This window comes from Phodopus roborovskii, unplaced genomic scaffold (genome assembly GCF_943737965.1).
Source record: "Phodopus roborovskii unplaced genomic scaffold, PHOROB, whole genome shotgun sequence".
NCBI classification, from domain to species: domain Eukaryota; kingdom Metazoa; phylum Chordata; class Mammalia; order Rodentia; family Cricetidae; genus Phodopus; species Phodopus roborovskii.
The window spans coordinates 1,127,342-1,199,430 of record NW_026125444.1 but is presented as its reverse complement, the minus strand read 5'-3'; the positions used below and the strand labels follow the sequence as shown (position 1 = coordinate 1,199,430).

The following is a 72,089-nucleotide window of genomic DNA, read 5'->3' as shown; positions in this document are numbered from 1 at the left end:
ATAAGGACTTTGGGATCACATTCCCCATGGAGGGATACTCCCTTAACCTATAGGCAGGAGGGAAGTCCTAGTTCTTACTCAAAATGACTTGACAGATTTAGATGACACTTCCAGGAAGGCATAACCCTACATGTGGAATAGGGGAGGGAATGGAATGGGAGGGTGGTCGGAGGGGGCATGGGAGGGTAGAAGAGAGGGAGGGAGGGATGGAGAGGGAACTGGGATCGATATGTAAAGTAAGTAAAATAAACAAACAGATAAATTAAAAATAATTAAAAAGAAAAGAAATTCCCAGTTCCCAAACTCTCCCAGTCTCTCCTATTCCTCCCCAACCCCCTTCTCATCCTCTTTTGTTCCCCAGGGAGAGTGGGCCTTTCATGGGGAGTCTTCAAATTCTGTCACATCATTTGGGGCAGGGCCTAGGCCATCTCCCTCATGTGTCTAGGCAGAGGGAGTATCCTTCTATGTGGAATCAGCTCCCAAAGTCCATTTGTACGCTCGGGATATATACTGATCTATTACAGGAGGCCCCATAGTCTGCCTAGTTCTCCTAATTAACACCCACATTCAGGGAGTCTGTGTGGGTTCTATGCTGGCCCCCCCATTTTCTTTTGGCTTTTGGTAAAGTGGGATTATCTATTGCCTATGTTTTTGTGGGTGTAGTTGACTCCCTTGGATTGGAGTTTTCCTACAAGAACTTTCAATGGGGCTGATTTAATTGATAAGTATTGTATAAATCTGGTTTTGTCATGGAATATCTTGGTTCCTCCATCTATAGTGATTGAAAGCTTTGCTGGGTATACTAGTCTGGGCTGGCATCATGGTGTCTTAGTGTTGGTAGTATATCTATCCAGGACCTTTTGGCCTTCAGAGTTTCCATGGAGAAGTCAGGCATAATTCTGATAGGTTTGCCTTTATATGTTCCTTGGCCTGTTTCCTTTGCTGCTCTTAATATTCTTTATTCTGTATGCTTGGTGTATTGATTATTATGTGGTGAGGGGCCTTTTTTTGTGTTTCACTCTATTTGTTGTTCTGTAAGCTTCTTGTACTTTTATTGACATGTCTTTCTTTAGGTTTGGAAAGTTTTCTTCTATGATTTTCTGCACCTTCGAGTTGGGTTTCATCACCATCATCTATACCTATTATTCTTAGGTTTGGCCTTTCCACAGTATCCCGTATTTCCTGGATATTTTGTGTTAGGGATTTGTTGGACTTAAGATTTTCTTTGGTTGATGAATCTGTATCTCCTAATGTATCTTCAACGTCTGAGATTCTCTCTTCCATCTCTTGTATTCTGCTGGTTATTCTTGCACCTGTAGTTTCTGATTGTTTACTCAGCTTTTCTATTTCCAACATTTCCTCAAACTGTGTCTTTTTTAATTGTCTCTATTTCAGCTTTCATACTTGCACTGTTTGAATTGTTACTGCAATATTTGGTTTGTCTTTTCTTCCATTTCTTAAGGGAATTTCTCATTTCCTCTTTTAGGGTCTCTATCATCTTCATGAAGTTGTTTTTAGGGTCGTTATCTTCTGCTTCATCTGTGTTGGGATGTTCAGGTCTTGCTGGTGTGGAGTCCCTAGACTCTGGGGGGGGGCATCATAGTGATCTTTCTGTTGTTGACTGTGTTCTTATATTATCATCTCCCTATCCCTTCTTCCAGTACATACCGGTGGGGTCTCTCCCTCTCCTGGTGGGTATTGGACTAAACTTCTATTCTGGTGGGTGCAAGCAAGTTCAAGACTCCGATGGCTCTTCTCTTCCAGTGGCTGGGGTGGGGCTAGGGCGCTGGTAGACTCTGGATGGGCTGGTCTGCTGGGATGGGTTACCCTGTGCATAGTCCCCAGTCCTTAGGAGGCTGTGAGCAGGGCACCGGAAGGTTGACGCCTTCCATGGGTGTAGGCACGACAAGGATGCTGGCTGACTCTGGATAGGCCTGTCAACCTGGGTGGGCTCCCCCAAGTATGCACAGCCCCAGGTCTCAGGAGTCTCCCAGCTGGGCCCTGGAAGGCAGCTGGACACAGACTCAAGTTTATCTCCTACTGTCGTTGGAGGTGGAACCAGGATCCAGGCAGACTCTGGATAGGCCAGTCCATGGGTTGGGCTCCCCTGCACATAGACTCAAGTCCTCAAGAGGCTCAAAGCAGGGCACCACAATGCAGGCCGGAAACAGGCCTATGCTCATCCCCTCTCACTTTATTCATTTTAAAAGTAAGGTAACAGTTACACATACTCCAGTGCAAAGAATTTTAAGTTAGTAATGTGTCATTCTATATAAAGTTTTTACACATTCCACTTAGTAATAGAATGTTTTTAAAAAGACCATTTGGACACACCAATTGCCATTTCTAAATAAAGTAAATAATACTTAGTTTAGAAATTTAAAGAGTTTGGTAATCAAAAATAAGAAAAATGTATAGGCAATAGTATGAAATAACTTATATTTATAAGTAAAATATCAGACACATTTTGAATATTTGATGATGGATAATTATTGAATCAATTTGGTAGGTAATTTTCATGTTATCTGTGTCACCATTAAAATGTTTATGAAGAGTTTAAGTATAACATGGAAATGTTTAAATATTAGTGAGAAAGTGTGGTGATATTTTGTTTATAATTTAATAAAGCATGCCTGAATATCAGAGTACAAAGATATCCACACTTGTCAGCCATAGGGGTCAGGCAGTGTTGACACACAAATTTAATCCCAGTAGCCACACTAGTTATCCATAGAGGCTGTGAGGGGCATGCCTTTAATTATAGCACTAGAAAGGAATATAAGGCGTGGTGAGACAGGAAGTCTCTTTTCAGTTTGAAGATTTCATAGAGGTGAGAGCTCTCTAATGCCTGGTTGCTTTGCTTCTCTGATCTTCAGCTTGAACCCCAATGTCTTTCTCTAGGTTTTTATTATTCATGCTACAAGAAAGTAAGATATAGAATATTAGATAAATCATTAAAATTTTGTAGGAAGTACTTTAAAACATCAATGTTATTGGTATCTATTTCCAGTCTCTAATGAAAGCCTGACCCACAATTTCCCCTTTCTCTCTTAATGTTACTCCTCATATCCCACTTTTTTTCTTATTTATAGCCATTGTCCCTTTTTATCTTCCTTTTTTTTTTTAGTGGTTACTCCATGTTATGTATTCATACCTAAAGATTTGAGATTTGGAGTTAGGAGCCACAGATGAGAGAACACGTGGCATTTGTCTTTCTAGGTCTGAGCTATATCACACAATGGATGAGCTCGCTAGTTGCTCTAATTGGTTATCCAATACCAAGGTGTCAGCCCTGAAATTATGTACATGCGAGTAACACTGAATGTTGCTTTTGTTGCTCATATATGTTAAAGATAACCAAGAAGAGAAGGTAAGAAATTTGAGAAGTGAGAGCTTTGGGGGGTGGGTGGGTGGGTATGGGAGGATCTGGGGAAATGAAAGAAAAAAGAGGGAAATGATGTATTTGTATTTTAATTAAAATCCATGCTAGCAAAACAAGTGATTCTATTGCTTTATTTTCATGTGTTTCATGAAATTTTAATTCACTTTTAAGATACAGTGAAGCTTCATTGAAGAAATTATGAACTGCTATTGAGAATGCTGATCTGCTGTTTATGCATGAGTGTGAATCCCACCATAAAATGACAGGGAAGTGAATAAATCACATTTTATTTCAATGGGAAAACTGAAGATGTAAATAAGCAAACTTCTTTTCAACAATTGTTGGCATAGAGTCCTTCCCCCTCCCCACAATTATAGCTAGGTGTAAAGGTGTTGCCACCCACACAGCATTTCATTTTCTGCAGAAGACTGCATGCAATATTTATATATTATATATCATTACTTCGAAATCAGTCTATGATGAAGGGAGCCTCTTCTACAGGGCCACTTCTTTCTGTTTTAAGAGGCATCCTTTCACTCGGATATAGTAATGGCCATAGTACTTTAGCAAATAGCTATAAAACATGAAAACGTCCTCCTTTCTTGTATTAATCCATCAGGAAGCTTCCAGGGATTCTTCTTGTCTAAAATATTCATAGGCAGCAAAATGTCCTGAATGCCCTACAGAATTTGTGCAGAGCCAGGCAGATGATTGATAGTGAAGTTCTGTTCTGAGTCACTCACAGTATGTAATTCTATTTGTCTTGCCAAATGCAGGCGAGCAGGCAACTCATAAAAGGTAAAGGTAGCAGACACCATATTTTCTTGCATTTAAAAAGAACTTGTCTCCACAGAACTCTACTGAATGTAACAAAATTTTGTTAAATAAAAATAAAAGGAGGGAGCAATTCTCTGTAAAGAGGTAAAATGTTTTATTAGGCAGGTGCCATTTACGATAATGTGCATCTCTCCTTGGCACATGTCTGAGTGAGCATCTACTATAGTACATGCACGTTTTCTGTCTAGAGAGAATCTAACCAGGGTGCTTACGATAGGAGAGACATAGAGTACACAATCAAAATACACCTTCATTAATAAGAGTCCATTTTTATCTTCCAGTACTTTGAAATTAGTATTTTAGAGACACTATTTGGTTTTCTGTTAAGGTGAGGTTAAAACTCTCTCTTCAGTTTTGTGTCAAAGTTAGGTAATGTGATAGATGGGCAGTTGTTGATATTGCAACAGCTAGCTGAATTTAGCACTTTGAACTCCTTTATTTCTCGAGGGCATGATTCTGTCATTTGCACTTGTGTACAAGTCTCTGAGTTCTGGCTGAGTCAGGACTGTGGAACTGAGTCTGGAGGATTTGCTTGTTGTTTATATGCTTCAGTATACAAAATGTAATTGTATATATGGCAAATATTATGCAACTGTATATCTAGAATGAATTGCAGTGGACAGGTGAAATAAAATTATAGCAGTTATAGTTAACTTTATATAGTGAAAGTATCCCAGAAATACATAAATATAGAACCATTATGAGTGAGTGGATGCAGTGTTTCTGGTAGAGCAGTGGGAACCTGTGACTAACGAGGAGATAGCTGCATGAATAGTTAATCATGTATTTTAATTTGGTAAGCTATAATCAGTTAAGGAGCAGGGACCATATTTCAATATCCCTGCTTCTTCTCCTAGAAGTATTGGGGGTTGAACTCAGGGCATCACTCTATTGTGCAGACAGATACTGTACCTTTTTTCTACTTTTATTCTGAGATATAGTTTTCCTAAGTCACCCAGGCTGGAATTGATCTAATAGCATAGATCAGACAAATGATGTTCCTGCCTCAGCCTTCTGAGTTACTGCAACTGCAGTTATGAATACAGAATTCAGCTATTATTCAATTTATAATCACTTATGTTGCTTTGCACATATGAATCCAATAAATGCCACCTTAGAGTAAACCCCAGACAAGTCTATGGTCACAGGCAAGAATATTTGGGCAAAGAATTCTCAACTGTGAAGGTTGAACATTGCTTTGGCTGGTTAGCTGTATGCTTTTTACCAGGTTCTGGTCTTACAATATTTTCATGATTTGTCATATTTCCCAAGTGTCTTTATTTCTATAATAAAAATATTGTCACCTCCCAATCTGTGAGACAGTCAATAAATTTCCCTAGAAATTTGTCCACTAGGCAAAAGAAAACTTGCTGACCCAGGTAACCAAAGTTGTATACACATGTCCCGCATATCAGCAAACATATTTTTGTTGGTTGTAATTTGTTGAGAAATCATATACCATTTTAGTTGAGGTGCTAGAAAGTTGTTTTTCAAGTGACACAGAAGCAAAATAGAATTTGCGGGCTTCTAGTTTCTCAGTTAAGAAAATAGAAGCAAGTAGCAGGACAAGGATGAATTGGGTTGCTATAAAAATTGTTTTATAACTTCCAATTATTTATTAACTTCCAATTATTTAGAAGCTATACTATTAGAGTAAACTTTTAGAGTGCATTATACAAGTTTATATATTTATTATTCTCAAACAAATGTATGGTTATATCTGATATATGTGTGAAATATATTGAGATTTTCTAGCTGTATTTGCATGTAGATTTCCCTTACATCTGATCTGATGTTCTCCAGTTTTGTGATTTTTCTGACTATTGAAGATGAATCTCCTTAGGTAGATTTTAAAAAGAGAAGATTCTAAATATAATTGACATCAGATAATATTTATCCTTTTGTATCCAATTTATTTCATTAGTATAATGCATTTGAAATGAGTTCAAATTTCCTCTTTCTCAGGTTTAACAAATATCTTATATTAAGTATACTGATTTCTTTATCAATTCATATGTCCATGGAAATGTAATATGTTCTACATTTTGGATATTTAGTGATGTAATGGGAAACAGAGCAGAAAGAGTGTTGACAAGGTCTAGAGGTTTTAGACACAGGGTCATGTTGGTTGAATGTACAGATTTTAGATGAATAATTATCTAAGAGTGGTGGTGACTACAGTTAATAGCATTGTATATTTAAAATTTGACAAGAGGATAGATTTTTAGCTGTTCCTTTCATGTTTATAACCCCAAACAGGAGGCTTTCGAGTCAATGCATGTGCTAATTAGCTTGCTTGTGGGAATCATCACAGAATGAAGGCTTGCATTAAAGCACATTATAAACCTTAACTATATACATTTTTATTTGTTAACCAAACTTTGGTAAAACCGAAACAAAACACAGAACAGGGAATTTGTGGAGATTCTTCATTAAGTTAAAAATGTTTCCTGAACCTTCATTCTGTGTCCGGCACTATTTTGGGCATGAGACCCAAGGAGAAGTAGGTGAGAGCTCCTCACTCCTCTTGGCTTTCTGTGTTATTTGAGATAGTAGATAACAGATGTGCATTCTGATGCTTATCTTAAAGGTGGTAATGATAGGTGTTACTAGAGAAGGTGGACACTCTTGTCCTGAGAGCAATTCTTTAGATAAAGAATCAAGGACGGTGTTTGGGGATAATGTCTTTGAGCTGAGGTCCAACAATGAGCTGGAACCAACTATGCATGCAGAGGGCTAGAGAGGTAGACTACTCTCAAGGAGAGAAATAGCAAAGGACTTTGAGGAGGGACAGAAATTCCTGAGGAAGAGCAGAAAGCAGTGGTGGCTAAGCCTAGTGAGCAAGCTGGATAGCAGTGTGAAGCAAGGCTGGATTAGAGGTAGCAGTCATGTTAAAATGTTCAAATTTCATTCCAAGAGCAGTGTGACATCACTAAATGTTTGGAGCATACAAGGGATATGTTCTGATTTAATTTTTAATAAATAATCATTCTCTAATATACAGAATGCATATTTAAAGACTTTCAGGGACATACACATGGGAGAGAGATAAATCAGGAGAAGAGAGCAGTCATCCTGAGAGGGGATGGCATTCACTATGAACAGAGAAGTGACTGAGGAGTTACAGCACAATTCAGGACATTTTTGGAGGAAGGATGGACATGCCTTTTATGGTGAACATTAGAGTGAGGGGAATCGTGAGATGAGGTGCTGTACAACAATACAGCATCGAAATATGTGCTGAGATATGCAGATTTAATTTGGCAGTATGGAGGAAGATTGTCCTTAAACATTTGACCTGATTGGATGAGCTCTACTTAGTCATAAAAAATAAGGGAAAAAAAGGGCAATAAATTTAGCAGTTAGAAGAGTAAGTTTAGGGCCACTGTCAGAGATTACTCTGTGACCTTGAAAGGCAACTTTTTAATTTCCTTAATTGAAAGCTGGTGTGACAACTGTAACTACAGGGAGTGCTGTGATGAACCCATCAGATCATTCACCTGAAGTACTGTAGCATCTGGAAAATCAATTTTGCTATTGTTTTTATTTTTTTAATAAAATGTGTGTTAAAAGGACTATTATAGTTATTTGAGAACCAAAAAAGATCATTTCATGACTGGACATTCAATTTTATCAGTAATTAATTGCTATACTTTTCTCCTTTTCTATTCTCATTAAAAACTTTTAGCTTATTCACACCTTTTGCAGAAATGACAATGCCTTCAAAACATTTTGCTTGCACGTAAAATCCAAATAAATAACATGTTTTAGCTTATAGCTGTTAATTTGCCATTCAGTATTTATCTTTAGTCTTCAATAAAATGTTTACATGTTGTCTGTTTTTTTTCCTAATAGCACACATTGGCTTTCCACCCAGAGAACTACCATAGAACAATTGCTTTCTCCTTGGTTATTCCATTGATTGTTATTATCTAAGTATGGCATCAGCTCACAACATAGACTTAAAGACAGGAGGTTCAGACAACTCTTTTTTATTGATGTTGCCACATGGAAATTCTGGCATCAGACTAGGTCATTTCTGTTTGCCTCCATGGCTATCCCTCTGAGGGGTTCTTTGGAGCAGGAGCCATAACCACAGGAGGCAACCTCATTAGTGCTACAGACATCATCAATTAAAACTCATCCTTGGCAAGGATGACCACTCTTCCCTCCTGTTTGTAGTGCAAGTATCTGTTTTTAAGAGATAACTTGATTTGACTCCCTGTTTCAATGATTGACAAAGTAACAAATAGAAGGATTTTTACAATGTTAAAAAACCCCACTTATATGAGTATTTACAACAACAAAGTAGCATGTTTGGTATCATATTATGTATTCAACCTCTGTAGCCAGAGAAAACAGGAATCATTTGCTATATTCCTATTGTAGTTCACTTGTTCAATTTTTATTCCTCCTAATTCTGCATGTATAAGCTCAAATAGTGAGCTGGGCAATTGCATTTGGGTCTTGTATAGTGAAAAGAGAGTGGCTTGAGGAATGGATGTATTTAGACAGGAGGACTTACTAGACAGAGGGTTCTACAGAAATATGTGGGCCTGCATGCAAGTAACACTGTATTTGTGTAAGGGAAGTGAGTGATTTAAATTTTAGTGTCCACATTAGACTTCTTCCTTGAAGCTCTTTGAGGCTGAGTAGTAAAGCAGAACCAGGCATGGCTAGCTCTGTGCAATCATGAATGCAGTTGTGACATTTCTTTTCCCAAAATGAAAATTGCTAGTCATTGGTACATTTCCTTAGGTAACTGACATAGTAAAAGAAAAACATGAGTTACCAGTTTAATGGACAAGGTTCAAATGTGAAGAAATGTGTGTATCCAGTTCTATCTATATCAATCTATACTATATATTGATATAAATACAAATTTACATAAATATAAATCAAAGACATTTAGGGGGCATGAACATACCTGTTAGGGATTAGCTGATGGCTAAGACTTAATTTATAGACAATATTTGTAATGTCATTTTGGATTTTGTTTTTCTGTGACTTCTGAATATCTGATTGGGAAGAGGAAATGGAGCAGGGATTATTTGGATCCTGAGAGAATTCTTTTTCTTCATTGAAATGTAAAAATTCCTCATTGTCTTTTTACATAAATGCAGATCTCAGGTCTGCAGTTGAATATATGCTGAACTCGGGTACACGATGTGCAGAGGCAGGAGCATGGAAGGTTAGCAGTCAGTGAGGCTGTCCCCACACAACAGAACGATAGCAAGAAAAGGGAGCTCAAGAAGTGCCCGAACTTCCACTGAGGGCAGCAAGGACCAGTTTCATCAGGGTTCTCTGTAGGCTTCTCCAATGACATGGGAGCAACACTATGGAAATACTTATTAGAAGATGTTTACATGTTTTAGCATAAATGAAAGGGGAAGACTGGATAGTATTCTTCAAAATGTAGGGGTGAAAATATGTCCATGTTTACTCTTTGAGCAAGTGAACTATGAGAGAAAGAGAGAGGGAGAGAGAAAGAGACAGACAAGAAAGACAGAGAAAGAGTTCTGAGTTTTAAAAACATGAATGAACTGTATACAAAATTCCAAACTTTCTTTTAGTAGTTTAAATGAATTCAGCCAGCCATTGCAACGGTAACACACAGCCCTCTACAATCACTCCCATTTGCTCCTTAAACCTACATTTTTCTTTTATGCAGAAGGCCTAGGTGGTGGGCTTAGTGATTATTGATTAAATAAGAAAGTTTTGGTGGTGGGCTGAGGAGTGATTCTTGCTTAGTAAGGGAGAGAATAATAATCAACATGTCTTTTATATTTTTACTAGCTTTCTGTGGAAAACTACGCAATGAATAGTGGCTCATAACTGTTGTTTTTCCTTACAAAGTGAACTCCTAGGATTTTCCTTACAAGTGAAAATAAAGAGGAATATAACCAAGGCTATTTTTAAAAATTTTCTTAAGTTTTCATTCATATTCCTTTTGGCTATATTGATGAAATAAGTAGATTGGAACCTAGTTTATTTATTAATTTGACCCAGATCGATGTGGATTGCTTTGGGACTGGTTAAACTGATGAGGGAAATGACCAAAATGGATGGATTCTGAGTAGCCAAGTCTACATCATCTGCTGTAGCACAAACTTTTCTGTTTTGAACTATCAATTTGGCAATGAAGCACATAATCTTAAAGGGCAAAGCCCTTTTTCTTAGTCTCCAAGACTTCAGAGTTTTAATTCTAATTGTCTTTTTTATAACTCAAAGAAGATAGATTGTTATTTGAAACTGTTCATCTTCTGAAAATAAGACTAGAAATGTCAGGGCTGATATAATCGTAGGGGAAATTCAGTAAACTTTTGGTGTACCAATAGCTGAAATTTTTAGGTTTTCAGAAAGGAAATATGTAATGTATAATTAAGAATAGTTTTCTGCATAATCTGATCACCAATGTTTGTTTTAAAGAGAGAAATGGGGGTGCCTGTTTATGTGCACAGCACATGTCTATATGCATGTGTGCATTGGCATATGCCTATATAACGCTATATATATAAAACCATTGGGCACAGCACTGATTTGAAAGCAGCAATGGGGTAAAGAAAGCTGCTTATCTGATGCCTTTCAGAAAACACAATTCACTTTTAAATTGTAGCAAACTGAAGTGAAAGTTCATTCATCCTCTGGATGCTTCTACTTTGAGGGCAGCATCCAACAGTAGTCTATTCTGATAACTGTTCTTTGATGGTTTTTCTTCTTCTACAAATTGTTTGTTACTATTTGGTAGGATTTGCAATAAGAATTTAGAGATACATTTTCACCTTCTGCCCAGGGAGTACAGTTATCTTTTAGCAGTTCTTTTGTTGGGTACAGCAGAAGGAAGCCTGCCACGTTTACCTTTTGAGGTGATTTCTTTTTACAAAACATTCCTGCTAGCATTTTGTAGCTGAAAGGAATCTAATAGAAGGAGCACATTTATAGAAGAATTTCTTCCTGTATCTCTAAGAAAGGAATCCCATATTCTGACAGTGTACAACTCCCTCAGGAATCATGGTACAATATCAATTTGTATAGGCATAGGGGTGTCCTGTTTCTCTTGTTAAGTCTTTATGGAGTTCTATGAAAGCAGGGAATGAATTAAACAAGGAGTTGAAGTGATCCTAATATTTACAGAGTGTTAGGATCTTTAAAGTGAAATTGAAGAAAGACTTTTATTAGTTGTCTCACAGAGTAATAAAGTACAAAATAGATTGCCCTATGTTGCAAGATGATGGATTAACAGGAGCAGCCTGAGAGACAACTGATGAGGGGGACTTGATTTCCATCCCACTGGGAGATTCAGCACAAGCTTAGATAAAGTAAAGAGATATTAAGGCACAATGAAGTAGGTAGTATTTGATCAGAGCTTAATGGACATGTGTCTAAGAGGAAGAGGAGAACTAAAGAAAGACAGTATCTGTGGAGTTTAGATGAACTGGATTGCTCTTGGTTTCATCGGGTTTTTGTCAGACTGTAGCTAGTAATTAACTTCCTTGAGAGGCAAAGGCCTTAAGTGCAAAATTAATTGATGAAAGTGTCCTTTTTACCATTACAAGATGTCCATCTTTATCTCTGGCAATGTTCTTAAAATCTGTTTTATCTGATAATACTGTGGGGCTGGAATATCCTAATGCTTTCTATCCATGTGCATATCTTTCCCCTCTGTTTACTTCAACCTAATATCTTTAAATAAAGAGCATGGTGTTTCTTGCTTTTGTATATAGCTTTACAAACTCTGCCTTTTAACAAGACTGTCTAGGTCACTAAACACCACCAGCTTCTCTTTGGTAGGTGGAGAACTACCTTTTTGTTGTTATTTGTTTTCAGTTATATACTTACACTTTTCTTTTATGTTTTGCACTTAACACCTTTAATTTCCTATAGTTAAAATTTTGCAACACATGTAGAAGTAGGTTATATGCACTTTTAAAACGTCAAATGCAGCTCTAAAAAGCTTACCTTTTTTTAAATAAAGCTAGTCCTATAAAATAGAACACAATTATGTAGAGTTTAGTGGTATAATCTCTGCGAGCTTTTTCCTCAAACTGGCTTGCCTTGTCCATTCATAATACAAGGTTTCTGCTTAACCTTATTGTAACTTGTTATTCTGTGTTCTGTGGGTACCCCTGCTAGGATTGCTCTCTCTCTCTCTCTCTCTCTCTCTCTCTCTCTCTCTCTCTCTCTCTCTCTCTCTCTCTCTCAGTGGGAAACAGAGAAGGAGTGGATCTGGGAGGAGAGAAAAAAGGTGGAGGGACGGACTGGAAGGAATGGAGGGAGGAGAAACTGCTGTTGGATGTAATGTATGAGAGAAGAATAAAATATTACTAATAGTAATTTAGTAAAATGCTTCACTGTCTAAATATTCTAGACCCAGTAGCAACTGCATCCAGGTCTGGGCCCTTGTTTCAAGCAACGAACATATAAGGAACTCACATCTGTCTTGGATAGTTACTCTTATTCCCATCTCACTGTGGCTGCTTGGATTGTATTTCATACCTGCCTTGTTTATTAGAATCCATTGGTTTCTTTCTTTCTTTTTTTTTTTTCAGAGGCTGGAGAGATGGCTCTGGTTAAGGAAAGCCTTTACTGTTCTTTCAGAGGATATGAGTAAGGTTTCTAATACCCTTATCAGGTAGCCCACAAACGACCTATGACTGTTTTCAAGAGTTTTTCCACCTTCTCCTGGCCTCTGAAGGCATATCCCCACACACGTACACATAATACACACAGATATAGACACAGAAATAGACAACACACACACACACACACACAAAAGCACACACTAGCAAGCAACGACTCTCTCTCTCTCTCTCTCTCTCTCTCTCTCTCTCTCTCTCTCCGTCTCTCGGATAATAGTACTTCTCATGGTCACAGACACTAAGTCTAATCATAGCAATTTGTAAACCATATTTCATCAGACTGAGAAAAGATCTGTAACAAAATCAATGGGTGAGTTCAACTTTAGAGGAGAGTTGATGACAAATTTATGTGCTAAGGAGGAGGAAGAGATGGGGTGTTGAGAACACAGATAGCATCAGCAGTCCAAGGTGCAGCAGAATGATTGCTATGGCAAATCAAAGCTGAAAAACAAATAAAAATAACCCAAAGGCGTGGTTCTTTTAATTGATAGCCTAATAAGCAAGCAAACAAGAATAGCTCTTTAAGAGGAGTAAGGGAATTGGAAGACAAAAGGTCAAGCTTCTTTTAGAAGTTTTTGTTGGCTTGAAATCCTGCAAGAAATAGCGTGGAGCTGTTCAAGATGTCAGGTGGTATTTTGTGCGTTATTTGTATTGAGGCCAAGTGAGAAGAAAGAAGAGTGTCTCAGACACAATTTTGTGGTTCTCCAGTTCTTTAGTGAAGGTACCCATACCTAAAGCATCACGTTTTGTTGAAGCACTAGGCAAAGGCGCACTGGTTACTATATTTGACACTAGGAAACTAGATGCTGGCCGCCCTTCCTTGTCATTATTTTTCTGTTTTAAAAGATTATCATTTTTCTTTGCCTAGGCTTTCTGTATTTATGAAGGAATCAAATCCAAATTCTGTAGAATGAAATGATTTTGGTAACCTTGGCTGAGTTTCATGTGGCCTAAAAGTTACATTACAACCTTACCCACAATTGGCACAGTTGTTCAGGAGTGCCTTTTATAGAAAAGGCCAAAATTAACATTGGAATGAATGAAGAAGGTAGCATACTCTCTTTTTGGTACTTGAACAGTAATCCTTCTGAGTCCTCATGTTGGCAAAATGGTGCTTACATTTAGGCTTATTTTAAAAAATTAAAGCAGAAAGCTTTGCTATGGAGGAACAAAAGTATGCCTTAAAGTCATATTTCCCCCAAATATCATCTTACCTGGAATATAAATGAATTTTGTATGCATGTTTTACTGACAGAATGTTTTAGCCATAGGATAATGAAATATGAAGCAAGCCTGGTACATATCAGGATTTTTTTTTTGATGTTTTACTTTTGAATTGGTATTTTTTAAAAGCAATTTTATAAATAAAAGAGAGAAGATAATTCTAGGGACTTTGTGATGTTTTTTATTTATTATTTTTTTATTGCCCAGTAGAAGAAGCAGCATACTGACATGAAAGAACATGGACCTGGGTTTCAGGTAGTGATGGCTTTGAATGCTGTGCTGCCAATTTCTACCAGATTTGATTTGTTTATCCAAGACCTAAATAGAAGTACTTCTATATACAAGGGCTGTGAGGGTTAAAGGAGGTAATGGGTAAGAAATGTGGCTCCTGTGATATTATATAGCATAGTTATATTTTGGATGTGACAGAGAAATAACTTATAGATTATTTTCTTGTATGTAAATATTAGTAGACACTTCTCAACAACACAAGTCAAATTAATTTGTGACATAGGACAACAGTTCTCAGAGACTGAATACATTATATTCTAGAGTTTAAAATTAATCTCTTTATCATTATGAAGGATGGAAGTCACAGGACAAGCTTTTGACTCCTCAGAACCCTTTACTGTTTAATTTGGCTCCATTATAAGACAGCTTTGATTGCATGGGCAAACAGTGAGAACACAGGTGGTTGCACAGATAGTTTCAAAGCACCATAAGGGATGGGAAAATTCCACAAACTGCCATCACTCTAGTTGCCTTAGGATTTTGGAGACATCTGTTGGTTGTGTTATTGGGAATCAAAATCTGCTCTTTTATGACAATGGGAACATTTCCTTTCATGAAGCCACTGGAGCATTAAGGAAGGCAGTGTCCCCAAGAGACTGGTAATAGGTCATTTAATCAACTGTATTTGGAAGCTGCCTTCTTGAAAAGCTTTGCTGTGCACTCTGAAGAGGGTATGGGGCCAGATTCGTAGAAGCATGAAGAGGCAGGCTTCCTTTGCTAAGTACTATTTTCCTGATTTTGCAGGTGGCTCTAATTAGAGAAAAGCTAAGCTTAATTTGTTTACATTTAAATTATATAAATTATAACAAGACATTTCTTTAAAGAGAAAAATATAAAAATAACAAAAGTGTTTCTAGGATCTGCTCTATGTGTGTCTTTGTAGAAGCAGGATTCTATCTCCACCTTTCCCAGTAGTTGGCTGATACATCATTTTTCTTCTGATAATGGATTGTCAATTACACTAGATTTGCTGACTATATGTAAACTCCAAGATCTTTGAGAAAAGGTGTCTTAAGAGAGAAGAGGAAAAGAAGGATAAAAAAAATGTAATTTGTCAATAGTGCCACTCATTCCAACAAGGCAGTTATTTCGGTTTCCCAGTGTGTCAATGAAATCTAGGCTTAAAAAACAATGAATGATGAAAAAAAGAGAAAATAATGGAATATTACAATAGTCACATACATCTGGAGGATGTGTCAAGAAGAGTAAACACACTATTAAGAAATAATAATAAGAAGAAAGAAGGCTTTAAAGTTATTGTTGGAAGTGGAAGATCACTGGTGATCAAATTCAGTGTTAGGGGAAGAGAAGGTAAGAGAGGAAAGGGGAACATGGCCTTTCTGGCTAGGGTTTGTTAACCAGACCATGAAAAGGAGAGGCGTCCCTGTGTCTGTCCTGGAGAATCAACTTCTTGACTGTGGTTGGGGGAATACCCAGGGAAACAGGAGCTTCCAGGGTTCCATTTTAAATGGGTGCCAAGCTTACTATAGACAGAAGCATGTTGGAATAAATCTTTCTTTTGTTTACCCATGACTTCCAAACATCCTGTGCTTTGTGTAAATTGGTTATTTTGTCCAACTTTTGTATGTTTTCTTTATAAAATATAAAGAAATATGATATATTTAACATCACATAGATCTCACAGATCTGAATTTGTTTTAATATTTGAACAAAAAAAAAATAATGAAGTCACTAGAAAGCTCACATTTTCAAAATGGAAAATGTTAAAAGCATCTCTAACTAGGACTGTTATGAAGAACCAGTTCTCTTTTAAAATATCATGAATTTTCTACATTAAATACCTATGAAAAACATGTAGTCATTACACCACTTTCCTTGAGCCTGCTTTCTCCTTCCATATTTTCCAGTCTTAGTTGAAGAATCCCGAGCTCTAGAATTATAATTGGCTTTAATTTCCCATTCCTCTCATTTAGGGATGTGTGTTTTGAGCAACTTAAATATGTTTTCTGTGTTTGATTGTCTTCACATTTAGTATACTTATAATTCAATCTAAAGAAACAGAGAAGTCAGGCATGGCGGCATATACCTTTAATGCCAACACTCAGAGGCCGAGACAGGCAGACATGTGAGTGTAAGGCCATCCTTACATGGGAATCTTTCCTTTAATTTTAGGTATGTCATTTAGTGTCTAAATGTTAATGTATGTGATGGTTAATGTTGGCTGCCAATCTAAAAAAACCCGGGGAAAGGACTGTCAGTTGAGGAGTTGTTTCCCTCAGATCGACCTGTGTGGAATTTTCTTGAGTGCTGATTAATGTTAGAGGGTTCAGTCCACTGTGGCTGGTGGCATTCCTGCTTAGGTGGGAAGTTGGGAGAGGCCAGGGAACCAGCCAGAAATCAGCATTCCTCCATTTTTCTACCTCAGTTATTGTCTCTAGCTTTCTTCCCTCAAGCTTCTGTGGCTTTATCACAGAAATGGATAATCAAATTAAGACAATGCCACTTATTTATTTAAAAAAGGGGAAAAGTAAATTAGCCTGTTTTTCACTATTCAGCAGATTACCCACACACACACACACACACACACACACACACACACACACACGCACGCACGCACGCACGCACGCACACACGCACGCACGCTAAAGTTCTGGAAAGAATATACTGTTTCAGATATTTTTTGGGCAGGTCTTGACAGGCAGCAGACTAACACTTTCTAAGAAGTCTTGTGCCTGTTACAGGATGATGTGATATAATACGCAGAACATAAACTATCCACTAAGGACTCAGTAAATGACAGATAAGGAGCACTGACAGCTAACGTGAGTAATACATAATATTTGACAACAATCAGCAAATTACTATCTGTAATGTCATCACTTAGTCCACCCTTTTAAAGTCACACTGTACATACACACAAGAATCCCGACTTCTGTGTCATCTCCTTATATTCTCCACAGGGCTTCATCTGTAATCATTTTCTTGATATAATCTTATTTGCAGAAAAAATGACCTCAGAAACAGACTAGGTGAAAACAGCTCTATGTGCTTTTGAAATAAACAATTGTACACAGATAAAACAATAGTTATTTTAAGCAGAAGAAAATGCAAAATTATGGGGACAGGACACTTGAATTCCTAAATGATAAGAATTTTATTAAAAAATGTTTGGGATGCTTTTGGTGAGAATTTCAGTTTGTGGATTGAGATTTGTTTGACTCTTGGCCATTTCCTATTGTGCCTTTACTTTCCTATGAAATAAACTGTCATTTCCCTAAGGATGGGAGATCCATCCTCTTTTTGAAGTTTAGCAATGTCTGCTTTAAAACCAAGGTTTTAAAATATTCTTTTGGACTACTGTGCTTGCCGAAAAAAAGGTAAACAAAAGCTAGATTCCTCAGGAAAAAAAAAATGTAGTCTGTACGTCTTCACTAGATCAGAAAAGGAAAAAAAAAAAAAAAAAAAAAAAAAGCTCTATTTTCTGAGCAGCAGAGAGCTTTCTGGGAGAGTTGGCAAAAGCATCAAGGCATTGTTTGTAGATATTATTTTTGATAGGTTTGATATACAGCATAGTTCCCTGAGCCAATGGAATATTGTCTTCTAAGAAATCTCATCAGTCCAGCAGTGCTGCTGCTATGGACAGGCTTATCAGCTACAGCCAGAGTGTGCCGCTACTCTAGCCCACACCTCCTAGCCTGAGAGGAAAATAAATTGTACAGTTAATAAGAAAGAATTATTGTGAGTGAGATGCATGACATTATGAGCAGGCGGCATGTTTCACAGACTAAACGGTGATTTGCCAAAGGTGGTAGTGCTTCTAATGCACCAAATGAAATTTTGACTTTAGAATTGTCATTTTAAATGTATTTGCTGGTTTTGTGGTTCAAAAAGTGAACATTATTTGTTTTCAGTGTGTTCTGGGGCAAGCACTGAAGAGATAATTCCCTTTTGGGGGGGATTTGCTAGTGGATATTTTTATCCATTGCAGATATTTAATAAAACATCTGGTTTTGTTTTTTGAAGTAAATCCAGGCACAGAGAGAACACATTTTAAAGCATGAAGCATGTGAATGTGAGCTTTAGCAGTATGTCTGAATCACTTATGGGAGTTTATGGTCCTTATTGCATTTTGCAATTCTCTGACTTAAAAGCTTCAGTACCAAAGTGTTTGCACTTGAAGAGTGTGATTAGGTGAATTTAATAGGTAACTGTGTGGTATCATCTTTTCTAAAATGGGAGACTGGGTTTTAGTCTTTCTATTTGAACTAATAAGACCTTATAAAATTTCTTAATACTTAATAATAAAGGGGTAAAATAACCTTTATAAGACAAGAGAGCTATTATATGAAGGGCCAGGAACTTAAGAGAAAAAACATATTTTGAATTAATTTTGCCTGCTCTATATTTAGAAAAAGAAGACCAGATATATGACCAGATAATTTTATTCACTGTGGAAAAATCAACCTAAGTTTTTATTATCTTAGCCTGATAAAACATATTTTTGTCTACTAAGAATCCACTGTGAACTTCCTCATCCATGAACACATTCTTCAACCTGTGAATTCAGACACTCATTGTTGTACTTGTGGATTTACTGCCTCTTAAGGGCTTCAAGTCCTTAAAATTAATTTGAAAGATTGGAGAAAGAGTGGGGGAAGAATAAGTGAATTTTAAAACCACTGTCCTGAAACACACACACACACACACACACACACACACACACACACACACACACACACACACACACTTTTTGTTATTATTCTACCGGTAGAAACTAATTTACAACTGGAATAGAAAGGATTCTGAGTGTGGTCGACAGAACTTGACAATGCCAAGGTCTAACTCACTGATGACTATCTGCAAACACATTTCTTCATGGTTGAAGAAGGACTTGTCACACAGAAAACGGCCAGACGTTTGTCTGCCAGTGCAGAACTACCCCAGATTTCCTGGCATGTCTAGCAGAACCTCAAGGTCATGTGAAAACATGCTGAAGACATTTCATTCTCCTATTAATTTAATAACCCGTATACAAAGGCAAGTGCTTTAGTAATAATAAATCAATGATGGAATAGAAAACAGAGAAGTAGACAAGGATGCACTTCAGGTTGAAGCCTCTTATGCAATGAGTATCAGATTTTAATAGGAAAAAGATATATCTGAAATTATTGGTAAAAAGGAACTAGTCTCTCAGAGAATTAGATTAAGTTTATCTAAACATAGGATTTTCTCTTTCTACCTGTTTCTTTAGGTTTAGTGTTACATATATCTGTAACATATGCATACATGCATATGTATAAACACAACTGTCTGTTCAGTCCATTTTGGTTACTTGTATGTATATGATTTTGGGGCTTATCTTAATTATTGGATAATCAACTAAGGGCTCATCCCTAGGGAAGCCTATTTCTTTGGCTATCAGTATCCCTCAGTTGCTTATTGCTCTTTGCCCAGAGGTGGGTATCTATGGAATTTCCTCATTCCATATTAATGTGTCTATTGATATTGTCCTTGTTTAGATCTTGTTTTGTCAGACGTATTGTTGATATGTCATGGGTGAGGAGATACAATCTCACTGTAGGCTTCCTGGTCCTCTGGTTGGTACAATCTTTATGTCTCTCCTTCTGTGATGTTCAAAGATCCTTAGGTGCAGGAGTTGGGGTAAAGATGTATCATTTGGGCTGGGGACTCCAAGATCAGTTGTCTGCATTTTGACTAGTTGTGGTTTCTGTAATGGTCTCCATCTTTTGCAAGTTTATTTGGTGAGGGGTTGAGTGCTACACATAAGTAACATATCTGTGGGTCTATATATTCAGAATGAAGTTAAGAATCATGTTGATTTAGAAAAGTGACAGTAGTAGGTTCTCCTCAAAGATCTATGATCCTACTAGCCATGTATAATTGGCTAGGTTGCCAGTACCAGACATGATTTTTCTCCTGTTGAGTAGTCCAATTAGATTGCTGTTGGCTACTACCAAGATATGAGTAGCTTTATGGATGTTGTGCTATTATGGCCAATGTTGTGGTTTATACATGTCACAGTTGGATAGGACTGCTAGTTGCTTCCCTCTTTTGGAAGCTTACATGGTACCTTCTGCACTGAGAAAGTTCTTATCAATGTAAAAGTGATTTTTTCCTGAAGGCAAACCAAAAATCACTAATTTGAATCTGAAATACAAGCATCTGTCTGTTTATCTATCTATCTATCTATCTATCTATCTATCTATCTATCTATCTATATCATCTATCATGCCTATCATTTACCTTGTATCTATCATCTATCTATATCTATATTTATCTATCTATCACATATCTAATCTTTTATCATGTATCTATAATCTATCTTACATCTATCATCTATCTTTTGTCTATCCTTTATTTATCTGTATGTCTGTCTATCTGCCTTGTTAAAGTCTCTATTTCTGTGAAGAGCCACATGACAATGGCAATTCTTATAAAGGAAAACATTTAATTGAGGTGGTGGCTTACAGTTTCAGAGGTTTAGTCCATTAACTTCATGGTGGGGAGCATGGTGGCTTTCAAGCATACATGGTGCTAGATAAATCTTGATCAGAGGGCAACAGAAAGTGGACTGAGTAGCACACTGAGCAAAGGTTAAGCAAAAGAGACCACAAAGCTTGCCCCCACAGTGACATACTTCCTCCAACAAGGGCACACCTTCTTCAACAAGGCCACACCTTCTTCAAGAAGCCCACACCTCTTAACAGTAGCATCCCTTTGGAGGGCCACTTTTTTAAACCATCTATCTATCTGTCTATCTATCTATCTATCTATCTATCTATCTATCTATCTATCTATGACATCTATTTATCTAATTTATATCTATGATTATTGTATGTATCACCTATTTATACATACATATATGTGTATATATAATATTCTATATTATGCAGTTAATGCCAGAGCCTGTGCTTAAAAAGGTTCACTGTGCTTAAAAAGGTTTCCAAAATACAAAGTTTAGAGGTCAGTTTCCAGTGTCTACATGGGACCAGTGCATGTTTGAGAGATTGCCACTGAGCCACCATGAAGTACTTTGTTTTCAGGAGCCAGTGCCTAGAGGTAATAATACCCTTTGGTGAGACCAGGCTAGACACTCTCAAATTCCAAAATTTAAAAGACCTAGCTACTAAAAATAAGAACGCATCACCTGGAAGGTCATTCCTTTTCTGCCCAATCCTAGATCAGTGTGGCTTTTCATAATTTGTGCAGATAATAAGGATTTCTATTTTGCTTTTTAAAAACGTTAATCCCCCACCCCACAACCTTCCCCAAAGCATTAATGCACACCATGTAATGAAATATGCCTTTATTTGAAGACAGAAAATGAAGGAAAGAAACAAACAATAATTAAATTTCCTAAATAATGTGTGCTTTGTGGCTAAATCTCCATGCAACTCCTTGAAAATTTAATAAGGGAATAAAGGCTCTTTTCCATTTGTGTAATGCAGTTGCCACATTTCTCTTCTCTATGAAATTGTCTCTGGCTAAACTGTGTCCCACAATTCAGGTTGCTGAGTATCTAGCTTGAGAGAATTTTATGCGTCTATTTTTTAACTCAAGTCAGTCATGTACAACCATATTATCTCACATCAAAGTAGGACATAAAACCAGGAGGCTAGGTGAGGGGGAAAAAGTCAGGGATGAATGTCATATTATATGATCCAATTACACACAGTCCCTGACTTCCATATGCCTGACTTATGAATGTCCTTGCATTTACAAATGGCTTCTCCAGGGAGGGTCAGCAGCATTCTCCCTTTGTTGCACCCCTCCTTCTCTGTCTGATTCACAGATCAGCCATCTTCCAGGCTGTAGCAGACTACATTTGCCTTTCTCTCCCTGCTGGCGCCATTTTCATACAGGACATGTTTTTAACACATGAGATGAATCGAGGAATATAAAAGAAAACAGAAACCTCAAGGAGAGAAAGAGTATAACGTTCATGCAACTTTCTTCCTGTCCTATACTTCTCATTACCGTTCATTTGCTTTGTCACTGAAAGAATGAAATGACAGAAAGTTTTTTTTTCCACTTATGTTAATTGCATGTTTTCAAGTCTGCCCATCTCAACAGATTCTTGCAGCCATGGGTGCTGTCTCATGTATAATCATTGCATGTAGGAGGAAAAATGACAAGAAAAGAGGGAGATACAGCCATTGATCCTACTGGGAAAAACTGCTATTAGTTGCCTATTTTGGGATGTGAAATCTAGTTTTCCAAAGAAACAATGATTTGGGTGATGGCAATCATACTATTTTAGATGACACAGTAGCAACACATACTTGATTTTAATTATTATTTTGAACATAAACATAACACATACAGCATTGTTTGAGACTTGTTTAGGGGACTGAATGAACTGAGATTAGAAAGTGAATTTAACATTTTTACTTTGAAAGATCGATTCTTTGTGGGTTTCACATCATGCATCCTGATCCCATTCATCTCCCTGTACCTTCTTATCTGCCCTTGCAACCTCCCCATCAAAATAAAGTAAAATCTAAAAGGAAAAAATCATAAAAAACATACTACCACACACACAACACACACACACACACACACACACACACACACACACACACGAGAGAGAGAGAGAGATTCAGTGTAGAAGCTACAGTGAGACACAATAAATCACAAGTCATACAGTTTACCCTTTAGTTACATATCGTTACTTGTAAGTGTTCACTACAATTAGTCATTGGTCTGGTTCGAAGTCTCTGCCTTCTGTTACACCCCAGTATTGAGCCCTCACCAAGACTCCTCTTGGATATCCTATTGTTACCCTGTGTTATGGAGATCCTGTAGCTTTGGATCTGCATGTTCCGCCCATTCACAGACTCCAGCAGTTCCTAGATGAGGTGGATTTTAGGGTAGGCCAACTCATAGCCCTTGTTCTAGGCCTGGATGGTAGTTGGGTCGGCTAGTCTGCCAGTTTTCCGTCATGGACACCACCAGGGTGAGCTCTCCAGCATTGTCAGGGTTTGCTCACACTGCAGCAGGCAGCAAGGAGCAGAGTCAGCTCTCCTGCTCTCATGCCCTCAGGGCGAGCTCTCCTGCACACCCACCTAAAGGGTCAGCTTTACTGTGTTGCCCAGGTGAGGTGCAGGGCTCATTATCCCTAGTGCTGCAGCTGATGTGGGGCAGGGCCAACTCTCTTGCTCCCATGACCTCAGGCTCAGCTCTCCCACTCACCACAGGGATGGAGGATGGGGAGGGTATCTCTTCCTCTTTCATTCCACCATATGGCAAATGAAGGGTGGGGCCAGATCTCACACATCTGTGTAGGGACAGATCATCTGCAGTCAACAGGGTCAGCTCTATTTTGCTGCCCAGGTGAGGTACAGGGATGCTTTTCTGAGTGCTGCAGCTGGTGAAGGGCAGTTTCCACTCTCCTATTCTGGTGACCCTAGAACCAGTTTTCTCGCCTGCAATAGGTATTGAGGTTGAGGAGCTAATCTCTCCCTAGTCCATGTCATTGTGTGACAGACAGAGAATGGGGCCAGCTCTCCCACTCTCACACTTTTAGGACATGCTCACCTGCTCCCTGCCAAGGGGGTCAGCTCCACGGTGCTGTGCAGGCGAGGTACAAGGCCATGTCTTCTGAGTAGTGATGGAGAGGTCCGGTTCTCCCTAGCACTGTGGCCAGTGAAGGGTGGAACCAACTTTATGCAGCCTTATCCACTGTCTTTGGTGGCAATGGGAACCAATCCCAGTTCCCCCTCTCCTCCCTTCCCACTCCCCACACTTCTCCCTCCCATCTGCTTCTTGGAAAGGGTAAGGCCTCCTCTAGGAAGTCTACTAAGTCTGTCTCATTGGCTTTAATTGCCAAATCGACATAGCCTAGAGTCAGCTGAGAGAAAAGCATCCAGTGAAAATTTTCTAGGTCAGATCGGTTTGTAGGCATGTCTGTGGCTGATTGTCTTAATTGCTAATTAATTCAGGAAGGCCTAGCCCATTGTGGGCAGTGCCATCCCCGGAAACTGGTCCTCTATAAGAAAGGTAGCTAAGCATGAGCAGTGAGCAAGCCAGCAAGGAGGCTGTAGGCTGTGTGCATCCATAGTTCTTGCCTCCAGGTTGTTTATTTACCTCAGTAGTGCATTGTGACTTGACGTTATAAACCAAGAAAATCCTTTTGTCCCTAACCTGCTACTTGTGTTTTAAACCACACCATTATGATAGCGAAAAGCACTTTCATTAAGTCAGTTGGGATAAGCTAATCAGATTGTTTTTTTTTTTTCTATGAAATTTTGAACTAAGAAACTATTATTGCTTAGTGGAGATTGCTGGAGCCACAGCTATTGGATTTCTTGAGAGCAGAGAATGGCTTATGCTTAACCCTAAAGAACAGCAAGCCCACGAAGGAGACTAGGAGCTGCTAAGAGTGGAAGAGCTTTGCTCAAGACTTTCAGATTCCTAGTTACTATGTGTAGAGACCTGACTACAAGCCATCTTGTTCTTAGGCCAAGAGATGCGAATCTCTTAATATCTCGGTAGCTCTTCCTCTAATCCCCCTAATCCTCTAATTCTTTGAGAATTTTATATAATGTATATAATCAGGATAACCTTCCCTTAATTCCCCTAACTTGTCCCGAACCCACATTCACCTCCCAATATTCTCCCATCTTAAGGTGAACACCTTGTTCTTTGACTCAACCAGTACATTCTCTGCTCTGTTGAGTTCTCAGTCTACTATGTTTCTTGAAGTATCCTGATGAAACAAATTTTATACTCATAAAAATGTGTAGCTTGCTGGAGCTGGGGGTAATGGATGAGCTGCCAAAATGTTCATAAGCAAGAGAACCTGAGTTTGGATCCCCAGCATGCACACAAAAGCCAGTATCTAGAACCCAGTGTCAGGGAATGGAAAGGGCAGAGTAAAGGAGTCTAGGTTTGCTGGACAGCTAGTTAGTTTAGCTGAATTATTGAGATCCAGGTTTGGTAAAAGACAGATTCTTTCCATAAAGTAATGTGTAGAAAACTGATGAAATCACCTGAAATCAACCTCTGACTTGATATATCTTTACCTGCATATACATGTGTGTACACATGCAAAAATGAGCACATACACAAAGAAAGTATGTAATCTGTCAATCCATGTTAATTGTATGATTGTCACAATGTACAGTGCTAAAACTAGACCTTGGTCTGTCTGTCTGTCTATCTATCTATCTATCTACCTACCTACCTATCCATCCATCATCAATCTATCTCAAATATATATATACATATATACACACACACACACATACATACATACATACATACATATCTTTACAGATCTTAAAAACTGGTCCCCTGGTTGTCTTCATTCATTTAAGAAGCATTCCTCTTCCAGAGCTCATATCAATTTAAAAAATGCAGGGAAAGCCTGTATATTTGCCATTTGAAAGGCTGTTATTAAATTCTGTTGTAGAATAGCTTTTAGGGAGCATTTAAAATTAGAAAAATAAGGCCATAGTTGGCAAAACGATAAAAGAACCTCAAACTTTCAATGTGGTTGAGTGAACAAAACATTTCTAAGAGCATATGGCATTGGATGTCAGCTTTTATATTGTTATTGCTGAAGTGGAAAAGGTTAACTCACTTCATATCTCTTTTCATTTGCTTCTAGGTCTGTTTTATCTTGAATGACCTGCTGAATCACTGAGCAATAAATTGATTTGAAGGCAACAGCTTCTTGTGGAGAGCTAGTGCTTTGGATTGAGATGTGAATCTGAACACATGATGACCAGGCACTAGTGTAGGGAGGACTGATTAACTTCCTCACTTCAGAGCAATGAGCTTTCTTTCCACATATGTAAAATACATAGCTATTTTTAATCAAAGTTTAGAAGTCTGGGTAGGTAATTGTTATAATCTGGTATAGGTATGAATTACAGAAAGTTGCTGTTTTTCCCCTTGCCTAGTCAGTCTTTCCATCCTGCAGTAATTGATATATGCCGTTAGGCATATACCAACACAGCACCAGGAATAATATGTTAGAATATATTGAGAATATAAATGTCTTTGTTGAATGAATAAGATAAAATAAATTATGCATATTTCAAGTATATATATATATATATATATATATGAATAGATATGGCTATCCCTTTAAATTACAGTGAAGATATGTTATATAATATTTTTTACATATGCTTTTATTCACATGCTGACTCTTTTGTCTTACAATGCTGCCACAAATTTCTTGCTCAAATATCAAATGCCCTGTAGAAGATATCCTCAAAGTAAGATTGCTGTGTCAGAAGGTAGACCCTTTAAACTTTTGAACGGATATTATAGATCACGTTATATAAACACATTCACCATCAACACATGAACTTAACACTTACTGAAATGAGAACACCGGTATCTATGTGAAGGAGGGCCAATTGATTATTAACTTCCCCCTTTTCTCTCTATAGTCAGGGTACCTGGCATACAGTCCTACCAACCCGCTTGTTTCCCTTTTCGGTGTTCTGGGCTTCCTTGTATTGGATGTCTGTTGTGAGAACTCTGATGTTTTACTGCCATTCTCATTCTCAGTTGACTGTAGTAAGAAATGTGACCTTTGTAATAAAAACAGAATCAGTAAAATTAGTTTTTGTTTATGAAAGCAACTCTTTAGAGTAAACACAAAAATCAGTGAATGTAACTTCTGTTCATCAAAAAGCAAGCCCTAGTCTCATTAACAATCTTTCTTTGTCTAGCAGTTCTTTCTCTCTCTCTCTCTCTCTCTCTCTCTCTCTCTCTCTCTTTTGCTTTTTTTTTTTTGTGGTTGCATTTCTGTTTGCTGCTTGTTACATTTGCAAGTGTAACTGGTTACCTTTCCTAAAGCTAATAATAGTCTAAGAAGAAAAGGGATGAACATAACTTACAGAGGAAACTTCGGGGAAAAAAACAGTTAAAGTCTCAGTTGAAGAGGGACACACTCACCCAAAGGCAGTCAGCCTTGCAAAGTCTTAAACACATCGCAAGATGGAAATGATCAGTTAAACTTTTCTTCCTTTGCCCGGATGAATGGAAATAAAAGCTTCCAGTTGAGTATGTCTGAGAGATTATCCTAGCTAATGTTAGGATGGAGATTTATGTAGTCTGCACATTATTGCTTTGCCTTGGGAGCCAGGAATGTGGAGTGTTTATTAAGTAGGTTTCTGTTTTTGTTGAACAGGTATTTTTCTCTTATGACTTGGTTCCACTGTATAATCACATTTCTTTGCATAATTTGTATTTGATATATGTCTGAGTCCTTGCTTGGAACAGACCATATGGAAAGCTCCACGAGTGTCCTGGGATCTAGGGGTATGCGGCGATTAACCATGGGTTCTGCTATTTGTGCAGCAGATGAGCAGAGCTGGGAAATAAGAGGCAGAACAGAATTGTTCTGTTGCCCTTATTTTGTCCTTTATTTGGTGATGCTGTAGTAAGTGTGAGAAAGTAAGACAGAATGAGAAGCCCCAGACAAGCAAAGAAGAGAAATGACCAAGCGTGTCTCAGAAGAAAATTGAAAAAGACAACCCATTTGTTGTACGACTTTGATAGCTGGAAGATCAACTATTTTGTAAAAAATGCAACTAAAAATAAAGTTTCAGGTTTCTCTGAATCTCCACAGAACTTTTGGCTTTTAGCTTGTATGAGGCAATATAACTGAGTGAAACTGGCTTTGTAGTTATACCTACTCTAAGAACATTTATTTATCAAACATTTTATGTAAATAGTTGGTGAAGGGACTTCAGTAAGACATTGGCAGAAAAAGCAGGCACTTATCTTTGTAATTTTTAAATGAAACCACTGTGTTTAGGAAGAAAATGGCTAGGTTAAACAATAAGTCAAAATTAAATTGCTATAAGCATTTGCTAATATATCAATTTAAAATTCAATATTTGAAGTTCAATTTTCTTATCAATGTATAACTAAATTATTCAGTAGGCACAGAACAGAGATGAAATATAGGTGTAGTACTTTGTAAGACATGCTTTATATTGTTAGTCCTGGATTACAAAACTTGGCCAGAATTCTCTATAACCATGCTTATTAAACTTGGCTAAAATTCAAAATCACCTGTATAGCTTGTTAATACAGTAGTTTTCTGGGTCCTTGTTTTACACATCTGTGTAAATGCACTCGGACCCCAGGTCAACAAATGATGACAGATAGAGGTCTGCCTGAGGGGAAATAAACAAACAAACAAATAAAAAACCCAACTCATGATATATATTACCTGCATTAGACTTCCTTTATGAGCCTGATTTTATAAACTTACCTGATTTAGAATTTCTGGTGCCTTATCTTGTATTCCTCAGTTTACCCCATATCTTATTAGATACCAATCAGAAAATGAAGGCCTTGGCCTACCAATAATGCAGAAGGCCTTAGCACACCATTTCTGTCTTTCTCTCCTTTCTTTGTTTCTTTCTCTCCCTCTTCCTTCCTTCCTCCTCCCTTTTCTGTTTCTCTCTGTGTGTATGGTTATGTTTGTAAGTGTGCAGGAATACATATATGTATGTGGAAGCCATATACTAACCTTTGGTGACAATCCCTAAGAGTAATTATCCTTCATTTTATTTTCAAGTTTTACTTATAAGCATACTTTTACTAATTATTTGACAACTTCATACAATGTATTTTTATATTTACCCCTTGTTCACTGCCAATTCCTCTCAGAGCTACCATACTTCTCTATACCCCCCACTTTGTAGCCTCCTTTTAAAATTGGCTCCAATTTGAGCTTCCCATCCACTGGAGCATGGTTGATTATTAGGAGCTACTTCTTTAAAGAAAACCCATTCTCTCTACTTTCCCTGAGAAACACCCAACTGTCCATAGCTCCTCAGTTATGAGTGGGAATTCATGAGTGCCTTCCCATTCCATGCTAGAATGTTGACTGGCTTGATCTTATGCATGTCCTTTCAAGGCCTGCTGGCTACCTCTTATAGCACTGGCAACTACTATCCAGGCTGCTGGGGTCCAAAAACATGATTGATAGTCTTATCTAGCTGTGAATCTTGTAAATTGCAATAATGATAAGATAGATCTATGGGTCTATTAGTGGCATGAATGTCATGGAAGTAACCAACTACTTTATGATTGGACTTAGGGTCCACTCCACAAGAATACACATAAGCCTAAAACTGTAAGTCTGGCCAAAAATACATGGAAGTTCACAGGTTCCAGGTAGAACTTACTGTTACCATACTTAGGGTTGAACCTACTGTTACCATACCTGGTTTTTAAGACAGTATCTCTTACTGGTCTAGAGATCACTGCTTTGAATAGACTACCTGGCTATTGAGTCTCTGGGATTCACCTGTTTACATTTCTTCAGCATAGGGATAACTAATGTATGTCACCATGGCAGACTTTTAACATGAGGTTTGGTGTTCATACTTATGGTCACAAGTGTTTTCCCAACTGAGTAATTTTTCTAGCACTAACTTTCTTCTTAATGGATCCAGTACGCTTTATCTTTTTTTTAAACATCATATTTTAATTACTTTTTGATAATTCTTAATGCTTGTGATGTAATTTAATCATAATCACTCTCCTTCCTCCATACAACTCCTTCCAGATTCACTCCCAACACCAACCCTTCTCAAACTTTCTGTCCTATTTTTTTTTCATTTCCACAGATTCAAATTTGTATTGCCCATATGTTTATGGTGACATTCACAGAAGTTTGGTTGATTTGCCAAAGACCATACTTTTACTTCCCTTGCTATCAATTATCAATAATCCATCAACTAGGAATGAGTGGTTTGTGACCCCTCCCCCTTTCATCCAATCAGAGCTACTGTGAGTTCATAAAATCTGTAGTGCTGTCATGTCCAGAAGGTGCTGTTTGTACCGATCTCCCCTGATCTCTGGCTCTTACAAATTTTTGCCCTCTTCTACTATGGTCTCTTAGCATCAGGGTGTGAGGGTACAATGTCCCATTTGTGTTGAGCACTCCACATAGTTTGCAATTTTGATAGTTGTGAATTTCCATGTTAATGATTGCCCATCACACACACACACACACACACACACACACACACACACACTCACACACACAAATTTAAAAAACCCTCTGATGAGGTCTGAGAGATAGTCTTTTGCTCATTAATATATTACTCAGATTAATTAATATCTGTAAGGTTACAAATATAGGATTTTATCAAATTATGTGGCAGCATCCAAGGCAAAGAAAAAGCAAGCAAAGCAAAGAAGAAAGGTCAGCGGTGTAGAAGGTCTCTCTGGGATGGAAGGAAGCTGTTGTTCACAACCGAGAATGAAATACTACACAAGCACTTACTCCCTCACTTTCTGTTAGCAGAGAACATATATTTGACTCAGCTTTGTAGGAAACCCTTAAGCATGATGGGTACACAAAGGAATGGCAGTTGCTAACTCTCTGTGGGGAAATAAGTTACAATGTAAGTAATACAACTGCCTATTTAGCCCCTGTTAAAGGACCTGATTTAAAATAATTGCCTGTACCTAAGGTTGAAATTTAATTTGGTTACATCACAGAATTACCTCAACAACCTCTGGATAAAGGTCATTTGCAACATTGAGAAGGTATAACTTGCTAATTAATACTTTATGTTGAAATTGAGTTACTTAAGATTTTAAAGAAATGTTCAGTGAAATAGTAATGGGCACTAAGATTTCAAATTACTTTGATTTCAAAAGGTAATAAAATCCAAGGAAGAAATTTTATCTGCTAACTTTAAAAGTCTGTTTTCGAGAGAATAGTGACTTTTAATTAGATAAAAATTTCCTATTACCACTAGAAGCACATTCTTTGATTAAATACAAAGATCTTAAAGCCTGGTGTTAGTGTGCTTAGTTTTCCCACTGGGAATTCTGAGTAAACGAAAGTAGAGAGATTTGAAGTTTTTGGTTTTGATAATCTAAAAGGCTCCCAAGTTCCTTTGCTCTTGTTTAATAAAGGAGACATGTGCTAATACAGGGAGTGGTTTGTGTATGGCGCCTGGCTGTTAGTTAGGCTGAAGAACCCAGTTCCAGAGGCAATGCTCCGGCTTGTAGGGCAAATGTAGCCATTTTGTCACTACCAGATCCAAGTGAAGACAAACATATACAGAAGTTTGGTACACAGAGAGGAAGACTGTGCTACACTTGCTGAAGTTTGCTACCTGTAAAGGTCTGTGACATGAGGCTTGATATCAATCATTGATGTGCATTATGAACTACATAGCATTCATATTATTTCCCAATATATTATTCTGCCTTCCTTGAACTGTGTGTCTGAAGTATGACAAAGAACTCTAAGACAATGTTTGCATAGAGGTAGTTTGAATATGACTAACTTAAAGTTGGACACAATTAACATTTGTGAAAAATGATTTTCAGGTATTAATTTATTGAATTTTTCATTCATTCAAAATAACCCATATTTATTGAATATTTACTTTCCACTGGATGCTGTTCTAGATCCGTGGCACACAAAGCATCTATATTCCTTATTTTATTCAGTGACAGTACCTGGAGGAAGCAGATAGGATGCAGACAGTAACTCATGCATCAAGGGTAGGCATAAGAAAGTAGATGTTAACTGTTGGACCTAATGGAATAGTAATTTCAGATGATTAAAGTCACTAGATAAGAATTTAAGAATTACACAGACAGTAATCTATGATTTGTTTATTTTAATTTAAACAAACTGAGATGTAATTACTAAATATTGTTAAAGCCAGATTTTAATTTCCTTCACTAGGCAAGCCTATGAATTTAAAATAAAAATCTCTACTGTGTATATAATTAAAGTGCAATAGTCAGGGGCTTTTAGACTGGAGAAAAAGAAAGTGAACTGTTAGTCAACAAGTATGCATTGATATCCTATCCTACTTTACAGAAAAATTCAAATCTTCACATTTAAAGGCAATGGAAGACTAGTGCAGATTGTCCTAAAAGCTTCTTCGAAGTTTCTATTCATTCTTCACTAATTCATTTGGTTTGCATACCTTTCATACTGTTCCCATTTCCTTAAGGGCAGTTTGGGTTCCTGGAAACTGGCTATCTCTACTCTGTGATGAATGACTTTTAAAGTTGGTCATCCATACTTCTCACTGATGCTACTTGTTTGTTTTGTTGTGGACAGAGCACCAAATCTTTATTCTCTGGGCTCTTTTTCCCTCTCTTTCAGCATTCCAGGGGTTCCTTGCAGCACAAGTTGAAAGCCCAACACAGCTAAAATGGCCTAACTGATCTGCACTACACCTAATAAACAGTAAGTATTTTTCAAGTACTTAATATAGAAGCCAGCCATTAAAGATGTTTCCATCTCTTTGGGGAACTTTGGTCATCAGCAAACTGCAAGCAAACTCTTGCCCCACCATGGAGTAACATGTAACAAATGAATGCAAAAATAACCCAAATAGATAATGCTCTTTGCTACTAAGATCATTCAGAACTGAAAACATTACATGACTAGGTGTAAAGAACAAAATACTATCATCTGCCTCATGCATTTCTAGGAGAAAGAAACTGGAGTCCCCGAATACCCTCCAAACCAGCATCCTGCATGATGGGCTCTGTCAAAGTGTTCTGTCTTCTCGTGAAGCTGACTCTCATCCAGAACCTTCCTACTCAACCTCCTTTTCCTATGTGTGGGGAGCAACTGGACTGGGTCTGGTAACAGTGTGGTTGCCATTGTACTAGTGAAAGATGCTTTTAATGAACTAACGAGGATTATCCACAGGCACACCCAAAGCTATGTAGAGGAAGATGGACTTAAATTAGAAAAAGTCTATATAGCTAATAAGAGGATGCTGAGAACATAGGGAATGTTTCATTGAGGTGGACAAAGATTGACCTAAAACACCAGACACAGTCCCTCACCCCATGGGAGATGTCATTCTGCAAATATATTTCTCTTATTAGTTAATGAATAAATCATTGTTGGCAAATAGGAAGACAAGATAGGCAGGATTAGGAGACAAGGAGGATTCTGGGAGATGGAGTAGAGAGTTAAGATGTAGGGACTTGAGAAGAACTCTGGACCCTTTCTCCTGTAAAATAAGACCACGTGGAAACACTTAGATTAATAGAAATTAGTTAATGTTTAAGACAGAGCTAGCCAATAAGAAACACTAGTAACAGGCTAATAGCATTATATCCAATACAGTGTCTCTGTGTGTGTTACTTGGGGATGACGTGGCTCTGGGACCAGGCTGGTGGGAAAACTTTTAATACCCCCCCATCTCCAGCTATCTTATATTAACTTATTATTCTCTCAAGGTTTTTGTGCTTCTGTCAGGAACAGCTCTACTTTAGCACTATTTGTAAGTAGCCAGATTTTAGTGAGTCATTGCTTAGAAGGAGAAATAAATGTCTCATGAGATATTTTAATTTTCCCTTTCCATAGTTTGTCATTTATAATAGTTCTAAAATATTTAACCCTTCCAAAAGAACTTTTATAAAGAGAGAAAACAGGATGAACAGTTCAAGGGTGCTGGTGTGTGTTTGCGAAGCCCAGAGTATCAGAATGGATTCTGCAGTGCAGATGGTGTGGCAGGCCACACTGGCAGGTCCTCATCACAGCTCAGAAGATTTAAATATTGTAGTAGATGAGCAATGTACTTTTGTAGTTTTCCTAGTTCTTAAAGCAGAGACAGGGGCACTCAGATCTGAGTTTGGAAACACTGTAATTTACCTGACAGCAGCATTCTGAATTATTCCTCCGCACCTGTGAGTTGTGTCCATCGCCACACTGGGTGATGTCCAATATGAAGGGAAGAAGTCTTCTATCTACTGCTTAAGGAACAAGAATGATACCAAGGTAATTCTGAGAAGCTTGTTTTATTTTCACACGTGCAGAAAAGACTCTGGGCATCTATGGTCCTCGGAGGCTGTTTTCTGTTGTTATCATCTTTCAAACCTTCTTACATCCTGAGCCATGCCAGAAGAGTCAGTTCACACTTCACAACGAATCAGGGGTTTGCTTTAATTCCATGGAGTGTCATACCTTGTTAAGAATGGTTGTACCTTTAACATCAGCCTTTGAGCAACACTTTGTGCACCCAGACACTATATAAGCATGCCATCCGAACTGGTTCTGGCTAATCGTGGTTTCTTTCTTTACTTTATGGCTCCATACATTTTTTGTCCTCTTCCAAACATTCCCAATCTCCTCGTATATTAATGGAAAGACATGCTAGTTTAGCCAGTTCATACTAAGTCATGAAAATGTGGATAGTGTCTTAACCATAACAGGAGTGTTTATGCTTTTTAATAAGTCTCCAGATAGATTTAAGAGATTTATGGAAAGCTGTCATTGGTGTTCTTTAAAAATTACCTAAGTGACAACTCATTCAGTCCTACTCTTGAGGAATTACATCAAAACTGAATGTCAGTTACATCTCTTTCGCTCTGCTCCTCTTACCCTGTTAATATTTGATGCCAGTCTCTCTCACTCTATTCTTCATTGCACATCTCTCTTTGGAAGTGACATTATAAAAACAATGGAAAAAAGAAAAGCAAAACCACAACCATCTGTATTCTCCCCCAAAGCACTCATATTTTATAATCTGAAAAAATTAAAAACTACTGATACACAACAAGACCTTGCAGCAGAGGACTGTACTTGTTACCAAAAAATGATTAATTGTCATCCAAGTTAATAGTTTATATTAAGTTTCATTCAGGGTGGAAAGATGACTCAGTGGCTAAGATTAGGATTGTTCTTGCAGAAGAACCAAGTTCTGTTCTCAGATCACACCCAACTTTAACTCCAGCTTCACAGACTCTGATGCCCTCTTCTGAACACCTGCACTCACGTACATGTAACCTATAGGTAGGTGAGTGGGCACATGTGTGTAAGCATGCACATACACACATGAAAACAAAGCAAAACAAGAATCTTAGGGGGTAGAGAGATGACTCAATAGGTAAGAACATCTGTTGTTTTCACGGAGGACCTCGGTTCAGTTCCAAGCACTCAAATTGTGACTTACAATCACTCACAACTGCAGTTCCAGGGGAATCCAATACATTCTTTTGAACTTTATGGGCACTAAGTATGCATGCACATACATACAAGAAGGCAATAAACCACATACATATAAAACAAAATAGACAAATCTATAACGAAAACAAAATATGAATCTTAACAAAATAATTTATTAGTTTTTGCTATGAATTCTGTGCATATTGTTTTGAATAACTTATAATGACATTTGTTTAACATCATAACAGAATATAGAATAGTTTCTGTAAGGATTCAGGCATTATGCTGGCCTGCCCCTGTCATCTGGCATAATGCACTCAGGCAGTACTCAGGCAGCACCCAGCCCATGGTTCCATGAGTACTAGTCTGCAGACAGGTGTAAAGGTCCCCTTTAAAAGTCAGACCCCCTGCCCACTTACGCTCCCTTTTGCTTCCTCTCTTTTGCTCTCTCTCCTTTGTTCTCTCTCTCATGCTTTCAGTTGGCTACCAGCTAGTCCCCCCTTTTCCTCTCCCCCCTCTCCCTCTCTCCTCTTCTGTTCCCAGTGCCTCTATGTCTCTTCCCTTCTCCCTCACTCCCCTTTCTAAATAAACTCCTCATTTAAGGTCTATCTGCCTGGCATGTTATTCCCTCCTGCCTCGGTCACCCTCACCTGCTGTGGAACCTGCTATGCTCTCCCACGTGGTCCCTTACTTTGGGACCCCGCTCACTTGGGACCCTCATCTCCACCTTTTCTCCAGCCTTTCATTCTTATAACGGTATCTAAAGAACAACAGTTTCACCATCTTAAACACACTCTGTGAACTGCCTTTACTGCCATTCATTCCTTCTTTTAAACCCATGTTCTCTCACCACTAATTTTTTTTCTGACTAATCAATTTTGCTTTTTTCCAGAATGTGTTATAGTTGGAACAATATGGCATGTAGCTTTCCCAAATTGGTTTCTTTTACTTACACACTTAAGTTACTCCTGTGTCTTTTTATAGCTTGACTTCTTTATAGAACTAAATGATATTCTACCATCTGGACATTGTATGGATGTTAAATTTTCAAGTCCTTTGGGTAAATACTAAGAAGCATGATTGCTGGATCTTGTATGTTCGCTTTCATAAGCGACGGAGAAGATTTCACCATGATTGTATTATTTTGCATTTCTACCCATAAAGAAGTCAGATATCTTTCATCTTTCTAAAAACAACATGATTGTTACTTTTTTTTTTAACATTTGGATTTGTGATTTCTTTTTGTTTTTGTTTTTTATTTACTTATTTCTTTAAGGACAAATCTGGATTTAGTTTTTTTTTTGTTTGTTTTGTTTTTTGATTTTATTCCATTAGGTAACATAATATTTTAGGAAAACCAAAAGTGGCATTTTGGGCCAGTGAGATGGCTCAGTAGGTAAAAGTGCTTACTGCCAGATCTGTTACATGACCTGAGTTCAAACATCATGACCCACATTGTAGGACTGCAATTTGTTTTTTTTTTTTTTTTTACTGTTTGACTCTTTTGGATCTTTACGTTTTTGGGGGCCCCACTACTCAACTCCCCAATAAACCATATGGAGGCTTATTCTTTCTAATGAATGGCTGGCTTTAACTTGGCTTGTTCTAGCCAGCTTTTCTTAACTTAAACTATCCCATCAACCTCTTGCTTCTGGGCTTTTGTATGTCTCTATTTTATATATCTTCCTTTACTTCTTTTTTTTAATGTATTTTTTTTAATTTTTTCCCTCCCTCTCTCCCTTCCTCTTTCCCTCCCATCCTCCATGGCCATCCACCCCTCTTATCTCCCCCATTCCACGTGTAGGGTGATGCCTTCCAGGGGGGTCATCCAAATCTGTCAAGTCATTTGGAGTAGGGACTAGGCCTTCTCTCCTGTCTCGAGGTTCAGGGTGTCAGAGTCAGTCTCAAGCTGGATTACCAGCTATCAGTTTGGGGGCCAATTAGCTCCTTCTTATTCAGGTCAGCTGTCTCTATGTGTTTCTGTAGCCTGGTCTTGTCCTCCCTCTCTGCATTTGGATTCCAGTTTGGCTCAGTGTTTAGTTATTGGTGTTTGCTTTTGTTTCCATCAGCTACTAGATGAGGGCTCTATGATGGTGGATAAGTTAGTCACCAATCTCATTATCAGGGAAGGGCATTTATGGTAGCTCAAATTGTTAGTTGGGGTCAGACTTGCAAGTCTCTGGACATTTCTTTAGGTTCAGTTTTCTCTTCAAACCTATAATGGCTCCCTCTTTTATGCACGTTCTCTCTTCTCTCTCTTTTGTCTATTATTCCTCTGACTCAATCTTCCTAGTCCTACATGCTTTCCTTTCCTCCCCTTCACTTTCTCCTAGTTCCCTTTCCACTCACTGCTCCTCCAACTTCCCATATGCTCAGGAGAACTTGTCCCTTTCCCCTTCTGTGAGGGACCTTATATGCATCTCTTAGAATCCCCTTTGTATCCTAGATTGTCTGTCGGTGTGAATTATAGGCTGGTGATCCTTTGCTATATGTCTAAAATCCATATATGAGTGAGTACATACCATGTTTCTCTTTTTGTGACTGTGTTACCTCATTCAGAATGGTTTCATTAAGTTCCATCCACTTGCCTGTGAATTTTAAGATGCCATTTTTTTTTTTTTTTATCTGCAGAGTAGTATTCCATTGTGTAGATGTGCCACATCTTCTTTATCCATTCTCCAGTTGAGGAGCATCTAGGTGGCTTTCAGGTTCTTGCTATTATAATTAATACTGGTATGAACATAGTTGAGCACATGTCTTTGTTGCATGGTTGTGGATCATTTGGGTATATTTGCCTAAGAGGGGGATTGATGGTTCCTGCAGTAGACTGATTCTCATTTTCCTGAGTAATCTCCATACTGATCTCCAAAATGGCTGTATAAGTTTGCACTCCCACCAGCAGTGGAACTTCTCAGTTTGAGGAGGTCCCATTTATTAATTGTCAATCTTAGTGTCTGTGTTACTGAAGTTATGTTCAGGAAGTAATCTTCATACTGATCTCCAAAATGGCTGTATAAGTTTGCACTCCTACCAGCAGTGGAGGAGTGTGCCCTTTCTCCACATCCTCTCCAGCATAAGTTGTCACTGGTATTTCTAATTTTAGCAGGAGTAAGATGGTATCTCAGAATTGTTTTGATTTGCATTTCCCTGATAGCTAAGGATGTTGAGCACTTTCTTAAGTGTCTTTCAGCCTTTTTGATTTCCTCTATTGAGAATTCTTTCTTCAGTTCTGTACCCATTTTTTAATAGGGTTATTTGGTGTTTTGTTGACTAGTTTCTTGAGTTCTTTGTATATTTTGGAGATCAGCCCTTTGTCAGATGTAGGATTGGTGAAGATCTTTTCCCAGTCTGTGGGCTGCCATTTGGTCTTGAGGACTGTGTCCTTTGCCTTACAGAAGCTTCTCAGTTTGAGGAGGTCCCATTTATTAATTGTCAATCTTAGTGACTGTGCTACTGAAGTTATGTTCAGGAAGTGGTCTCCTGTACCAATTTATTCAAGGGTACCTCCCACTTTCTTTTCTAAGAGGTTCAGTGTGGATGGATTTATGTTGAGGTCTTTGATCCATTTGAACTTGAGTTTTGTGCATGGCAATAGACATGGGTCTATTTGCAGTCTTGTATACACCATCATTCAGTTGTGCCAGTACCATTTGTTGAAGATGCTTTCGTCCTCCTATTGTATACTTTTAGCTGTTTTGTCAAAATTCAGGTGTTCGTAGTTGTGTGGGTTAATGTCTGGATTTTCAATTCAATTCCAGTGATCTACTTGTCTATTTTTGTGCCAATAGCAGGCTGTTTTCAGGACTATAGCTCTGTAGTAGAGCTTAAAATCGGGGATGGTGATGTCTCCTGAAGTTCCTTTATTGTACAGGGTTGTTTTGGCTATCCTGGGTCTTTTGTTTTTCCATATAAAGTTGATTACTATCCTTTCAAGGTCAGTGAAGAATTGTGCTGGGATTTTAATGGGGATTGCATTGCTACACATTTTTCAGTGTGTTTGTTTTCATGCCAATACTATGCAGTTTTTGTTATTATAACTTTGTAATACAACTTGAAATTGTGAATGGCAAGACCTTCAGCATTTCTTCTACTTTTCAGGGTTTTCCCCCCTTAAGCTATCCCGAGTATTTTGTTTCTCCATGTGAAGTATTGAATTGTCCTTTCAATGTCTATTAAGAATTGTGTCTGAATTTTGATGGGGATTGCATTTAAGCTGTAGATTGCTTTTTACAGGATGCCCATTTTTACTATGTTAAACCTATTAATCCATGAGCATGGGGAATCATTACGTCTTCTGATATTCTCCTCTATTTCTTTCTTCAAATACTTGAAATTTTTAATCACACACGTTTTCCACCTGCTTGGTTACAGTTACCACAAGGTATTTTATATTATTTGAGGCTGTTGTGAAAGGTATTATTTCCATGACTACTGTCTTAGTCACTTTGTATATAGGAGGGATACTTATTTATTTTTATTTTTTGTGATGATCCTGTATATAGCTACAAGGATGAAAGTGTTTATTAGTTGATTGGAGTTTTCTGATGGGATTTTTAGGGCCAATTATATGTACTATTAAATCATCTACAAATAATAAAATTTGACTTATTTCTTTCCAATTTGTATCCCCCTTGAGCTCCATCAGATATCCTATTCTCTAGCTAGAACTTCAAGCTTTGTATTGAATAGATGTTGAGAGAATGGACGTCCTGTCTTGTCCCTGATTTTGGTAGTGTTGCTTTGTTTCTCTTCATTTAATTTGATGTTGGCTATCACTTTGATATAAGTTGCCTTTATTCTGTTGTGGTATGTCCCTTGCATCCATAAGCTTTCTAGTACTTTTGTGATGAAGGGTTGTTGAATTTTATTAAAGGCCTTTTTCTTCACCTAATAAAATGATCATGTGGTTGTTTTCTTGACGATTGTTTTTGTAAAAGATTATATTTTCTGACTTTTGTATATTAAACCATCTATGCATCTCTGGGAATAAGCCACCTTGATCTTGGTGGGTTGCCTTTTTGATGTTTAGTTTTTTTTTTCTTTATTCTTTGGCTCCTTTTGTTGGGAGACTTTTAATGACTATTATTTCATTAGGGGATATAGGTGTGTTTAAATTGTTTATCTGATCTTGATATAACTTTGGTAAGTGGTTTCTATAGAGAAAATTATTCACTTCTTTTTGATAGTACAACTTCGTGGAATACAGATTTTTAAAGGATGTCCTTAATGATTTATTGTCTGTTGTTAGGTCACCCTTTTGTTTCTGATATTATTAATTTGGATATTTTCTCTGTGTCTTTTAGTTAGTTTGGATAAGGACTTTCTTTTCTGGTTTAATCTATTTGGCATTCGATATGCTTATTGTACTGTTATAGGTATCTCTTTCTTTACATTAGGCAAACTTCTGTGATTTTGTCAAAAATATTTTCTGGGTCTTGATGGATAAATCTGTAGAGACAGTTGAATCAAGCTCATGGAAACTCATGAATTCTAGACTGATAACTGTGGTGAGTCCATGGGACTAAATTAGGCCCTCTGTATGTAGGAGACAGTTGTGAAGCTTGGACTATCTGAGCGGTCCTTGACAGTAGGACCACAATACAAAACTGGTACATGAGCTAGCTGGTTGGAGTCCATTCCCGATGGTGGGATGTCATGTTCAGTGGCAGTAGGACCATGGTATAATCCTGGTATATGAGTTAGCTTGTTGGAGTCCACTCCCTATGATGCGATGCCATGATTAGCCTTAATGCATGGTAGAGGGCTTTGGCCCTGTCCCAACCTATTATGTCAGACATTGTTGACTCCTTACGGGATCCCTCCACGAGGAGGAGTGGACTGGAAGTGGGATGGTGGGGGAAGGTATGGGGAGGCAGGACAAGGTGTGGGAAGGAGAACTGGTTGGAATGTAAAATGAAATTTAAAAGAACAGATAAATTACAAAAAAAGAACTATCAGATTGTATATTATTTTTGAATGAATGATTCAAAGGTGAATAAGCTTAGTTGCATACTGAATTAAATGCTTAATTTAATTGAAATGAATGTTAAATTTTGTCATGTATTTAGTAAAGGCAGGTAAAAGATGCATGCTATTTTAATGTGAAACAACCAGTTATCAACCATATAATTTTGTAATGCTCAACACAAAGTAAATGCCATGGTTTGCAATACAGGGCTTTAACAAAATGAAAACCAAATTTTTCTAGGTCTTTGAGCCAGAATTCTTTTCCTTCCTCTATTTCTGTTATTCTTAGGTGTCCCAGATTTCCTGGATGTTTTATGTCAGGAGTTTTTACATTTATGATTTATTTTGACTGATGTATGTATTTCTTGTATCTTATCTCACCACCTGAGATTCTTTCTTCCATCTCTTGTATTCTGTTGGTGAAGCTTTCTCTTGTGGTTCCTGTTTGAGTGTTTAAACTTTTAATTTTCAGAATTCCCTCTCATTGTGTTTTCTTTATTGATTTCCTTCAGGTGTTTGTTTAGTTTTCTTGAATTACTTTAAGGGGTTTATTAATTTCTTCCATTTTTGTTTGTGTTTTCCTGGTTTTCATAAAGAATTTATTCATTTCTTTACACTGCTGTATTTCCCTGGATTTCTTTAAGGGATTTGTTAATTTTCTCTTTAAGGATCTTTATCATCTTCATATGGTTGGTTTTAAGGTCTTTTTCTTGTGCTTCACTTATTTTGGAATAGTCAGAGCCTGCTGTGGTAGGATATCTAGGTTCTAGTGGAAATGTATTGTCCTGGCTATTATTGACTATTTTTATGCTGGTGTCTAGGTATCTGGGTTTGGGATAATTATAGGTATAGGTGCTGATTTCTGAGTTTGTCTTCTTGGGTAGGTGTTTTATTCTTTGCTTGTTTCCTCCCTGGACTTTAGGAGAGTGTTATGACTGTGTGTCTTCTGTTTTCCTTGTTTTCTCAGCTGATGTGTTAACTGGCAATGCTTCGTGGTGTTGGAAGCCGAGAATACTGGAATGAGTTGGGGAAAGGAAAGTAGGAGGAGAAAACCTTTGTGATCCATTGAGGATGGTGTCAGAGAGGAAAGGTCAGAGAGACCACAGCAAATTTTCTGCTACTAATCTGTGGATGAAACTGGGGAGGGAGTATTTGATTTTGTGAACAGTAGGAGAGGTGTTGGACCACCTTCAGCCTGCTTGTTGTACTGGGAATAGTGGTCCTTAAGTTAGCAGGGGATGCTTGCTGGAGTTGTGGTCTGGGACAGAGCAACAAGTTGTGGTAGGAAGATCAGAAGGGAGAAGGTCTGTGTGATCTACTGAAGATAGGAGTAGGGTGAGAGGCTGCTACTGGTGTTCTACTGCAGAGCTGTACATGAGACTGGGGATGGGGCCCTGGGAAACAAAAAGATAAAGAAATCTTAAGGCAACCCACCTGGTTTTCTGGCAGGTATGGCCTGTGAGTAAGAAGGGGAGACTTAGATTTGGGAGCTGAGAAAGCAAGCTGTGTGAAGAAAGAGCTAAGAATGGGAAGAACTGTGGGGTCCACAGGAGATGGGAGCAGGAGACAGGGAAGGCTGCCCAGGATGTTCTGCTGCAGAGCTGGGGATGAGACTAGGAGATTGGATATGGGGGGGGTGGGGTGGGCAGAGAGAGAAGAAGGTCTGAGGGCTACCTACCTGATTTCCTGGTAGGCATCAAAAGAAATTATTCTGACTGATAGAGTCCATCTCTTTTATGCCCTTTCCTTTCAAATTTGACCACAAGGCTTTAACATTGAATGCATACAGTTTTGCTATACAATTTCATACCACTTTCATGCTGTTTGTATCATTATTTTGAGAGACAGAAGAAAACACTTTGTCAAAGCTACATTAATAAGCTGTCATGCATGTTTGTTAACACTATGACAAGTATTGTTCGAAGCGTGGCTTCCTAGACCTAGAGCTTCCAAAGATTCAGGGTCTTAAGAGATGGCTGTTAGCCGCCTCTCAATCTTTGTTTGTACAGGATTTTGTCCTACTGATTTGTGTAAATACTGTGATAATCCTCTTGCCCCAGGGAGACTCAGGCCTGGAAGTATAAGGAGAATCTAACACAAAACATAATGAAGAATGCCAACATCAAAGAGCTTTGTAGCTCATGGAGACACTGCAAACGGGTGCATTGTTTCTTTATCATTATTTTGGTTTTTCTCAAGAATGGAATTAAAGAACTATTTTGTTCTTTTTTTTAATTTTTTTTTTTGCGGGGGGAGGGAGGATGGGTTACAAGTACCATATAAAAGTCACATGAAAATATAAGTGTAAGTTCTTAAAATATCCTACAGTTAATAAAAGAAGACCAATTTCTTTCCCATTTGAAAAGTATTACTGTATTTAATTTCTCAAATTTAAATGATGGAAATTTTTAGCAATGGGTAAGAGGAGAACTACAAAAAAATTCTGGAATGATCTGGAAGTGGTGGATCTGAGAGGAAGTATGTTTTGAGAGTCTCATATAGAGTTAATTTGGCTATTTAACAAATAAATATCAGTAGTATAAACTTTGTTACATTTTCTAGGTTTTTTTTTAAGAGGAGCTGTGGAAATTAATTGTCAAAAATAGAAGTATTATTTAAAAAAAAGTGGTTATTTTAGAACAAGCGTCATGTGATAGCTTGATGAATTGATACGAAGAAACTACAAGTAACTTCTCCATAGGAAATCTACATTTTCTATAGTTCCATTTAGCCAGGACATGGCCCCATTCATTTCCCCAGCCAACACCACTGAATCAATGACATTAAATGTAGGCATTCAGTCCTAAATAAATACACAGAAGCTTATATTAATTGTAAACTGTTTGACCCATTGCTCCGGCTTATTACTAACTAGCTTTCAAGACACAAATCTATCCATAATTCTTATCTGTTTAGTATCTTTTCTCAATAAGGCATTCTCATCTTGCTTCCTCTGCATCTGGCTAGTGACTGACCTTCTCTTTACCTTTCCCCTTCCCAGAATTCTCCTAGACTGATCGCCCAGCCTATGCTTTCTGCTGGCTACTGACCAGCAGACTTTCTGTAGTTTTATTAAACTAATGAGTGACAAATCTTTACAGTATACAAGAGCATTATCCCATAGCAATTAAATGTGTATGAATCTATGACGTGGCAAAGATATATTGAATTTTAATGTAGTATCATGAACTATTTTATCTTCCATGAGAGTTTCTGCTCTTTTCTTGACCCCAATAATATTTTTTATTGTTAAAATAATAAACCATTGCTGTTTACATCACTGGTGTCTTGTGGATCCTGGTACATTCCAACGAGTTGTATTTGTCTCTTGTTTTCTATGTAGACTTTCTGTAGCCCTCAAATAGAGGTGTTGTGTGTTAGTGTTAGCACCCATTAAAACTAGACAAACTCTAATAGTAGAAATAAATAGTAGAAAACTGGGAAATCGTTCTTAGATATGGTTTTGACATTGTGATAAGCGAGTTAGTAGTTTTATATTGCTTATGGTCAAATAAGTTTTCATTATTGATAATGCAAGAAACGATAATAAAAATGCTGTCCTGTTGTGTTCTTACATAGAAAAATAACTACGGTGAACATTGAAATACATTTTTCAAAACAGTAAAAAGGAGAGAATTTTTAGTGCTTTTGGTATAGGTGAAATGATAAATTAATAAGGTGGCAGATAATCTAATAGATCTGGTTCATTACTCTATTATGTACAAATAACTCAAAATATCACATTTTATCCCAGAAGTCAGTACAATCAGTGTGTTACAATAAAATAAATAGGTTATAAAGTTTTATTATTACTCAGGTATGGAAAAATAGTAATTATGTTATTATAGAAAAATATTATTATTCAGGTATAGAAATATATTCAGGTATAGAAAATAAAATAAAAGCTACTATATCTATTTGTACCAGCTTTTAGTTTCCCCTTGGAAACTTGTCTCTATTCTAACATTTGTGGGATATTAATCAAAGTGAATTCAACTATGTGTGTGGATTTGCAAGTTCTCCTTATTATTTAAAAGTATGTATTTATTATTTAAAAGATTTTGTATTTTATTTTCATTTTCTCTCTTACTCTATTTTTGCATGTTACACAGTAAAGATGATAAACATAGCATGTACTGTCATCCTTTCCATGTTTGTAAAAGCCTTTTGGGGATTTCTGCAAGCCAGTGCAAATCATTTTTAGTTTTTCCATTTTAATTATCACAAATAAAATATTCTTTTTCAATTCATTGTTTAAACCTCCAGACCTCTATGGTTAGCTAGGGCAAGCTCCATTCTCTGACCTTCAGACAGGCTTTATTTGTGCAAGCAAGATATCACCACAACAATAGCTTAAGACAAAGATTTTTCCCTTTAATTTTATCCTTTTGTGTTTTGTTTCATTATACTTGTGTACCTTGAAATTTTTGTATTCATTATTAGTTTTTTTAAAAATAGCAATTTAATTAAGCACAAGTGTGCATCTGTATGTGGGAATTCATAGGAGCTCAGGTGTCTATGGATGCCACAAATGTTGGATCTTCATGAAGCTGGAATTCCAGGCAGTTGAGTGCTGCTGGACATGGGTTCTGTGACCTGAACTTGGGTCCTCTGCAAAAGCACTACATTCATTTAACCATTGAGTTATCCTTCTAGCTCTTCTCATTATTAGTTTTATGGGTTAAGAATAACCATTTGTAAAAGCATGTATATTAAATTTTTTCCCAATTTATCACTTTTCAGTTCCCAGTATACTTTCTATTTTGAGCACACTCAAGGTTGAATTTACCAATTCAATTCTTTGTTTTTTATTTTATTTTATTTTATTTTATATAACAAAGTCCAATCAAATGAAAACAAACATTTATACACAATATTTGGGAATTTGGGCATCGTTCTTTCCAAACTACTTCCTGCTGGTAAGGGGCGCTGTCATGGGGGATTCGAAGAAGATTCAGATATCCTGGGTGTAGTCTATAGGGCTGTTTTGTACAGCTGTTTTGAATGTAGGATCAGCTTGTACTCTGTTTCAGGTGGTCTGGAGTGATCAAACCACATTAGTCTGGAAGGAATCCACATCTTTTCATTTTCTGTGGAAACAAAAATAGAAATCCTTTTCCCCCAGTAACTTGTCCTTGAACTTAAATTTTGGAGTCAAAGCATTTTTTTTAATTTAATTTATTATTTTACATGTTGGTCCCAGTTCCCTCTCCCTCCATCCCTCCCTTCCTCTCTCCCTCCCTCCCTCCCTTTTACCCTCTCTGCCCTTTCACATGCACTCTGAACACCCTCCCCTCCCATCCCTCCACCCCAATTCCATATGTAGGGGAATGCCATCCAGTTGGGGTCATGTAGATCTGACAGGTCCTGTGAAGTAGGGACTAGGGCTTCTCTCCTGTCTCTAGATTAAGGCAGTTATCCCTCCATGGGGGATATGTTTGCAAAGTCCTTTTGTGCACCAGGGATACATCCTGGCTCTACTGTCTGAGGTCTCTTAGACTGCTCAGTCCTTCTGGCTGAGACCCATATTCAGGGGAGCCTGAGTCAGTCCCATGCTGGCGTCCCAGCTATCAGTCTAGTGGCTGTTAGCTCCTCCTTGTTCAGGTAAGCTGTCTCTATGTGTTTCTGCCGCATGGTCTTGTCCTCTCCATCTGCTTCTGGGTTCTAGTTTGACTCAGTGTTTATGTATGGGTGTTTGCTCCTATTTTCAACAGGCATTAGTTGAGGGCTCCATGGAGAAGTTAGTTGTTGATCTCAGTCTCCGGGAAGGGCATTTATGATAGCCTTTCCATGGAAGCTCAGATTGTTAGTTGGGAGCAGTCTTGTAGTTCTCTCGACCTTTCTTTGTGTTCAATTTCATCTTCAAACCAATATTGGCTCCCTCTTTTATGTTCTCTCTGTCTCTGTCTCTGTCTCTGTCTCTCTCTCTCTTTCTCTTTCCTGTCTTCTATTCCTAACCAGGCTCAATCTTCCTGGTCGCACATGTTTTCCTTTTCTCACCCTCATTTTCTCCTACTTCTCTCTCCATTCGCTGTCTCCCCCCCCCCCCGACTTCACCTGAGCTCTGGGGGACTTGTCCCTTCCCAGTTCTGTGAGGAACTTTATATGAATCTCTTAGAATACACCTTGCATCCTAGTTCGTCGGGTGATGTGAATTATAGGCTGGTGATCATTTGATCTAGGTCTAAAATCTATATATGAGTGAGTACATACTGTGTTCCTCTTTTTGTGACTGGGTTACCTCATTCAGGATGGTTTCTTCAAGTGCCATCCACTTGCCTGCGAATTTCAAGATACCATTTTTTTTTTTTTTTTTCTGCAGAGTAGTGTTCCATTGTGTAGATGTCCCACATCTTCATTAACCATTCTTCAATTGAGGGGCATCTAGGTTGCTTCCAGGTTCTTGCTATTACAAATAGTGCTGCTATGAACATAGTTGAACAGATGTCTTTGTTTCATGGATGTGATTCCTTTGGATATATGCCTAAGAGGGGGATTGCCGGGTCCTGTGGTAAACTAATTCCCATTTTCCTGAGGAACGGCCATACTGATCTCCAAAATGGCTGTATGAGTTTGCACTCCCACCAGCAGTGGAGGAGTGTTCCACTTTCTCCACATCCTCTCCAACATAAGTCATCACTGGTGTTTCTAATTTTAGCCATTCTTGCAGGGGTAAGATGGTATCTCAAAGTTGTTTTGATTTGCAATTCAATTCTTTGTTACTCCTGGATTTTGTTTTTTGTTTACATGTTTACTGTACTGCAAGATTAAAACTTTTTTTATTTTCATTTTTTTGTTTATTTTATGTAACCAAGTCCATTTAAATGAAAACAAACATTTATAGACAATATTTGGGAATTTGGGTGTTGTTCTTTCCAAACTACTTCCTGCTGGTAAGGGGCCCTGTCATGGGGGATTCGAAGAAGATTCAGAAATCCTGGCTGTAGACTGTAAGGCTGCTTTGTCCAGCTGTTTTGAATGTAGGATCACCTGGTACTCTGTTTCAGGTGGTCTGGCTTGATCAGGAAAAATAACTTTGCTACAGATCATCATGTTAATTAAGCCAACCAAGACTCAGAAATGGATAACTACCACATTTTCTCTTCTTTGTGGGTTCCAGTCTCCATATACCCACAAAATCACATATATACACATTAAATAATAGCAGAAGTGACACTACCTAGGGAAACACGAGGGAGACATGCGTAAAGGAAGAACTTGGGGAACAAGAATCACAGCAAGTGAGGTCTATGCTTCTAGTACATTATATAACTGCATGAAATAGCCTTTTGCAACCCTGAACAGAAAAATAAAAAATGATTTTTTACAATTTACTTTTGTAAAATCTTTTTGTACAAACTTACTTAATACAGGAATTTAGCTTTACTTTTTCTAAATTCAAGCCAATTATAGAAATATCATTAAATAAATGTTTTTCTGCTACCAATTGAAAGCCATAGTTATTGAGAATTATAGTTTCACAATATTTCAAATACACATTATTTCTTTTTTATTTGCCTATCACATATCTCCCCAGGAAAGACAAGTTAATTCTCATTACTGGATAGGATGCAATTAATTTTATTTAATCCTTTTCTGGTTATGCTCACATTAATTTTTTAAAAGAAAATTTAGTACTTTTTTAAAAAGTTTAAAAATAATTATATCACTATCTATTAAAATTTTGAGTTTATTATGAAAATCAAATTATTTCAAATTATGGTTTTAAAGAGTTTTACATAATTTTTCACGCTTAAAAGTTTATTTTAGATATTATGCCTTTTTATATTTTTCTAATTTTCTAGCAGATAATTTATTAAGTTTTAATTCTGTAATCAGAGCTATTAAAGAGTTTTCTAAGGATTTATTATATATAGTCTTGTATTCATTTGTAGGACTACAGAGTCACAACTGAAAGTCATGGACTTTTGCTATTTCAATTTCAGCATATATGTACCATTTCTTTCACTATTGATATTTTCAGAGAAAATGTCAATAATTTGGGCATTATTTTTTGTGAAGAATGGAATTTACTTACTGTTTTTATTTGATGTCTATTGAGACAGACATCTGATTTTCTCTTAGCTTACTGTGTGGTATAGCATGTGGATGGATTTTCTGATACAGAATTAACTTTAAAGCAAGTGGACTTTAATGAAGCCCACTTGAAGTGCATGTAACTGGTATCACATTTCAGCAAACAAGAAGGAACCGTTTCATTTAAAAACAGCATTCAAGGAGAAACAGTAATGGTATTCTGGCAGTTTAAAATTTACACATTCCCCAGAGCCCTCTCTGGGGGTCATTATCTGTTCTTTGTTGTTTTAAGAGTCCTTATTGCTCAATCCCTGGCAATTAGCTATCGTTCTACTATTCTTCAAAGGATTGTATAGTTAACTAAGGAATAATATTACATATTTGCTTGCATAGTCAGTTTGCAAACTGAATAGTTATTTTAATGTCTGTCATAGATTTTGGATCTTGTAATTTATTAAAATAGTACGTCATCAAGTCATCAAGATTTGCACATCATAAAGCATTATCAGAAGTTGCTAGTTTCTGGGTTATTTACAGTGGAATAAAGATCCTACTTTACTTTGCCATTATCTTTTTTCTTTCAAGTGAGATATCAAAAGAATTTTATACAAATAAGACAGCAAATTTGGGTCAAATTTCACATAAAAGAATGAAAATAATGCCAAATAGTGTGTCATTTAGGGGAAAAAATCCTTTCAAATGTCTGAATATCGTGTAGGAGTAACCTACTTTCCACATTTGGCTTTCAGAGCTGTAAATCCTGTTATAGTTTTGTTCTGGAGTAGAGATTGATTAGGATTAAAATACTCAGGACTTTTAAATAGGAGAATTTTAAAATCAATTATTAATTTTAATATCATAATAAATAAAATAATTAATATAATAAATGACATGATATTTTAGGCATTATTTCACCATACAATAAAATGTTATCTATTTTCTCAAATCTAAGGAAAAATAACACACTCTTTCATTTAATTTTTGATTGTTATATTAACTTTTCAGGTTTTTTCATTTGTCCTGTCAAAAAAATGTCAGGCTTACAAGGAAGAATTTGGATTCATAGGTGATAATTATAGACCCAAAATATGTTCAATTCCAATCTGAGATTCAGTTTTGAATTCAAATTTGTAACTTCTCTGGAAGATTATCAGGAGGTGTTCAGTGATTTTCCCTCCAATGTTCTGAATTAGGGATTGGCCCTCTGGAAACTTAGCTCAGTCCTCCATACTGTTCTGGGAAATGTGCATTTTATAGATGCCTGGGTCTCCCATAATGTGGCTCCGAATGTGAGTCATTTTAAGTGATCAGAGTAGTTACATGCTCATGATTTGAGTCCTAGAAATCCCGTTTCCCCCCTGGGAGTAATAGTTGAGGTCTTACTGAGAGCAAAAACCCTTTTCCCAAGTAAAGTAAACAAAAATTCATAAAAATTAGTGACTAGATCATTGGCTTCTCTTCTTTGAGTATCTAAACTTTATAAGTATGCTATTTCCTCTTGCTGAAGCACTAATTTCAGGATCCTTTGGGGCCTTAATATTTCACTTGAGAGAAAAAAAGATAATGACGGATTGATGTAGAAACTTCCATTGCAAGGAAGTTTTCTGGAAACTGCCATCTGTAGATTTAGATAGCGTGCTAGCCCCTTTCTGGTTTATGCTTATTTGGTTTTGATGACCAGAGATAGTGATCAAAATTTGAGGTAAGAAAGCATACATATCTACAATAGGTGTAAAACATAAAATCATGAAATTTGTATGTAATGGGTGGACCCAGGCAAGATTGCATTGACTGAAGTAAGCAAGACCCAGGAAAATAAATGCCACATATTCCCTCTCAACTCCTCACATGTTAATGTACAACATCAAGTAACCACAGGAACCATGGGCATATATTAAACAAAACAAAACAAAACACGTGACAGGACTTGGGCTTCTCGGAAGATGAATAGCAAGATATAGGTTAGAAACCCCCCAAAATAGAATAAAATAACAGGGAGGAAGTTTCAACTGGGAAGGAGGAAAGGAGGCTAGGAAGAAGGAGAAGGACAGAATAGAGTCAAATGGTCAAGCTAGTTCGATAAAACTTCAAGGAACCATATTGCTTTATAATTACCTAAAATTATACACAATACACACAAGTGTGGGCATACAAGCCATCTGACATATGAAGGCACAGACATAGAAACACACACACACACACACATACACACACACACACACACACACATTCTTAAAGGAAGTTAAATTACTTGAATAACTTGGGTTGACACTGCACCTATAAGAACGAAAGACTAACAAAACCCCAGGTACCAGGCATGAGAAACCTCTATTCAAATGGTTAGCCATTTGTGGTAGCCCAAGTGATGCTCAAAAATATAGGTTATTGGTGTTGCTGTATATTATAAATAATAATAAATAATGCTCAGTACACAAAAGAAAAAGTGTTTCTGATACTCATCAGGCCTGGGAATGTTTTCTGATTTTTCTTTTCAGTACAAACTATATTTATGGAAGTTCTTGTAACATATCCTCTCAACATGTTTTCTTTGACATATTAATGTTTTATAACATCTCCATTTATGATTCTATGTAGCTTAGCTTTGTTACTACTGTTATTAACTTTTATTTGGTTTGTGTTGTGTGTGCAGTTGGATCATTAAGGACAGTTTGCGGTTGAGCTAATATTTTAAATGGCAGTACTGGTTACAACTTACTAAGTCCTCTTGGGAAGAATATTTCATTGTGACTTCTGTGACTTAGAGCTTTCTGAAATGCTAGTTTTGTGTGCACTGAAGCTTTCGATTCATTTATTGTATTGAAAGTGGTCAGTAACTGCTAATATGAATAATAGTTTCCCACTAAAATGAAGTCGAATAAAATAGTTTCAGTGATTATTAATGCCTATATATATCACAATCATATCATACATACATACAAATCAGTTTATATTACTAAGTATTTTCCATATAAAAATGGAAGAAGAAAAAGTTTGACTAGATATATTTTACACATTTACTGAGAAAGTTCTAAATAAGCTAAAATCTTGTCTTTATCTAAAAGAGATGAAAATCTGTTGGAGTGACAGGAATTGTTGAAGACATTCAATAACACTGTGAACCATGAGTTTGCATTTGCATTGATTAAATAAAAGTAACCTTGGGTCCAGAGGTTGAGTTAGCAATTAGTTGACAGAAAGTTACTATAGAGCATGAGAAGGTATCTGGAAGAGATAGAGAAACACATGAAGTTGTTAAGCAGGACTGGGAATGGTGCAAGTTTTTCTGGTTTGGTGGAGCAGAAGCATCAGTCTTTCTAAGAGGCCACTAAGACATAGAGGGAGTCAGGCATGCAAACGGAAAGAAAGGTAAAAAGCCACTCAATAAAACAGATTAATAAAAGAGGGTTCATTTAAATTATAAATAAGAACTAGTGGGACAAACCTAAGCTAAAACCTAGCTTTCATAATTAATAATAAGTCTCTCTGTCATTATTTGTGAGCTGGCAGACCAAAGGGAAGTCTGGCTACAAATGGTTAAGCTTCATTGTCAACTTGGCTAGGTTTAAAATTACCTGATGGCACACCTCTCTCTAGGTATGCCTGTGAGGGTATTTCCAGAGAGGCTTAATTGAGAAAGGTCCCCCTGAAAGTGGGAGGCACCATCCATAGATTGGAGTCTAAAATGGAAAAGGAAAGAGGAAGGCAGAAGAAGACTAGGGTGTTTTGCAGTTTCTTGACCACAGAAACAATATGACCACACATTTCATGTTCCTCTGTCAGGAAGGAGTTTATTATCTTCTCAGGCTGTGAGCCCAAACAAGACATCTCTTCCTAAAATTGTTTTTGTCAGATATATTGTCACAGAAATAAGAATAGTGACTGATACAAGGTATAGGAATTGTCTATTAGACTCCACAGCTTGGGGGACTTCAATAAGTAATCTAATGTATGAAGGAAAACAACGGCTGAACAAAACCAGCATAAATATTGAATGTAAGGACAATTAATATGATTGGAGTAAAATGTGAATTAATATTTCAATATCACTGACTTCATAGTTCTCAGAAATCTTGGTTGCTTGCACAATATTATGGTGTTCTGAGAAAGTAAGGATATAAACACAATACAAAAGAACTTCTGAAACAATAGAAATATGATCCTGTATAGGCTTGTTTTTAATGTTTTCAGTGAGTATTAGGATACAAGAAAACCATTCAACTCCCTGAATTATCAATACATATTTTGCTATATTTTCATGTGCTTCTGTCTATGAAGCTTAAAGAAAAACAATGTAATGTTTATAAATCCAGATATAAAGTTAGGACTCAGAATGCAAAGAATATAATGCTAAAAGGTTTCCAGATGCTGAATTAAGTCTTCTGTCTTGAGTTAAAAATTATGGATTGGCAGAATTTGGAACTTATTTGGTGAAGACTTTTGGGTTTGAGTTGATCAATAGGACAATGTTCTCGTGTGTGTGTGTGTGTGTGTGTGTGTGTGTGTGTGTGTGTGTGTGTGTGTTTGGAGGCCAGAAGTTGACATTGGGTGTCTTCCTCCATCACCATCCATCTAATTTTTCATATAAACTCTCTTACTAAACCTGGGGTCACTGATTTATCAGACTGATTGGCAAGCAAGCCATCAGGAACTTCCTGTCTTCCCATCTCTGTGCTTTAATTACAAGTGCTAGCTTGTATTCTTAGATTCATATAAGTTATATATGGAAATAATTCTTAACTCCTTGTGCTTATCAAGCATCACTTTCTAATATACACATCTCCATTTCAACCACATATAGGCAATTAATTCCAACATTTGACTATTTTGATGTTTTCTATCACATTGCTAAGTAATAATAACTTTGGATGATGAAGATTCATCTTTCCTTCAGAGCAAAACACTGATCTCAGCACACACATGCTTTTCTAGTGTAGTAGTATGCTGATTTTGTTCTGGTCAATTATTGGGGTTTACAAGAAGTGACCAAGTCTTCCTGTGTCAATGAAATGGTGGGACAGACTTAGAATATTTCCTAGGGGAGGCATTACCCTCTCTGTTGAGCAGATGGGGGAGATAGATGGGGGAAAGGAGGAGAAGGAACTGGGATTGGAATGCAAAAAATAATAAAAAAAGAAGTGATCAAGTCTTCCCTATATATGACTGATGCAAGTCATATACCCTTTCTCTTTTTATACTCTTTAATTTTTATGTAGTTAATATTTATTTTAATCTTCTACTTTTTTTTACATTTGTCACTAATCTTTTAAGTTCTTGAGTGGATGTGTGAATATTCCCTCAATATGTTGAAACATGAAAGATTTTGTTGAGTGCATGTTTCTAGAGATTTGTCATGCAGAACTTTGTGAGATGCTTAAATCAGTGTTCATTCTTGAATATCCTTTTATGAATAAGTATATCATTGCCTTTGTTGGGCAGGATGCTCTACTATTTGGACATTTATTCATCATCTGTCAGTACATGATTTAGAAGGCTGTAGGGTAGGAACCACATATATTCTGTAGAAACTTTTTTTGTGAAATGGAAAATACTTTATTTTTTCCCAACACCTAACTATACTTTGATACAATTTATAATTCTGATCTGGAATAGTTTTTACCAGATTTTGAAACCATTTCTCCTTTAGTCTTTTTGTTTTCAGTTTTTCTCCTGAGAGGTCTTCTCCAGTCTCTGTGTTTTTAATATTGAGAAGTGCCTAGACACTACAGCTTGAACAGATCATCTGAATTTAGACACCCATGTCTCTCATTGTGGGAGGTTTTCTTTTCTTCATTCTTTACCATCTTTTGTTTCTTTTCTTTTAAGGAAAACTCTCATGCATGTCTCATATAGCTCTGGCTGCCTTAACTCGCCCTGCAGTCAAAAATGATCTTGAACTAACCCTCAATCCATCCTCCTTCACCAGTGAGTGCTGAGATTATGGGCATGTTTCACTGTATTCAAGGTTATGTGTGCTGAGAATCAAATCCAGGGTCCTGTGCATATATCCAAGTAGTCTGAAAGCTGAGATATACTATAAAAACTCCCACAGGAAGAAGTTTTAAAACATCATTATCTTCATAATTTTTTTGTAGCTTTGGTTATACCTTGAAACTTCTATTGTCTAAAAAATAAATTTTCTTTTAAATTTTATTTACCATGTCTATGTCTTTTATTTCCTTTGAAGATATTCCATCTCTAGAATTTTGTGTGTCTTTTACTATTTAAAAAAATCTTCACAGCTATTATTTTTTGTTCTTTGAATGTTCTTTTCTTATAATATGATGCTTTTGCAGATGCAGAACAAATTCAGTGTTATTGATAACATGAAGTTTATTTGTATCTTTAGTTTAAACAGACACAGAATTCCATTATGTGGACTTTGGGGCATCATTGTCTAAGGTAGTCAGAGCACTTAATCTAACTCCTAAAATACTTGTAATATCTGAACTTGAATTATAGGATACATTTCCCAAATGCTAGATGTGAGTATGAACATTTAGTGTTGTAAAATTTACTGCTGGAAAGTTAGACTAGTTCATTTACTGAACAGAAGGGAATATCTGATATGCTCATAGTTCTATAAGAGTGACATATTACACACAGATGACCTATAGACAGAAAACACACAGAAGCCAATTGTCCTACCCAGTAGCTTTCATAGACATGTCCACCATTTTATTCTAGCCTTGAACAAGTTTGTGGTATCACAGACCTCTACTAAATGCCTTCATGTTGGCCTCCTTTAGGAGGTACTCTTTTCCTGATAGACCAAACCAATCTCTTAAGTATCAACTCATTTCAGGTTTTACATTGAAAAAGATCATTTATTTTGATACATGTAGCATTTTCTTTATTGAGTACAACCAATTAATTATAGGGACTTTATGAGTCCCAGTTCTTCAATAACTCTCTCCTTTATTGCATCTGATTTTTGTTCTCTTGCTTTAGACAATTAGATCAGCCTATATTAACTACTATGTTTTGTGGTATAATATTCATACTCTAAATTTTGGACAAATTATGTGAATGTTGCAAATAGACATGAAGAAATTGTCTCACTGCTATGCCATAAATCCAAATACACACATCTCATGTTTTACAACTTTTGTTTTATAGTCATCACTTGGGAAAATACTAGGTAGCTAACTAGCCATTACCAATATTGCTTGAGAATGATAAATACTTGTTGGAAATCCACATGTTTTGACAATATTACTATATACAGCTTGTATTGGTGGGAAAAGTATGGTTTTGTGAGATGGGAGAAGAACATCTGCCTTTTGCAGGGAGATTGCTACATGGGACCCTCTTATAGAAAAGGAGGATTCTAAGAAGATGCAGAAATCCTAGCTGTAGTCTGTAAGGCTGCTTTGTCCAGCTGTTTGAATGTAGGATCACCTGTTTCAGGTGGTCTGGCTTGATCAAACCACATTAGTCTGGAAGGAATCCACATCTTTTCATTTTCTGTGGAAACAAAAATAGAAATCTTTTTCCCCAGTAACTTGTCCTTGAACTTAAATTTTGGAGTCAAAACAATTTTTTATTTATTTAATTATTAAATAAATTGTCGATCCCAGTTCCCTCTCCCTCTCTTCCTTTCTCCCTCCAGCCCTCCCTCCCTCATTCCCTCCCTTTTACCCTCTCTGCCCTCTCACATGCACCCTAACCACCCTCCCCTCCCCCACCCCAATTCCATATGTAGGGGAATGCCATCCAGTTGGGGTCATGTAGATCTGACAGGTCATGTGAAGTAGGGACTAGGGCTTCTCTCCTGTCTCTAGGTTAAGGCAGTTATCCCTCCTCCTTGTTCAGGTAAGCTGTCTCTATGTGTTTCTGCTGCCTGGTCTTGTCCTCTCCATCTGCATCTGGGTTCTACTTCGACTCAGTTATCAGCAGGAAGTAGTTTGGAAAGAACGACGCCCAAATTCCCAAATATTGTCTATAAATGTTTGTTTTCATTTAAATGGACTTGGTTACATAAAATAAATAAATAAAATTAAAAAAGAACAAAAAGAAAAAGAACTGTATAAAAATATAACTTGCAGATATGAAATAATTATCTGTGTTTGAATATCATTGTACTTAAAGCATTGTGCCTATGCATATTACTTTTTAACTTAATGATCACTATGTATTCCTTAAATTGCGATTTATTTCTTAAAGTCAAAAAGGCTTGTGTTTTGACTCTTGTCCTACTTCTGGCTTATGGTCCTCTGTTTTACACTCAGTCCCTCCTCTTTTTACTCTCTATTGTGCTTTCTTTTGTGTGCCATTCCTCCATGTCCCCATTTCCAAAAGTATTATAAGTCCAAGACATTCTATTCACATTTGTTCTTATCTTCAAAATTAATTAATCGAAATTCATTATTAACCTAACACTGAAGTAGGCACTTTGCAATGCTAATATAATTTAATACTCACAATAACCATGCAAGATAAATTTTTTTCTCATACTGTATTCAGGCAGTTTTGAATGAATGAATGAATGAATGAATGTGTGTGTGTGTGTGTGTGTGTGTGTGTGTATGTGTGTGCATGCGCGCGCACCGGCAAGAGAGTGATTGCCACAAACTAGCTTTCAATTTAAAGTATTGCTTTTTAATTGGATTGATAATGTACAACATTTATTAGAATGCCTTAGTCTAGAATCACTTAGATCTTATTTTAATCTTGTGTTTTCAGAGTAATTGTAATTTCATCCACATAAAAATATAAATGAGGTGCCCCAGAATGAGGTAAAATCACAAACATGACAGCATGCAGTAATTCATAGTTTAGACCGAACATCATTATGGATTCCACTTCCTGATTTTTGTGGATACTTTAATAAAAAAATAGAGTATTGCATCTGAGGATGTTTTTAGCTATCACTGCCTATACTGTTTTAATAAAGAATCATCGCCACGAAAATCAAAAGCAGACACATCATTTTACATTCCGCAATTAAGTGTATGCTTGTTAGAAGCAAGTCATGGCATCTTTGATAGTGTGGGTAATGTATGTTTTCTTCTCAGATTACTGAGGCTGTGGTAAATGGAAGCCAGCCTGAAACATCAAAGAAGAAAGGTTTTCCTTTGTAGGAAAGCATCATTATGTTTTCACACCATTAGGGTGATAGATGTACCCCATCTCCTCTGCATGAAGAAGATGCTTTTGATTATGTTTTTTTTGAAACTAAAAACACACCAAGAAGGACATAATGTTGATCATTACCCATGGATATATTAATAGCACAGTGCCCCACACATAGTTTATTGGTTATCTTATGAACAGTTTTAGGCAAAGGTGGAATGTTAAAGAACTCACTAATTGAAACTCATTTTAATTAATTATTAATAGTTACTTAGACATATCAACACCTAATTTTCTGTCTTTTAAATGATATTACCCTGAAAGCTTGCACAGTTCTTCACGATGGCTTCATAAAAGACAGCCTCAGCAATTTCTGTAAAGAACACACCAGGCAATTCCGTCCCCAACAAAAGTCAGGTGTAGATGCTGAGGGATGATGAGGATGCTTGCTATCTTATATCTCTGCATACCATTAAATGATTTTCATGAATAAATAAACACAATTCACTTTTTAGACCTAGAGTTTATTAAAGAGAAAGTATGAGTTGAATAAAGTAGATATTGTCAAGATGGTGAGCACACATAAATTAAATATACTTGAACTGTGTACCTATTATTTTCATTGTGTTTTCCATAACTTCACTTTTAAAAATGTGCTGTACTCAAGATAGCACTGTTAAAACACAGTGATTATGATGATATTAAGAGTATCCAAAATCCACAAGGGGGGAAATATTCATTTACCACAGTAAATGAATCCCGATAGATTGGTAGATGTAGAGTGTAAGCAATCCAGTAGGGATTAAAACCCAGCAAGGTTGAGTATAGGTTAAGCCTTTCTTAGCTTGATTAGAAGTTACCTATATCTCTGTTACAGCTGCTATGAAGTTCAAATGGTAACCTGAGTGTTTGCCATTTATTTTATTTCAACCTACTTTATTTCTTTATGCTGCCACAGTCTCTGTGTGCTTTGGCCCTGTGTTTAGAAGGTCTTGTTTCCTTAGTGTCCTCCATTTCCTTTGGCTCTTACACTCTTATCTCAATGTTACTAGGCCCCTATCTAGTGTCAGGCCTATCTGGTCTCAGGTACCTGGTCTATCTAGTCTCAAGCTCTTGACCACTTGAGCAGTGTTGGGTGTTGGTTCCATTTCCTGGAGTGGGTTTTAAAGCTGGTTAGATATATGTTGGTTACTCCTACAGGTTTTGGGCTAAAACATATTGCAGGCAGGTTTTCCTTGTAGATGGAAGAGTTAGCTCTGGAAGTGTGTAGCTAGCTGGGTTGGTGCTCACCTTTCTCCTTTGGTAGTTTCAGAGTATGCTTTGTTTGTTTGCCTTTTTCTTTTAAGAGAAAGAAAGGGTATGGGGTTGGATGTGTCAGGACCCAAGAGGAGTGGGGATCAGGAAAAGCATGAATATGTGGTATAGAAAAAAACTCAATAAAGAAAATAAAGTTTATGTGGCTTAAATGAAAATTTAAAAATTAAAAATACATCATGTGTGCCATTCGTCTCATATAGTGAACTCTGAAAACGGAGTCATCTGGCAAAAGATGTCACGTTGCCAGCTGTGTTCAACACCAGATATTGTGAACTTTGTTTACATCAACTTGTACCAATACAGCAGGCAGCCTTATGTCATCAGGAAATTAGTGCTCTCAAAGCTGTGCCTCCAATTTCAAGAGTTCCAGGTGATGGGGCTCACTGTTCTGGTCAGGGTGCCTTTGGAAGGAAGTGTGTGTCATGGAGTTCTCATGTATCCACCGACTAAAACCTGCCATTTTTGACACTACAGAGTGGTTGCAACCCAAAAGCAATATGTCCTTTGCTCTGCCCTGGCTGCCTCAGCATCCCCAGCTTTGGTGATGTCTAAAGATCATCATATTGAAGAAGTCCCTAAACTTGTTGATTATATGGTTGAAGGTTACAAGAAGACTAAGCGTGCTATTCTGCTGCATAAGAAATGTAAGACCTAGGAATGACTTCAAAAAAGTCTGTTATCTCTGTGAATGAGAGCTGGCTTGGGCAAAATGAGAAACAGAGGACATTACCAGCACCAGGGACCCTGAATCATATACAATGAAGACAATTTCATTACGAAGGCCTTCAAAAATATCCCTGGTTCTTAGCCAATGCTCTATTGCTGTGAGGAGCATATTGTGGAAACTCGAATAAAAGAAAACATTGAATAGCTTTCTTTCATGATGTCCTTGTGCATATGTGTTTCTCTTATTGGTTGATGAATAATACTGATTGGCTAGTAGCCAAGTATGAGGAATAAGTGGGGCTACTGGATGAGGAGGATTTTGGGGAGAGGAAGGCAGAGAGAAACCTCCAGAGAGATGCCATGTAGCCACTGAAAAAGCAATATGCTGGAGCATTCTCTGGTAAGATAAGAACATGACGAGAAATGCTTAGACTAATAGAAGTGAGTTAATGATTAAGAGAGAGCTAGCCAGTAAGAAGCCCGAGCCACTGGCCAAACAGTTTATAATTATTATAAGTCTCTGTGTGTTTATTTGGGGCTAAACAGCTGTGGGACCAGGCAGGAAAGAAACTCTGTCTATGGAATGGCTCCCTCAACATGGGGCAAGAATTTCTACATAAAACTTGACAGAAATTTAAAAAGGGATTTTCAAAACAAGAGAACAAGATCAAGCATGGCTTCTTGGTAGCAGCATTTTTTTTTTTTTCTGATGGACTCTGTTTGCTAGAGGCAACCAGAGGCTCGTGACTCCTTTAAGAGAGGCTTCCTGACTCAGCATTAGTGACAAAAAAACATGAATGGCTCTTTTAAGTGGTCCTGCTACCAAACAATTAAGTGGTGTTTTTGAGCAGAGTTGTGGCAATAAGCATGACTCCCCCAGTATTCTTAGCCATACATTACAAACTTGAAGTAGTAGAAGCAGCAGCAGCCAAATCAGAGCAGGGGGAAGCAGAGAAGGGGGCTGCTGGCAAGAGGCCTGCAGAGAGCAAGATGTGGAAGAAGCCTGTGGATGTCAAGAAGCTTAAGGAGCCTGCTGTGAGGAGGGGTCACAGGGTGGATAAAAGCTATAGCTACCAAGAAAAGCCTGGCAAGAGAAAAAAAACTTCCTACAGAAGAAAAGCCTGTTGCATATTCTATTAAAATACATTTCATCCCATAAAGAGCAAACGGAAGTAGCCTGTCTAAATAAAATTGGCATTAAGTAAATAGGCTGGCAACTATTTCAAAGGTAGAACCCATCTGAACTAAATGAAACCTGGGTTTGATCACAGAACTGAATAAAAAAAAAAAAAAGTCTTAAGGGCATAGGCAAATTACTTCAGGTAAAAGTTAGGTATAGGAAGAGATTTTTGCTATCGATTCAGAATATGAAGAAAAGGGGAATATATGCATATATTTACAAATAAAAATTTTTACATAAGTGTCAACAAATTTGATAGAATGCTAAAATAAAAAGTTGTAATGAAAATGACAGAATGAGTGATAGCTGCAATGAGATCTTTACATATGAAGTTGACCATCAATATCAACCAAAATATTCCTATTAAAATGTACAAAAATATTGACTTGGTAATTGACTCTGGCTAATAAAGTCTGAAAAATATCTAAAGATGGAAATAGAAATTAAGTAATGGTGAGATATCTTTTTACCACCATCACCTTGGTATCCCTGATGGGGAGATGGAGAATAGATACTTTTTAAAATTGCTTTCTTTTCTTTCAGAAATTTGTTTTTATTTTTAATATTTTTCTTAATTTACATATCGGGCCCAGTTCCCTTTGCCCCCCATCCTGCCATGTCCCCCATAGCCACCCCCATCTCATCCCTCATCCATTCCCCATGGAGGTTGAGGCCTTCATGCCATGAGGGATCATAAAAATCTTCAAGTCATTGGGGGTAGGGCCTAGGCCCTCCTCTGTGTCTCTAGGCTAAGGAAGTATCCCCCCATGGGAAATGGGCTCTTGAAGTCTGTTCCTGCACTAGGGATACATCATGGTTCCATTATCAGAGGAACCATATACTTCCCAGGCTTCCTAACTAAGATCCATGTTCAGGGTGTGGATTGGTCCTATACTGGTTTCCCAACTATCAGACTGGAGTCCATGAGCTCCCCCTTGTTCAGGTCAGCTGTCTCTGTGTGTTTCTCCAACCTGGTCTTGACTCCTTTGATCATCACTTCTCCTTCTCTGCAACTGGATTCCAGGAGTTTGGCTCAGTGTTCTGAGTGTTCTCGGTGAATGTCTGCTTCTGCTTCTATCAGCTACTGGATGAGAGCTCTAGGATGGCATATAAGGTAGTCATCAATCTCATTATTGGGAAAGGGTATTTAAGGTATCCTCTCCACTATTGCTTAGACTGTTAGTTGAGGTCATCCTTGTAGGCCTCTGGACATTTCCCTAGTGTGAGATTTCTCTTTAAATCTGTAATGGCTCCCCTTATTATGGTATCTCTTTTCTTGTTTCTTTTTCTATTCTTCCCCTGACTCAATTTTACTGCTCCTTCATGTTCTCCTCTCCCTTCTTTTTCTCTCCTTGTCTTTCTCCTAACTTCTCTCCTCTACCCTCCCTCCCTGCCTGTTCCCAATTTACTCAGGAGTTCTTGTCCCTTTCCCCTTCTGTGAGGGACCATGTATGTCTCTCTTAGGGTCCTCCTTGTTTCCTAGCTTCTCTGGTGGTGTGGACTGTAGGCTGATGATTCTTCACTCTAGGTCTAAAATCCATATATGAGAGAGTACATACCATATTCATCTTTTTGTGACTGGGTTACCTCCCTCAGGAGGGTTTCTTCTATTTCCACCCATTTCCCGATGAGCTTCAAGATTCCATTGTTTTTTTTCCCCACTGAGTAGTATTCCATTGTGTAAATGTACCATATTTTCTTTATCTATTCTTCAGTTGAGGGGCATCTAGGTTGCTTCCAGGTTTTGGCTATTACAAATAATGCTGGTATGAACATAGTTGAACAGATATATTTGTTGCATGAATGTGCACCTATTGGGTACATGTCTAACAGTGGAATTGCTGTGTCATGTGGTATATTGATTCCCATTTTTCTGAGGAACCACCATACTGATTTCCAAAGTGGCTGTAAGAGTTTGCACTCCCACCAGCAGTGGAAGAGTGTTCCCCTTTCTCTACATCCTCTCTAGCATAAATTGTCCTTGGTGTTTTTGATTTTAGTCATTCTGACAGGAGTAAGATGGTATCTCAGTGTTTTTTTTTTTTTGATTTGCATTTCCCAGATGGCTGAGGATGTTGAGCACATTCTTAAATGTCTTTAAGCCATTTTAGATTCCTCTATGGAGAATTTTCTATTTAGTTCTGTACTTCACTCTTAAACTGGATTATTTGGTGTTTTGCTGACTAGCTTCTTGAGTTCTTTTTATAGTTTGGAGATCAGCTGTCAGTCATATGTGGAGTTGGTGAATATCTTTTCCCATTCAGTGGGCTGCCATTTTATTTTGTTGACTGTGTTCTTTGCTTTATAGAAGCTTCTCAGTTTCAGTAAATCCCATTTATTAGTTGTCGATCTCAGTGTCTGGATACTCTTACAGCTGGCTGGTGAAATTTGGCTCACAGTGCCATCTGAGATTGCACTAAATATATAGGTACCCTTACCTGTCAATCAGAAAAATTGTTCTGGGACTGAGCCCATAGTAGAAGATCATGTCTTTAATTTACATACAAAACATTTTTACTACAATATCTATAATGCAAACTGGAATAAAATGAGAGCCAGTGAGTAGAATAGTCACCTAGTTCATTGATAGTGAGCTTCAGTACAGACTGGATCTTTGTTAGATAACTTGGAAAAACTTTCAAGTGAGAAAACATGAGGATCATGGTATAGTAGTATCTACTTTAAGAATCAAACACTGATCAAAAAATTTCAAAGCCCCATAAGGACAGAAAAAATATCTATCTCTCTCATATTGTGGGGTCACATGAAGAGATACAGAAATCACATAACATGGTCTTAGCATTAATAAGTAATATGAAACAATGAGAAATATGCATGTTTGGGTTAAGCTTCCTACCTCCAAGTCTTATTATAAAGTTTATTAGCTGGGAGACTGGAGAAGATAGCATATAATTTTCCATGGCTTGGTTTTTCCCTTCTATAAGATAGAGAATACAGGAGAGTCCTTTTGTAGTAAGTGATTATTTACTTCAGTAGTAATATATGAAGTACTTTCAAACCATGTCAGTTATACAGTGCTGCCAGCTCATGCACACATCCCTGAGCAAGGTGAAGAGGGATTAAAGGAAAAAAAAACAATGAAAAGGTCCATCAAAGAAAAGAAGGAAGTCACCAGGAGCCCTCTTCAGAAGTGGATTGTTCCTCTGTGTGCCTGAATTTGATATAAGCATGACTTCCATTGCCTGCTCTATCTGATGCAACTTTTGTCCAGAACTACTTTCAAATTCTGATGCCTTGGCTACTGTCTGGGGAACAGCATTTTTAGCGTAACCAAGAGTTAACTTCTCAAAGCATGCAACTGTACACTGAAGACCTGAACACACTTTAACCAAACTTCATCACAAAGATACTCAATGTACTTTGGTTACAATTTTTTTTAGTAAAGTTTCCTTAATGCTATCAACAATCTTTGTTTTGGTCATAGAGGAAGGTGGGGAGGGGCAAAGAAATAAACATTGCTGTGATCTGATGTTTTCTTTATTTTTTTTTCCAACATCACCTATACTGCAGTCGGGGCTGACTCACTGTTACTTCTTAGGATTCAGTTCTTTACATATTTCTTGCCCTTTTGTAATATTTGAGAGTATAGGGATCAGCAGCTTCGTTTGCTTTTTTCCACATAACTCTGCCTGTCCTGGAACTCACTATATAGTCTGGCTTGGAACTCAAAGAGATCCACCAATTACTACCTCTCCAACACTGGAATTAAAGGACTGTGCCACCAAACCTTATAATTATCCCCAAATTCTTTTCAAAGATATTAACATGCTAAACAGCTTGCAATGATACAGACATATGGGAAGCATAAAATGACAGTGTCTCCCTTTCCTATGCAAAGAACAGGTTTGTTTCTAGCTCACTGTAAAAGAGAAGAAGCTTCCTGACTTCAGGGTCTCTCAAGGCCATTGGGTAAAGCACATGCTTTACACACAGTCTCTAGAGGCTCAAGGAAAAGCAGAACTGATGTGAGCTGTGCATTTGTGGTGCCATAAACAGGGCAGTTGTTTGTCTTGTAACAGGTTTTCTGTCTTCTGCCAATGTCCAAATCTTTTTCAGTTTAACCTCTTACTTTGGAGGTAGAGGTATCAAAATCCTCAGACATTCATAGGCCATAATATGGCTCATTATAAACATTTTTGTGTTTTCAGTTGGGTTAATTGTGAATGTAATCAAAAGACAACTTCAAGTTGTGAGATGGAGAAAAATGTGTATTCCAGTTCCTCAGAAAGTACTGATTAATATTTCAAGGAAAAATGAACCTTGAATACATTCAGAATCAAATTGTTGTATGGGGCATATTGTTCTCTAGGTAGGGTTAATATCAGTCAGTAGTAAATTACTTAGATGCAATTCCAAATGACTACAAGTAGCTTCCCAGAAGTCTTGAACATTTGCTCTTTATCTAGAAGAACAGTTCCTTTGTGAATGTCAGGTACTGTGTGGCTGCTGAGGTAATATTCCCAAACTATTTACACTACAAAGATGTCTTGCAGTAAATTGGCTTTTTAATAATCAAAGCTTCTCAAATCAGGCAGCTCCGGATAGGTGGCTGAAAGTCAAATTAGTCTGAGGAAGAAAATTAGGGAGAAAGGAGTATGTTTGGTTGTGCTATGGTTTATCTGCTGAGTCTGAGTGACACGGCTATGTTTTGGCAAGTGATATCATTGGATGGATAAAGAAGAGACTCAAGTGTCCTAGCACATTAATTAGTTGCTTTGAAAGCAGTTTATATCTATCTGTGAAGTAACTGAGCAATGGGGTAATTTAATATTTCCTTATATACTTCATGTCAGAAAATAAAACTAATGATAATGGTGTAGACAGATGGAGGAGGAAGCATGTGGCTAGTGGTAACTTACTAGAGCTTTCCACTTGAGTGTTTCAGCTTTGCACCTTAGAACCATTAATATCTGTGACCTGTGCTTTGTAGTTCTGTCTCATCATTCTGATCTGAGAACTGTGCAGTCAAAAGCATGTGTAGAGATATGTCCTTAGTCAAAATAAAGACAGGAGACAGGAAAAATAACAGATTGGACATAAAATAACGATTTTCCTAGAAGGAAAATCATGTACTTGGTTGAGGTTACCATAGAGAATTCACCTACTCTGGTGTTTGGCGCTGGCCTGACAAGCTTAAAAATACTACTTTTCAGCTGATCAAGAACAAATCCACCTCAGGGGCTGAGTTACACAGAAGCAACTAATACAGTTAAATGAATAAAATTCCAAAAGCCTATCTATTAATTTACATTAAGACCCAAATATATTGAAAAGATCCAAAATCCATGCCAATCCATATGTTTTCTTCCTGTGTTAGATATCACAAGGACAAGGTTTGACTTACACACTGAGCTTGGGATACGACCATAAAATGTGCTCTAAAATGTCAGGCCTGAATGCATGGGTCAGGGAACTCTGTGATTTTGGACACAGAAGCCTCAAATTATTGCATGTATATCTAATGACATATTCAGCTTCCTCCTCTTTTTAGCAAGTCCTTATTTCTCTCCCTTTCTTGATTAAGATATAGCTGTACTTTTACTTAGATATCTTTGTTGCAATTTCAGCTTTCCTGAGGGTTTGTACCTGTCATTTTGATTGACAGTCATTTATATAACATATGATTGAAATCTGGCACACAGCACAAGCCTCCCAAGGTCCGAGGAAATCAATTCTACACATAGCAAATCTGTGCATGGTGACATTTCTTTTTTAGCAAGCCATCACTTTGCCTTGTTTTTCCATGGTCTTCCTTTTATATGTAATTCAATGTAAATTCCTACTTATAGCAGTTTATCTCTTGTGACTCTTCAAAGAGAGGTGCACTGCCAAAAATAGTTAGAAATCCCTTTAAACAAGAACCTCAGTGCACAAAGAATCATCTCAGTTGTATGTGATTTAAATCTCCTGTAATAATTTCAAGAAATATGCTACCTTAACAGAAAAATACACTTTGACCTAAGCACTATATGTTTATCTGAGAATAAATGATCTTGAATTAAACTTTATATACGGATAGAGACAGTTTATTTCTGCTGAGAAATATATTTTATGTGTTTGTATGGATTGGATTTTTTCAAGTTACATTTTTAAATTAACAAGATGGAAGTCATGACTCTTATGATTATATTGTTGATGAATGTTTCTCTAAAATCTAAGATGCAATGACATTTTAAGGAACATTAAACTTAAGGATGACCTTTGTGTTGCTTAATATTTAAACTGCCTTTTTTTGTGTGTTTATCGAAGCTTAGCATCTTGGATTTTCTACACAGCATCATTATACCTACTGATAAGCATAATTTTCAGCTGAGATGGTATTTTGATGCAACTTTTCAAATGGACATCAGATATTGACAAGTACTATGGGTTATATGTGTTCATCTTTTATCTATAAATGAACTTTCTTCCCCAAGAAATGCAGAGTATCTCAGTGATCTGTAATAAAACTGCAACCCCAGAAGGTGAATTTATTTATTTATTTCTGAAGTGCTCATTTTTGGATAGTTTGCCAAACAAGAATCATGACAATGCTCTCTACATATTTATATTATCTTTAAGGTACTTAGGTCTTGAATAAATTACTAAGTTTCCACATGAGAGTTTTGTACACATTCACATTATATTTTAGTTGATGCTTCTTGCCCCTACTCTCTCCTTTAACCCCCCCCCCCCATCCCAGGAGTCCCTCTTCTGTTTTGTTCTGTTTGATCCTTTTCTCCCAATTAGAGCCTCCTCCTTCAGCTTCTTTCAAGTATACTGGCTTTCCCCCATACTCACACCAACCTGGTTGTCTGTGTTTAGCCAAGACTGAATTTGCTTATGAGAGGGCATATGGTATTTGTCATTTTGAGCCTGGGTCCCCTTACTATAAAGTTCTTTGATATTTGATGTCTTTATTTATTGATGCCCAAGAGCCATAAGACTTTTAGAAAATATCAATACATGGCATCATAATGTTTATCTAAGACCAAAAGGAATGGCTTTAGCCTCCTAATTGAAATTTTATTTAAAATGCTCTGCATCTTTGTCAAAGTTCATTTCTTGGTGGATAAAATTAGTAATTGTCTATGTTCTCAGTGTGACCCATAATAAACATTTTGACATCAGAATCCAGGTGAATCAAATTCTAAGGGTTATGCTGATTCTTGCTGCCTCCAAAAATACAGTAAATATCTAGTCAGGGTGATTCTCAGGTACAGTCTTTAATGACAAAGTGTCATAGGGAACTGAGAGACCAGGAGGTGGAGATGCTGCTAATAAGGCTGTTCTAGTTTCACTGGATGACGGAACAGATTCTGTTGTTGAATATGGACATGCCTGAACTGTGCAAGAGCTATGTTTGATGCTTTTTCCAGATCTTGGGAGCTCAGACCTCTTTCACTGAAAGCTTCCCACAGAAACAGTGTCCCTATTTTCCTGGTCCAAGATATCTAAAGTATTTGTGATACCATAAGTGAGAAAACATTGAGTATTCATGCAGTCCACAGGTTAGTCAAATAGTATACTCATAGAATATTCAATAACATTGTGTATGGAAAGAGAGTGTGAAATTAATAATACAAATAATTATGATTCATGTTAAATTTCTAGTATCCAGGTATAAGGTTTTTAAAAATTCAACAGTAATTACAAAAATGTAAAAAAAAACCTATTCTATATTTAAACTGAATTAATGAGGATAATTCATAGAAAGACTGCAATGGCCACAATGCTCAGCACTGGCATAATATTAGTACTAGTCAATTTCCATCTCAGTTCTTCCACTGTAGATACTATGTATTATCTCCAATAGCATGCCCTGCTACTCTCACATTGTCTACTGGTTTTATGGCATGTCCAAGAGATGTGGTACTTTCTTTGGAAAACTTAGTGAATTGGATTTAGAAACAAATTGTATGTAGTTGATTGTTAAGATGCTAAGGTTTTTTAGGTTATTGACATCTAGAAAGGAAAAATATGTAAGTATAACCAAAAAAGGCTGCAGTTTAAACATTTATCTTATTAAGAAACACGATAAGCAATAATTATTTGCAGCCTCTAAAACACGCAAAATACAAAACATTTCTTTTTAACAACTGAAGCATCTACTCACTTGTAAGAGAAGTAATTTTCATTAGTTCCTTGTTTAACATTTGTAAGCGACAGCATGATAAAAAGTCATCTTATTTTGTAGGGGTAGTGTTTGAAATTGAGATATAGATGATAAATATGAATTTGCATATATGTGTACCATCCATTCATCGTCTGTGTGGTTTCTTGATTTATTTCTTCCTTCCTTCCTTCCTTCCTTCCTTCCTTCCTGGCTTTCTTTCTTCTTCCTTCCTTTCTTTATTTCTCTTTCTTTCTTCTTTCTGTCTTTTTCATATCTCCTTCCCTCCCCTCCTCCCTGCCTTTCTCCCTCCCTCTGTCCCTTCCTATTTTCACTTCTCTGTATTCATAAACTATAGATCAAAAGTATTCATAAAAATGTGCAATATTTTAAGAATATATCAGAATTATTCCTTTGTGTGGTTTTCTCCATGAATAATATAGAATAACAAATATTTATATAGCATTTATATTTTATTAGTTGTTATATAGATTTCAGAGCTGATACAACATATGCAAAGGGCTGCATAGTCATGAGAAAATGTTAACTATTTTTATGAGGGACTTGAATAATCAGGACTTTGATATCACAGGGTTATTGGAACCAATCCTGTAGATAATGATTATAATAATGGTACATATTCAAATGAGTTCTGTTTAGTCAGTTCAATTCCATGTATCAAACAAAAAAGCAAAATTGTTAGATGTTGCAGATACAACAGGAAGAGGTGAAATAATATGATAGTCATAGGATGTTTATTTAAAAACCAGAATATAACAGAAATTATGAAGTATGGATGCATGAGATCAAGTCTATAAAGAAAGTGAAGGACTTAATGCAATTATTATGGTGAGTTTATGGGGTTAAAGATATTATCTTACTTACAAATTTTGGCATTTACAGTGTTATATGGTAAATTGTGTCTCCCATTCCCAAGTTTACATGTTATAAACTTAACACTGTAAGTATATAGAATGTGACTGCCTTTGGAGATGGAGTATTTAGAGATAATCAAGATAATATGTGGTCATTAGCATTTTCCTCAGTCCAGTTTGATGCGTGTCTTTATAAAAAAGAGGAGAATTTGGCACAAACATACACAGAGGAAGGCAACACATAGACAAGTGTGAGACAGCCTCCAAGGAACCACCTTGCTCAAAACTCGTGGATTTGTAGCTTCTACAACTTGGTGAAAATGAATTTCTGTGTCTAAGCCACTCAGTCTGTGTGGCTTTTTGTTATGGCAGCTTTAGCAGACTATTACAGATGGTACAACAAATGGCAGAAAAATTCTGGAAAAGCCTTTCACATTGTTTACCAAGTTTTATTAGCCCTTGGCTTCAGCTCTAATTCCCCACTTCCTCTGTGACCTTCAAGCCTCCCAGCTTTGAGTAAAATAAATTTATACACACACACACACACCCCCACCCCCCCCCCCACACACAGGTATATCTGCAAGAATATCTTTTCCACTTATATCTTCTGATGGTTCTAAATGTCAAATGCTATTCTTTTTTATGTGGTATTTTTATTTTTAAAACAATCTTATTTTACACACCAATCCCAGTTCCTTCTCTCTCCCCTCTACTTCCCCCATCATCTACCCGCCCCATCCCCATCTACTCCTCAGAGAGGGTGAGGCCTCCCATGGGGATCATCAAAGTCTGTCACATCATTTGGGACAGGAATTAGGCCCTCCCCAGTGTATCTAGACTAGGGAATGTGCTGCTAAAGTCCATGCATTAGGGATAAATACTGGTTCCACTGCCAGAGACCCCATAGACTGCCTAGGCATCCAAACTGACACCAAATAAGCATTATATGGAAATAATGGAAATAATGATGGTATTCCAAGTAATAATTTAAAAGATTTGATTTTTCTGCCCATGGAGTGTTTATATTGAGTTAATAATGACAGTAGAGTTTCTGGAAAAGACATTACCTATAATGAATTCTCTTGTTTACCTGTGATATACTGTCTTTCACCAAGTTGAAATTTAAACTCTAGGCAGAATGATGCCAATTTTATTTTCAAAAAATAAGAGCAATAAAAGGTTTAAAAGAAAGATCATTAGATATTAAAGCCAGTTTTGACTCATACTGTTTTTTGCTCTACAATCCTGAAATACAAAGGGCATGTTTCAGAGGGTTTACAAAGAGCAAGGAGGAGAGAGAAAACTGAAAAATTTGATGCAAGTCTCAGGCAGCTGATTGAAGAAAAGAATAGAGAGTGCATCAAGTTAAAATGGTGCCCCATTTGTAGATAAGGGGGAAAAAGACTTGGAGAAAACTGCCATGATTAAAATGCTGACCCCAAATCAGGAAGAGCATGACCAGACCAATTCTTTATATACCTTTCTTTCTTAAATTTATGTTTTCCCTTTTAGTCCTTCTCTGATATCTCTGCACTTTTATTTGAGAATGGTGCAGTTGACCTTAATGACTTCCTTTTGCAA

General features: G+C 37.2%; 1 pseudogene; it reads left to right on the top strand.

Annotated features, from left to right (window-relative positions):
- Positions 1–23,296: 23,296 nt before the first annotated feature.
- LOC127215437 (60S ribosomal protein L4-like) lies at positions 23,297–60,482 on the top strand (annotated as a pseudogene).
- The last annotated feature ends 11,607 nt before the right edge of the window (positions 60,483–72,089 follow it).